Source organism: Tiliqua scincoides, chromosome 2 (assembly GCF_035046505.1).
Source record: "Tiliqua scincoides isolate rTilSci1 chromosome 2, rTilSci1.hap2, whole genome shotgun sequence".
NCBI classification, from domain to species: domain Eukaryota; kingdom Metazoa; phylum Chordata; class Lepidosauria; order Squamata; family Scincidae; genus Tiliqua; species Tiliqua scincoides.
In genome coordinates this window covers 254087295-254158485 of record NC_089822.1, presented here as the reverse complement: position 1 = coordinate 254158485, position 71191 = coordinate 254087295, and the positions used below count along the sequence as shown (strand labels likewise).

At 46.0% G+C, this 71191-nt stretch overlaps 2 protein-coding genes and 1 long non-coding RNA gene across 4 annotated transcripts; 1 reads left to right on the top strand and 2 right to left on the bottom strand.

Annotated features, from left to right (window-relative positions):
• Positions 1–5677: 5677 nt before the first annotated feature.
• Positions 5678–9267, bottom strand: LOC136642196 (uncharacterized). The gene is made up of 4 exons (XR_010793974.1): positions 9180–9267; positions 8224–8270; positions 7176–7234; positions 5678–6122 (listed from the first exon to the last, which is right to left on the bottom strand). It is a non-coding gene; the product is annotated as an uncharacterized lncRNA (long non-coding RNA).
• A 19408-nt stretch (positions 9268–28675) lies between these two features.
• LOC136641732 (TNF receptor-associated factor 1-like) lies at positions 28676–40575 on the top strand. 2 transcript variants are annotated; one of them, XM_066617737.1, is made up of 6 exons: positions 28676–28862; positions 33753–33822; positions 34204–34344; positions 34734–34911; positions 36501–36649; positions 38031–40575. In XM_066617737.1, the coding sequence occupies exons 1-6, from the start codon at positions 28837–28839 to the stop codon at positions 38256–38258; spliced, it is 792 nt and encodes a 263-aa protein (XP_066473834.1). In that variant the 5' UTR covers positions 28676–28836; the 3' UTR covers positions 38259–40575. The 2 variants fall into 2 exon arrangements, with proteins under 2 accessions (XP_066473834.1, XP_066473833.1); XM_066617736.1 differs by having other exon boundaries at positions 34045–34344.
• Positions 40576–40661: 86 nt separating this feature from the next.
• DDAH2 (DDAH family member 2, ADMA-independent) lies at positions 40662–69649 on the bottom strand. Its single transcript, XM_066617738.1, has 7 exons — positions 69362–69649; positions 52746–53054; positions 49093–49192; positions 47956–48029; positions 45405–45524; positions 42977–43120; positions 40662–42060 (listed from the first exon to the last, which is right to left on the bottom strand). Exons 2-7 carry the CDS (start codon positions 53049–53051, stop codon positions 41944–41946), a joined length of 861 nt encoding a protein of 286 aa, XP_066473835.1. The 5' UTR covers positions 53052–53054; positions 69362–69649; the 3' UTR covers positions 40662–41943.
• Positions 69650–71191: the final 1542 nt, after the last annotated feature.

Here is a 71191-nt window from a genome sequence, read left to right as displayed (position 1 = left end):
CAAGCCACTTCCAAAATTTTTCATCTAGGTGGAATCAGCAGTGCCATGCAACCTCAAGATTGGTAAGAAAGCAGTGGCGTCACCAAGGTTTGTGTCACCTGGGGGTGCGGGAGGCCAGCGCAGAACCCCTATGATGGACCTCCTCCCATGCAGTGGGTGGGCAGTGGGCATGGTCATGTACCATCACCCTGCCCCTGCTGCTTTTTTGGCTATAAAGTTTGATAGAACAGAGATAATTCAATGTGGTTTGTTTCATAGGATTCTGCATGAAATTACACATTGAATGAAATATAGCATGACGGCATTATTCAAAAATACCAGTATTTTAAGAATTTTAGTGAGCAGTGGTGCCACACACACATGCCCCCGGTGCATGTCACTCAGTGCGGCCCACACCCTCCTAGCAACACCACTGGAGGGAGTCACATGGCAAAGCAAACTAACCAGAGATAAAGGCAGTCAAGGAGGGGCAAAGGAATTCCTGCTTACAGACCACAGGTGACCAACAGAATAATCATGACTAAGCCTGGCCTAAAGTTTGTAAGGGATTCAGCCAATCAAAAGGCCAAGCTAGGAGCGAATCAGTTCAGTACTTGGAAGATTTGGCAGCATAGATAGGAACAAAAATAGCTTGATAGGGCCCAGTTTCCACAAACTGGTGTCAGTCCTGTTTTTGAAATATACTGTTCCAGATTGCAGGTGGGAATTTATATGCCTGACTGTGGCCATTTTTTTTAAGGTGGTTTGTTTTGGAAGGCTCAAGTAATATTAAAAATATAGATGTTGTGAATGTCGAGAAGAAATTTCTTTTCAAAACACTAGAGGCCAAAAGATCACCATGCACTTCTCATTTCACAGGCAACTTCAGCCATGTTTGTAAAGATTTTGACCCTCCTAAGCCAACCTCTCCAGCATCAGCCTGGTGTTCGAATCCTGCCACCACCAGGGCCACAGCAAAAACAGCAACTGTAGGGCCGACCATAAAGGGGAATAAAGTCTGGTTTTGGATGCTGCTGCTGCTGCTGCTGCTGCTGCAGGTTCTGATAGCAGCAGGTCTCGGAATGACGGTATGGTTAAGGAACAGGAGGCCGAGGGCAAGGTGAGTCTTTGTGCTGTCAATGGAGAGGCTTCAGGTGAGAAGCATGAGGCGATTTTAGTCAGGTATTGTTTGGCTAATGACCCTGTTTGCCTTCCAGATGTGTGGTGAGGTAGGTCTGGAGTATTTAGTGTATATGTGCTATATATTTAGTGGTACATGAAGAAAACACCCTCTGAAAAATATCAAGGCTTTTCTTCTTCATAATTGTTGTACAACATATAGGACTATCATATGCATGTCTACTTAGAAGTGAGCTCCATTAAGTTCAATGAGACTTACTCCCAGTAAAGTGTGTATAGGATTGCGGTTGTAGTAAGTCTCATTGAACTTAATGGAGCTCACTTCTGAGTGGACATTTATAGGATTGCACTATAAGTCTTTATATTGCAGACTAGTTATGGGTCTAAGCCCCGTTTCAGGGAGCTCTGTGGTGGAGCTCATGCTTTGCACACCAAAGGTCCCAAGTTCAGGTCCTAGCTTCTCCAGTTAAAGGATTTCAGGCAGCAAAGCAGTGAAAAACCTTTGCCTCAGATTCGGACAGTCACTGCCAGTCAAAGTAGATAGGGTGCAGGGCTAAATGGACCTATAGGGCTGACTCTATAAATGATAATTCTGTACCGATGTATAGGCTTTCCTGTTGTCATGATAACTCTGGAGAATGTGAGGATATTATGATCCACACAGAGACACCACTGAAAATGGCATCAATCTTGTGATGATATCCCATTGTGCTTTTCTCCATTCCATATAATAAGCTGTCAGTGGCAGGGTGGGGGAAAAACTCAACATGGCATCACACCCAAGGTTAGCACTGCACTGCTTCCCAAAGTGTGGTCCATAGAGCCATCAGCTGCCAGTCCAGGGCATGTCTCCTTGCACTTCCTTCTTCCAGCATTTATGAGCATCCTGAGGCATGCCACATGACTTGGATTCATGCCAAGCATCACAAGAGGCTCTGAGAAGCTGGAAGAAGGAAGCTGGAAAGACTGGGTACGCCTGTGTGCTATGGATTGGCACTATATGTCATGACAGACAGGAGGGTGTAGTGCTCCAGGAGTTGGAGGATCCACGTTCAAATCTTCGCTCAGCCATTAAACTGCCTGGGAGGCCAGTCACTCTCTCTCAGGCTTATCCACCTCACAAGGTTGTTGTGAGGACAAAAGGAGACAAGGAACCACGTGCACCATCCTGAGCTCCTTAGAGGGAGGGCGATATAAAAATCTGGGGGGGGGGGAACTGCTGGTCTGCACAGTGGACCTGGGTTAGAGGACAAAGAATTCAGTACTGGGTGCCATTTTCAATGGTTCCCCTCTGTCAATCATAAGATGTTGTTCTGCGCTGACAATGTTGCAATTTTTTTCCTTGAAAACACAGAGGAAGAAAGGAGAATAAAGGTTAGGAATGAATTATAAAAAACCCTTCTTGCCGCTTCGTCCTTCATCGTTTCATGACTTGTGGAATTCCCTTGTGGAATTCATGAAGCAGAGAGTTTGCAGTTGCAATCGATAAAGCTGAAACTTTCAACAAAACAAAAACAGCATCATATTGACTATCAAATTAAGTGAGATCAAATTAAGTGAAATTGTGCTCTTGGAAAATGGAAGACTGCATTTCAAGTGTATGGCAGAACAAAGGGCTCAAGTAAAGCAGCTGTTTATTGTCAATTTGTAACTTTTGGAAAGTTTGAGTGGGTTAAACACTTTAACAGCCCAATCCTATCCACACTTTCCTGGGAGTAAACCTCATTGACTCTAATGGGACTTATTTCTGAGTAGACATGCATAGGATTGGGCTGTAAAGCAATTAACATTTGCTATGCATTTCAATCTGACATTAACTGTCAGACATTAACTGAACTTCCTGTTCAAACCCATTCCAGTGGTTTTGTGGGAAAATGGCCTGTGAGGAACAGGTTAGGCACTGTCTACTCTGCTAATCCTCATTATTTAGCCTTAATCAAACCATTCTTTGCTTCAGCTCTAATTCTGTAAGATGGTGATATCCTACCTTGCAAGGGGGTTGTACTGTAGTAAATATACATACACAGGCACTAGAGTTTAATGTGACTTAGCATATTTGGCATCAAGGACAGTCAGGCACACCTGCACAGTTGAGCACACTCAACTGCCCTTGAAAATATGTTGGGTCATTGAACTCTGTGCCTGTGAGCAACTGAATGCTATGAAGGAGAATCTTATCTAGGAATGTGTTTGTGGTTAAGCTAGAACTAGCAAGTATGAAGCAAGGTAGCATCCTTGTGGAAATTTCCCTATTATGTAACCGTATATCATGTGTTTTGAGACTTAATAAAAAGCTGGGTCAGGAGCTGGGAGATTTTCACTTCACTTCTCCCTTGATTTCATTCTTGCTCCTGCTTCCAGCACTTTCAACCTCTTTGAAACCTGTGTCTGTTGTCTAATTCTTGCTATGGCTTCTTTGCCACACCAACGCAGCATCTCAAGCTGCTCCTCAAGTAGCACTGAAATGCTACATTGTACAGTTTACCAATAACTTATACAAAGTGCCTTGAGCATGCTAGTTGCCATGATGTGCAGCACACTGAACTGCTGCATGTATGTTTTGATCATTCAGTTTAAAACAAAAATTAATATTTTTAAATGGACCCAAAACTGAATTCAGAGATTTGAACGGGGTGGGTGGGGGGGTGTTTGTTGTTGACATCATGAGTGCTAAATCAACCAGCGCCATCCAGCCTTGCATCTGTTGGTTCTGCAATGTTTTCTGTTGTGTTGCCTTTTCTCAGGCTGCTGTACTCACTTCTCATTCACTTAAAAAAAAAAAAAAAATTCTGAATTCTGTCATGGTGGCATAATCCCAAGAGGCCAACCTGAGCAGTTCAGAAGTAAGAGGTTCTGCACAAATGCCAATGAGAGTTGCCCAGCAAAACAAGAAGATAAACAGAAGGTACAGCCTGGATGAGCTATAGACTGGCTGAGCGTCTTTGGGGGAGATCAAGGTTGAAAGAAAGGGAGCAGGCCGCAGATTTGCGTCCCTGTGAAGCCTCTCATTCCCTATACTGATTTTCATCACCTAGAAATATGCCCCTCTTCAGTGCCACAGTGCATGTTGTGTAATTACTGGACCCTGTGAGGCCATGCACATCCTGCACCATCCATCTGGCATTCCACATGTGATTATGGGGTGGAGGGAGAGCAAAATTTCCATACCATGCCTAATAAATAATAATAATAATAATAATTAATAAAAAATAACTAGGTATTTATATACCGCCTTTCAGGTCATCAAATTACTCCTCTGACTTTATTTTATTTATTTATACAGGTATTTATATACTGCCTTTCTTTAGTCGTCAGATTTCTCCTCAGATTTTAATCCAAGGTGGTTTACATAGGCAGGCTGTTCTAAACCCCTGTGGGGATTTTTACAATTGAATAGTTCTAGTCTTTCATAGAACTCCTCGTTCCAGCTGGATTCATTTCCGGTCTGGCCTCTCTCTGGCCCTTTGCCTCCCACGCTCCACTTGACAGCAACTCCTCTCTGCCACCGAGGGTCAGCTCATCAGTATATCAGCATGTCATCAGTTCTCGGGTACTTCCGGTTGTTTCGAACTGGCAGCCTCAGATCTTCAGGCATACAAGGCAGCAGCTCTACCAACTGAGCCAGACCCTCCTGCCTTTATTCAGGGTGGTTTACATAGGCAGGCATTTCTAAATCCCTCAAGGGGATTTTTACAATCATAGAGGTTCTCTCTTTCAAGAACCAACAACATTTCAGAATGGATCTTCCTGGTTTGGTCTCACTTCTGGCCTCCAGTTCTCCCACGCAGGCTGACAAGCAGCTCCATCTCTCACATGGAGGGCAGCCAAGACGCTTCTTGCTCACACCAAGAGCAGGTGCAATCACTCAGCTGGGCTTGTCAGCTGCTTCAAGTTCTTGCCATTCTCAGCCATTCAGGGAGCTGCCAGTGTCCTCGAACTGGCAACCTTCTGGTGTTATCTTCGGGCTAACGGAGGCTCTACCCTCTAGACAGACCTCCTGCCCTCCTAATACATGTTGTTCTAATGTTAGTAGAAATTAGAAATGTGTGATTAGTGGTTTTTCAGTTGTTTTGCTCTCTATGTGAGTATGTAGAGCAGAAGAGCGCCTGGATGGATGGAAGGGAAGAGTCATATGTATGTCCTCACTTTTAACTGTGTGGGTGATAGCTAGCTAGACATATCATGTGAACCAGTCCTAATCCAGTCTTTGCCCTAAACTAAGCCTAAAACTGTGGGCATATACAGCCCATTACTGCCATTTGTCACTTTCTTCCTCCACCTTCCCACCTTCTATTGTCCTTTAAATGCTAGCATTTAAATTTGTATACTCTTTGAGACAGGACTTCACTTGTTTTGCTTAACTTAGTCTGTTGATCATGTATCTTGATGGCACTGTAGAAATAATAAAAAACAACAACAATAGCAAATTTAATAGTGGGTCAGGGGGTCTGCTGTCTTTCCACTTAGTATTATTAATATTGATTTAAATAAAAGTACATAAGACAGTAAGGGACCAAGAATACTGAGAAATGTTTGTCATTAAAACGTAACATATATACCTTTCAACAAAAGTGAACAGAAGTCTGCTACTATGTCAAAGAAGAGAAAAAAAATGTTATGACAGTACATTTTGGCTCTGTAATTTGTATTCCTGTAAGCTACAGTGAGAGTCAATTACCTTCTCCACTCCACTGCATTATCTAACCCCCAGTAAAGTTCAATGATGTAGCCCTTTGTGCTATATGCTATAGCTGCTATTTCTTTCAAACCCAAGCAAGCAAGATATTTGTTGATGTCCGTAATTTCATTGGAGAAATTGTTCTTGCCTTCTGTCCTTGAGATGCATGTCTGCTCTCTGAACAAATCAATCCCGCCAGCCTGTACAATCAGCTGCGTGCTGCAGTTATGTTACTGTAAATGACAGCAGAAGTTTCATTCTCTATCTTGATCTGGTGTCCCCCTGGATCCCTGAATGTCAACGTGGAATATTGGATTCCTTCTGCCTGTTGGATTTATTTAAAAAAAAGAAAAAAAAAAGGCAAGAAGACCCAAAACATTAGGAGGGAGTTATTCCAGATTTTCTCTGCCACCAGCCAAGATATCACATTTTGGGTGCAATCCAAAGGCACCCTTGAGCTGATGCAAGTCCCTTTCACCAGCCCAGTGTTGTTGTGAAAGTGTTGTAAAGCACTTTCATGCTGACATAAGTGAAGCTGGCACATGGACATGCACCAGCTTCCCCATGGCAACGCAGGCCTGGAGGACGGGGTGAATTTGCATTGGCTGAGCTTGGCTGGTGCAGGGGTTAGGGGGGCATGGGAAGGGCAGGGAGCAGGGGGAAGGGAAGCTTTTTGGAGCACGGGGAAGGATGGGATGAGAAGATGGGATGAAAAGTGGGGCTTCAGTGCTGAATCTCGTACGAATATGGGCTTAACTATGAATGTGACTACAATACAGAAAGCATCTATTAAGGCTGTTTGTTCCTTTCTCTATTCTGTTCCCTTATGCTCTTATGGTTTCTTTGCTTAACAAGTGCTTCAATACTATCTTTCTTTATTCCAAAAGTATAATCAAAACATGTGCTTGCTTTTTTATCTACCTTATAGCCCAATCCTAACCAAGCTTTCAGTGCAAATGCAGCTGCAATGCAACCCTGAGGTAAGGGAACATTTGTTCCCTTACCTAGAGAAGACCTCAATGGCTGCCCCCCCCCCCCAATGCAGTGTGAGCCCTGTTGGCACAGCTGCATCAGCACTAGAAAGTTAGTTGGCTGTTAGTTTCTGAGGTTGCTTTTTGTTTTTTCACCTCAAGCCAAATAACCAACCCCACTCTGTTCAGTACAGATGAAATGGCTGGATCTTAAGCTAAGAATTTCCCAAAGCAGTGGGTATTTTAATAGAACTTCCACTTGGCGGCAGTGGGGAAGACCATAGGTGAGGAGAGACTGGAAGAGAGCTAAGCAAGTTGTTTTTGCTCATCTTCCCTCACCCATGGTACAAGTTACTGCCAAACTGTGGCACAAGTTTTATCCTAATTAAAACAATAGGAACTGTTACCTCTTCAGGTTCACGAACATCAGGCATAGGCTCCCCTTCATCTCTCTTCATTGGTGGTCCTTTGGGATTAAAAGAGGGGATAAAAAATGACAAACATCTAGCTACACCCAGGTTTTGCGTTGCATCCCTACTGCACAGATACACTAATTCATTTCCCCAACCAACAGAGCATACAAGGCAAATATCCCTTTGACTAGGAAGCAATTTTAAAGCTTCGCTCCTGCTATACAATATGACTTTCTGATTTATGCACATATGAAAATCTCAATTTCACAGTAATTGAGATTTTCTAAACAAGCTATTGGTAAATAATATATTATTAAAATAACCTGCCCTCAGCAGTAAGAACAGTAAGAACAGTGCATTCCTGCCAGCCCAGGGCTCTCACACCTTCACGAAAGCGCCACCAAAGTATGTAATGCACCTGTGCAAAAGTGGTGGCGCAGCCATCTGTAATGTGGATGTCTTTAATTCGGACGACCATAACTCAAGGAGCCAGTGTAAACAACACATGAATCCTGCTGTCACTGACAAGAGCAGGATATTCACTGCCCTCAGAAGGGCAAATCCTTGTGGAACGTTCCCCCACCTTTCAGTACTGGATTACACACAGACACATGAATTGGCTGAAGGCTGACTGGTAGTACTAGAGGAGGGACTAGCATAGCTTTTGCCTCAAAGAAAGCCTTGGATTTGATGAATGTGTAGTTGCAAATCCCACGTGAGTCGAAACCCACAGATGTATTTTCCCACAGAACGACTCGCATGTGTCTGGGCCTTAAGTGGACTACTCAGCCTCAATAGTATGGAACATAAAACCAGTTAACCAGTTGGGTTAATTTAAATGTATATTCAGAATATGATCAGACTGAACAAAAGGCCAAAAATTATTCACATTCTTGCTGATTTAGCTTTCCTTTAAAGATGGCCCTGGACCAAGTAGTGCTTCTCCAGAATCACTGGAGAAGTCCCTGAAGTTTGAAAAGCCACACTATTTGGTGTGGTGGTGACTGGCACTCCCACAAAGGGAAAGGTTCACAGTACTCACCCATTGGGTTCTTGCTGTCTTGTAGGTCTGACTCCCTTGTAGTCTCACTGGGAATGAAAAAGATAACAAGGATATGCCTTCTGTAAACCTGCTTTTGACACGGTGCACTCAGATTGTAACCAGGTTTCAGCCCTTTATGTTCCAAGTCAGACCTCATTGATGGCTGCTACTTTTATGACACCAGCAGATTTGGAAAATTCTGTGCTGGAGAGATGCAGAATTAGGGGGAGGGTTTGCCTTGTGACAGGTGTAGACAGAAATCCTGGCCAGGAATGTTTACTAAGAGGGCAAGTTAATAGTTTTGAACAACTCCTTGCTGGCCTTGAACTGACGGGGCTCTGAGGATCCTCTAAGCACAGTTCATTAAAAGCTCCAGAGCCCTACTCAGGAATAAAAGATAACAAAGTTCTGAACTGCAATAATATTGCATCTATATAAGTCTGCTCAAAACACACTTTCTTCTGTAGTCTCCACCTGTGCATATCCCGTGGCTTGCCTCCCCACAGCTTCTCTCCCTAGATGCTTTTCCCCTCAGCCAAGCTTGGAGCCTAGATTATACAGTACCTTGGCTGGGCAATAAGTGCTGCAGGGAGGCAAGCTGTTACCAGGGCAGGGGGAGGATTCTGTACACCTCACCCCTGAGCCCCATTTCCTAAAAAAATAAAAAAAATTGGATTCCTTGTTCGTCTTTCTTTTTGTGTGTGACTGAGAGAGTTTAAAGTTTAAAAACATAGAAGGAAGTGTTATTGTCACACGTTATAGCCTACAGAGCTGCATTTTTATTTCACACCATCCCTGTGAGTTAGGATACAGTAAGAAAGAAGGATTTGGAGTAGTCAGTCATGGGGAGTGGGGACATACAGAATCCCTCTGCAAACCCTGTTTATGGGGTATGCACACTTTCAGTTCATAGCCAAGTAGCTACAGCCCAACTGGAAAGCTCCCCAGTTTAGTACCTGACACTGTGAGATCGATGCCTCCTGCAGATGAAGAAGATGACCGCAGCCACCAAGAGGAAGCCAAGAAAAACAGCTACACAGGCCCCAATCAGACGTGCATCAATTGGATTCCCTGCATCTACAAAGAGAGAGAAGGTGAAAAAGTAGAGACAAAATGGACGCTCAAACACCTCGGAGACAAGTGACAGCCACTGGAATACATGCAGGAATATTCCCACTAGCTCTTTGATGAGATCAGAAGCACAACCTTTCAGCTAAATGCAAGGGGAGGATGGGGGGGGAATAGTGGCTCTATTGCCTGCCCTACAGTAATCCCCACCCTGGTTATATGCTTGCTAAATGATTCAGATTAGTAAGCATCTAAATACTAAAATTGTAATTGGTGGAGAGGAGCTTGAACGTGTGGAAGAATTTATCTTTTTAGGGTCAATGATCAACCAAAATGGTGGTTGTGGTCAAGAAATTAAATGCCAAATTATGCTGGGTCACACAGCAATATTAAGTATGAATCAAATATGGAAAAATAAGGATGTCAGCTTAACGACCAAGTGTAGATTACTCTGCACTATTGTGTTCCCCATAACTACATACGGCTGTGAAAGTTGGACAAAGTTGGACAGAAAGAAAATTGATTCCTTTAAGCTATGGTGTTGGAGGAGGTTCTTGTACATTCCATGGACTACAAATAACGAATAGATAAGTGCTGCAGTGCATAAAACCAGACATGTCATTGGAAGGAAAAATAGTAAAACTCAGACTTAGCTACTTTGGCTGTGTTATGCAGTCAACATCATTGGAGAAAGACATTATGCTCGGAATGGTCAGTGGCAAAAGGGGACGCCAAAGACCGCATTGGTTGGATGTAATCAAAGCAGACACTGGTCAAAACATAAAGCATTTGAAAGAAGCTGCACAAGATCAGAAATCACGGAGAGAGCCGGCTCGTGGAATTGCAAGGGTTGGACACAACTGAACGGATAATTTGATTTTGAATCAGGGACGGGGATTATTGTTATTGATTATTTTCTGAAAAGGCTCAGGAGGTTTATATTTTCAGGAGGTTTATTTTTTCCCCTTATTGCATCTCTGTTATGGAAAGGATTGCACCAGTCACATTTCTGCTTGCTGTGCAGACTATAAAACAGTGGGTCCCAACTTGTGGTCTACAGGTGGTCCGTGAGACTCTGAGAAGTGGTTCATGAGGTCTCAGGAAAAAAAAAAAAAGATGATCACCTTCCAACACCTTGCCAACCGAGAGCTTTCCCATGGACCACTGAAATGTTGGCTGTGGGTGGTCCTCTGGCCTCTCTTGGAGTTCATGGGGAGTGGTTGCTCGGAAGATGCTTCCCCACAGATCATCAGAGAGGGTGGAGAGTGGACTGCCCAAAGCTGCAGCTGGCACTTCCACAGTGTGCCTGAACTACCAAATTTAGTTGTATTTTTAATGTTCAGGGGGTGGGCATCAGGTTGCATATACCCACAAGAATTCCAAATTTTGCCACAGTGGTCCATGGGCTCCAAAAGGTTGGGAACCACTGCTTTAAAAGCAACCTTTAAAAGGTCCTGTCAGGAAAAAAAGGTGACCATCCATACTATGCTAAAGTGGAAACACAGACTGTAGCAGGATGTCACATTGCAATCCATCTGGGACCTGGCGAATACCTTTACCAGCCTGTGATCCTATGGGCTGCCAAAAATGCTTCTCAGAGGAAGTATTAAGCTAATACTGTATCTGCCTTCATACTTCCAAAATTGGGCTAGGGAATGGGAAATACCTTTTCTATTCACTCTCTAATTATCCCTAGTTAGAAGGCAACTATCTCCAGGCTGGAGGCATTTGGGGTCCAGAAGACTAAACACATCCCAGACGAACTTTTAAAGTTATTTAAATGTTGACTTTCCTTCTTTAGCAAGTTTCTAGCCCTATGACTGCAAAGATATGTTTGCTAGTATGCTATCAACACAAGTGGAAATCTCTGAAGCCATTTGGAGGACTGAAGAAGACTTTGAGCTCAATCCTAAGGGTTTGTGTGCTGGTAGCATGAGCAGTGCAGGGTGTTGCAAACATGTCATAAAGCTGGGACCCACCAAATGGCATGTTACGTTTTGCATCTTAAATAAGCATTCCAGCAGTGTAAGCCCACACAGAACTGGACTGAGTGTGAAGCAAGTGGCTCAATCGCATGAATTGCTGCTTTCTCCTGCCCTCCTCACCTGCAGCTGGGCTTCTGTGAAGATTGCTGCAATGACACAGAGGTATCTGAGGAAGCGCATGGTGGGGGAATAGAGAAATTGATGGATAACAGAGCAAATCACTTTGTTGTTATTTCTCCGAGAGCCCACCCCTTGGTGATCCTCCCACAGCACTCCACAGACACTGAAGGAGAAACATGCAGACAGACCTCTCTCTTTTACCTTCTGCTGTCCAAGGTAAAGGAGAGGGACCTCTGCCTGCTTTTTTCTCAACATTGCCAGGAAGGATAAAATGGGGCAGTTCAGGCTTCTTACTTTCACTGCCCCTGCAAAACTGAGAAAGGAGTGAATAAACAATCCAATTGGCCACTGAAATGGAAAAAGGAGGAAGTGCAGCAGCCCAATTAAGTGGGAGCACCATTTTAGTTGGTTACAAGGTTTGCTTCATTGATAACACGTTGCAGCTCTATTTCCATGTGATTACAGATGCCACATAGGAAGCTTCTCTGTGACTACCAGTCACCAGGAGGCTAGTTCACACGTGAACCTTCATCACTTCATGTGGCAGGTGTGGGATGGTGGCTTGGATGTGTGAATGAGCCCTGACAGATCAAACACCATGAAAGACCATCTCATCCCATCTCACTTAGCAAACCCCCGACTTCACAACAAAGCCAGTTCACACATTCAGCTGCAAGTCAAAGGACAAATGCTCAAGTGATGAGAGAGAGAGAGAGAGAGAGAGAGAGAGAGAGAGAGAGAGAGAGAACTGGGCCAATAAGATATACATAGGGATTCTGTAGCTCTCATACTTTGTGGAGAAGAGGTTGGGGCAGATGAAGAGGTTGTCTCCTTCCCATCTCCTTGTAGGAAGGTTGTCTCCTTCCTACTTAAATCACTCTCCAAACAGTAGCCTTCAAATTTCCCTGGGCACGTAGACTGACTACAGTTCCAAAGACCATAATGTCGGCTGGAAAAAGAGTCTATGATTATTGTGTTCCTTAATGTCCTTATATTTGGTACATCGCGAAGTGGATTGCCATTCAGTGTCCAGGTGATGATCCCCCCTCCAGGGGCATGCTTATCGTTCTGCTCCTCACAGTTGTTACAGGAAAGCTTTACTGTCTGCCCATGCTGATGAAGTTCCTTATCTTGTCCAGTAGTGATCCCATTTTGATAACCTGTTAGAAATGACAACAGTAATCATAAAAACAATAATAATTGATAAAAAGAAATATGTGAACTATGAAACCCACCTTGATTCTTCTCATGGTTGGTATTCCTTCCACAACAAAACCTTCCACAACAAAACCTGATCTATGACTCACACCCTGATCTATGCTCTGATGCCAGAGATTCCTCATTCTAAGAATGCCAGACTGAGGCCCAGACAAAAACATGCCGTGGGAAAATACATTCATGAGCCACATCTGTGGGTATCCACCAGTGTGGGATTTGCAGCCATACATTCACTGCAATCCAAGACTTTTTTCTTTGCAAAAAGTCATGCTAGGCCCTCTTCCTGTGCTGTCAATCATCCTTCAGCAAACTTCATGTGTCTGCAGGAATCCCAAGAGCACCTGTCTATCAAAAGGGATGGAAGTTTCTGCCCCAGCACTGAAATAAGCCGCAATGATTCGCTTCCCACTTGCTCAAGCAAGAAGCAAATCATCCCCCTTCTTACCTTGCTCCTCACATAGTTTCTTTACAGCCAGAAGTGCAGGATTTCTGGTTTTATTTTCAAGGAAGAGTGAACTGAGGTGGTCCTTCAATTGTGCCATCCCTTTAAATGAAGCCAGAACTCTTGCACTTCTGGATTTAACAAAACCATGTGAGAAGCATAGTAAGGAACTTCGTTTTTCTTCTCTAGAGCGCCATGCCAGAGGCAGCAGCCACAGCATCAGAGTAGACCACTGGTTCCCAACCTGTGATCCGTGGACCACAGGTGGTCCATGAAACCCTCCGATGTGGTCTGCAAGACCCTCAGAAAAAACAAGATCGCCTTTGATTCAGCATCTCATTGAGTAAGCACTTCCATATGGACCACCAGAGAGGGCTGAAGTGTGGACTGTGGACCGTTCATTCTCCACCATCTCTGGTAGTCCCTGGGGCAGCACTCGCTCAGGAGATGCTCTTACATGGACTACAAGAGAGGGCAGAGAACGAACCACCTGCAGCCTCAGCCAAAAACAAAATCTTCTCTATAAATAATAAATCTAATACATCTCTAATAAATCTACTATAATTATTACAAATTTAATTGTATTTTGGGGCGGTTGCATGTGGTCCATAACAATTTCAATTTTTGCCTCAGTAGTCTGTGGACCACTAAAGGTTGGGAACCGCTGATGTGGACAGATGCTTCTGCCTCCTTACAGCTCTCCTTGCTCTTGCCAACTGGCCACCCCCATCTCCAAAAGTGTCCTCCACAGGTAATAGCAAACAATTATCTGTATCTTTAGACACATACTGCAAAGGATCATCAATAAGCAATGGGCTTCCTGCCTCATCCAGGGCTTGGGACATGTGACAAACAGGTTACAAACCACTAACTTAGATCTGACTCAATTTTGTCAGCCTAAAGATATTTTGCTGCAGCAGCTACAGGAATCTGGCTAATTGGAAGTGAGAAAGAAGTTCTTTATCTTGAGTTTCACTTCTGCCAGGAGACATGCCCGATGAAGACCCTGGACTTCAAGGTCTTGCTAATTGGAAATTGGATGCAGCTGTGATTCTCCAGTTTGGGGGGGATCAGAGTGAGTGACCAACAGTAGCCTCATTTTTCCAGAAGTCTCAGCTGGACTAGGATCCTAGTTGGCTGAGAGCTAGGTTTAAGGTATAAAAAACCCTGAAGCTGGGTGGGGTGTGTCAGCTTTGTTCCATTCCATCATACGTAGATACCTAGTTGTATCAGATGTAGTATGACAGGTAGAAGAGTTGTTCTTTGCTTCTAGGTTAGAAAGCCCCAGGTGAGAGTTAGGTTAAATAAACTTAGGAGTTTAGCTTTAGGTTTTTTTAGTATTGTGTGTGTTGTCTTCTTTGAATTACCTAATGCCTTTCATAGTAATATGTAAACTTAATTCTACTCTTTAAAAATAAACCATTTATTACAGGCTTGTGTGTGTGTGTGTGTGTGTGTGTGTGTGTGTGTATGCACGAACTTGGAAAAATCTAAGTCTGGCCTAGACCACTCAGTTTGCTATTTGGAATGAGCTAGTGTCTTGAGTTCCTGGAGCTGAGGGAGCTCAAAGCTTGCAGGAGCTGGGTAGTTAGCCCATAAGACTGCAGTATCCCCTTAGCTGAAGGACTGGCTGTGCAGAAGGGGCGATAGCAGCATACTGGAGGACAGTTGCCCTAAAGACATACTTGCCCATCTCTTACAGTGCAATCCTGTGCTGGAACAGGCAGGCCAGTGGGCTTGTGCTGTATCCAGCACAAGTTTCAGGCAGCCAGAGGCTTGCTCTGAGGCAAGGGGAAACCTTTCCCCTTACCCCAGGGAGAGCCATTGCAGCCCCAATGGGGCCACTCAGATCTGCACCACCTCCAGAGGTAGTGCAAATCCAAGCAGCCCAGCTGGCCCAGGCTGCCCAGGAACAGGGATAGGATCTGGCATAACAGCTGGATCCTGGCCCCACCTCCTGCTCCCCCCACCTGTCCCAGAACCACCCACCCCTGGACCACCCACCATCTGCCCTGAAACGCCTCCTCCCTGCCCTCCCCACGCCCCCTGACACCTACGTCGGCTGAGCTTAGCAAACACAACTCACCCATTCTCTGGGGCCCGCATCAGCGTGGGGAGGCCGGCACATGTCCGTGCACCAGCCTAACCCCACTTAGGTTGGCGTAAAAGTGCTTTATTGCACTCTTGCAACAATGATAGGTCAGTGCAAGGGACTTGTGCCAGCCTATCCGCTCCTCAGGGTTGCACCCTTAGTGTGTTTGGTTAATCAGGTGGATAGGTGCAAGAACTTGTACTCCGTTTGGCTTTTTTTTGCCTAGAATGTGCCCTACATGCTGTGGGTGAATTGAGACACTTGTGATTGTGAACAAATTGGAACAGCAGTCTTCTCTTGCATGGAATCCCAAGGCCCTTGAGAGTGGAGGATACTTGAGAGGTGAATTGAGAACATGCATTTTTTACTCACTGTAGTGTTGAAGTTGTGGGCAAGGAGTGTGTGAATTTGGTCAAAGACTCAGAACTGTGACTAGATGACTTGTCTTATGTTGAAGTTCCTGGCAGTGGGAAGGAAGACTCCTGAGTCAACAGGAACCAGGCTGAGCCTAGCTTCTTCCTCGCTGTCTGCTTCTTCCCCTGTGTTCCTCAGTGCAGCAGTGGACCTCCTCTACATGGTCCCTGAGCCATTCAGTCAGGATACAACCACCCTAGTCAACACAGGGGAATGGGTTCAGAAGAACTTCTGTCCTCTGTTCCTCTACAGTTCTCTGGCCTAACTCCTGCATACCTCCAGGTCCCTATTGTATAGCATGCCCTTCAGTTTCTCAGCACTACATTCTCTAACTTTTGGCAAGAACCACCTGGACTATCTACAAAGGCTCTCAACTTCTCCTCACTCCACTAAGGGTTCCTCAAATGGCAAGGAAGTGCCCTGCAGCTAAGAGTAGCATAAGCTCTGGGAGCATCACTTCCCTATATCATGAGCTGATGCAAGGTAAAGATTCTCAGGGACACACTTCAAACACACATCACTTTCACATCTTCTCCTACTTGCCACAGGTGAGGGGGAGAGACAGCTGTCCTTTAAAGCTGAAAACTAGGAGAGGAGAACCAAGATGGGCTCCCAGGACTAGATTGCTGTCTCACCTATCAAATTCACAGATTTGCAAAATCAATATGGATTTTGCAAGCATATCAAAAACCGACATGGAAGATTCTGAACTCATGGAATAAGAGGTGAAAAAGTGGGAAAGTTGTACTTGTATAGTCCATGACAAAAAAACTTGGCGATGTCTTGTGAATAAGGAAACCCATGTGAGTTTTGCAACCAAACATGTACTTATTCTGTGGCAATTGCCCATTTCCATATGGGTTTTTTAACATATTGGATATGGATCTGATATTTGTCCAACTTCCTTCTGGATTGGAGGTGGGCATGTCACACCATTTAGATGAGGGGTGCCCACACCCCGGCCCTGGGGCCACTTGCAGCCCTCAAGGACTCCCAATCCGGCCCACAGATTGTCTCCAATGTGCTCCGGCCCTTCGGAGACTTGCTGGAACCCGTGCTATCCCAATGCAACTGCTCTCAGTGTGACGGCCAACCTCTCAGGTGAACTGTAAGATGTGGGCTCCCTCCACTGCTTGTTGTTTCACATCTGTGATGCAGCAGTGGCAGCAAAGGAAAGGCCGGCTTTGCTTTGTGCAAGGCCTTTTATAAGCCATGAGCTATTGCAAGACCTTCATTCATTCAAAAAAGTTCCATCTCTAATGTATTCATTTATGTAAATTTATTCAACTTTGAAATGCAAATTAATTCTTTTTTTTCCTGGCCCCCGACACAGCGTTGGAGAGACGATGTGGCCCTCCTGCCAAAAAGTTTGGACACCCCTGATCTAGATATATCCTTCCAGCCTGTGCCTCTTAGATTCAGAGGCACTGGCTTCCCTGGAGATACATAATCAATTGTTGGGAGCATTGATAATTCAAACTTCCCCTCATTGATAAAGCAAGTAGTGTTCTGTTCAACACTCTCCTTGTATTGATGGGGACAAAACCCTGCTCAACACAATAAGATGCATGATAAAAGTTTTCAGTTACAAATGACATTAAGATACCCAGTCGAGGAGAAACATATTGACCCTAAGCCCCAACCCCACTCTAATACCTTAAATACCTAATCTAAAACCCCAGTATCCTTACCAGGTTTCACAGTGACCAAGACCCTTGATGAATTCTTCCTGTCATTGGAACAGAAGTAAGTGCCTGAGTCATTCATGTAAGCGGTTTGGATAATAAGAAAAGATACGGTGTTGTTTGTTTCCTTCTCCTCTGTTAAGCGCTGTTTAAATCTATCCAAGTACACCAGTTTTTCATTGCCAGTTCCGGATGAAAAGATTCTGATGGCATTCTCCCCTAGGCCTCCCTTCATGCCCGCACAGGTGGGATACTGCGGGATCCAGTGCCATATCCTCTGGCTCTTGGGTCTCTTCAGATGACAAGAGATTTTGGCCTCCGATCCAGTGTCAAACTCCATTACTGAAACCATTATGATGCATTATTGTCTAACAATCCTTATGCTACAAAGGAAGTGCATAAGCATCTTTTGCTTTTAAGTGTTTTTAAGAGCCTTCTAGAGCTGGGACCATTAGATACTCGCCTATAAGGCGAGAAATTTCTACCAATAAATCAAGCATGGATTGACACTTCGTCTTATCTGCAGGTCACTGGGGGGGTCAGGGCTGTTCAGACACATCTAGACAGCCAGGGGAAGCCTGGAGGAGTTTTAATGGTGCCTGCAGACGGTCTGTGAAGCATCAGAGGAACATTTTGAGTGATTGCACACAACTTACAAACAGGCAGCTTTGTTTATATTTGTTGGAGCTTCATTGTAAGGTCTTCTGAGCAGGTTCCTTAACTCCAAACCCAGAAGTGCCTCTTAAAACAACAGTGAGCAGTATAAAAAGTTGTCTGGCAGCAGTGGAAGCAGGGTGTTGAGATAAGGTGCTTATGTTGCTTTATATTGATGTTACATTTGTTTTGGAAGGATTTTAAAACTGCAAATGCTTTTCTGCAGTTTCAAATCTGGATTATTTTTTTTAAGCAATTCAAAGTAATGTTCAGTGTTGCTTTGTGGGGGGATGGCCCACACTACTACATAAGCACCTTGTTAATGTCTTCAAAAACAGTGGCTTGGCTCAGATTCTTTCACCCCCTTCAATCAGGCTCCAGGGTAAGCTGCAGCTCCTCCTCAAAAGCATCAGTCCCCAAGTTTTACCCCTGACTTACCCAAGGGTCAAGGAACATTTTGTGATTTTTGGTTGAAAACCTGACTTCGTCTTATCTGCAAGATTGCCTTATAGGTGTGTATCTACGGTACTTACAGCTGGACATCTTATGGAACAAAATCATGCAAAAATATAATAAAATCTAAACAGTTTAATGCAAAATTTTGAAGTTTAATTTTTGACATAGAATTGCAAATTAGATTGTCTTGATCTTGGTAAGCATCACGTCAAATAAGACATCAATTTTCCGATATTCTCACATTGCAGGCCTCAAAATACAGGTGTGCACCCCTTAATGACCTTCCAGCCAGTGACAGGTCACATATGCGACAGCCACCACCAGTCAGGAGGTTGCACCCCCCAAGCCTCTGAAGCTCTGAGGGGAGCTCTGCTCTACTCTCCCTTCAGAGGCTTTCCTGAGCCTCCCAGAGGCAGCATGTGTTTGAGAGCTGCTTCTGCAAGGCTTAGAATGCCCCAATCCTGTGAGAGATGCATTTTTACATTTTTTTTAAATCCAGCATGTATGAAACATTTAACTTACTTCTTGGTAGGTCTTCTGGTTGCCTACGGGTTTCCTTGGATCTATGCCTGCTATTTAGCTGGCGCAAGTCTGAGGAGAGAAAGGGGTCGGGTTTGGTAGCAAAATTAGGGATAACATCCTGGCACAAATCGCTGCCACCAAGATCCAACCCCTCCAGCCTCCAAATAGCCCCTTGCCTCTTCCCTCCCGGCTTATGATCCACCCCCTCCGGTACCTTACATTAGTGGCAGGCTCATGGAGCTGCCAACTATTAGCATTGGCAACTCTGATGCTTCTGGCAAAGGTGCTCCATTTATGGTGATGCCACTGCCTTTACAATGGCAGAACGTAAGTTCCACCATCATAAACAACCTATAGCAGTGGTTCTCAAACTTTTGCTGCCTTCTCCTATCATCCCTGTCTGCAACTGAGTTTCCTCCAACTAAAGACTCCTATTTCTGGATGTCAATAGAGGGTGCTGCTGGTCACTCCTCCCATAGTCTCCCACTAACAGTTGTGGACCTGGCCCTGTGCCACTCCGAGGAGACTTACCCAACCATACAGAGCCTTGCATGATGTCCCCAGGTGTTCCAAAAGCCTTCTGAGGCCTCTGGAGCACCATTAAACAATACTTCCAATTTTCCGATGAAAACCAGAAGTATTGTTTGACCATACTCCAGAGGCCTCAGAAGGTTTTTGGAGTGTCTGGGGATACAGCATGTGGTCTCCCCAGCCCGCAGAACGGCTCCAGAGGGCAGGCAGAGATGGCAGGCATGGCGGTGCTGCCCCCACAGGTGTGGTGCCTGAGGTTTTTGTCCCCCAGCTTCCCCAGGACCACCACTGCCCACTGAGAAAATGCAGTCCAAATTGTGGGGCGGGGCATGTAGACATGCATGTGTTATGACAGGCCTAGCACAGAGCTTGGCCCAAAGTTCCCCAACCCTAGCACCAACACTGTGCTGAGTAGAAGCACTCATGTTGATTGCCTCTGTCTGGTGCTCTGCTTCTATACTTGTAAATATGATTATATTAAATATTTCTGACCAGCTGCAATGCTGTCAGGTCAGGTGTTTCAAGACTTTACAAAAACTCAGCTCTAAACATCGTCAGGAGCAAATGTAGGAGCTGATTCAAGCTCAGGACAGGAGTCCCCTCATCCGTGGCATCACCAGGGAAGTGCAGGAGGAGTGGACCACACTTAGTGACACCTGCGGCATGTGTGTGACACCACTAGTGGCCAAAATTGTGAAAATCTTTGTATTTTTGAATAACACTATCAAGTCATACATGCAAACCCTAGTGATGCCTGTCCTTCATCACACACCACCTCCTTGGAATACACACAGGGGATCACTGTTGAAACATTTGCCACAGCTGCACATGGAAAACTAACACATCACAGAGAAGTCACATTTCCTGATTTTCTCCAGTGAGCAACAGTAGCTCCTTTGTTGTCTGTGCATCACAAGATTTGAAAGCTGCTAGGCCAGCTAGTGAACTTTTGACATCAGTTACTGAACTTCAGGGGACCCTGTCTGGGTCAGGAGTGCAGGACATGGCCAGTACCTGGGCATAAATGGTTCTCTGCGTATCTATTTTATCATATACAGGTCCAACCTTGTTATACACTGATTTTTTTATACACGGATTTTACTCAACACGAATGGCCACTGCAAATGAGAAGGAATGTGCTGACTATAATGGGATTTACCTCTGAGTAGACAAGCATAAGCTTGGGCTCTAAGGCAGTTAAGTTTCCAGCTAAGTTTAACAGACAAAGCAACTAGCACCTGTTACTTCTGCACATTGAGCTGCTGTTAAGGCACAGCTATGGGGTCTAAATGAAAAATTGGGAATCCTAATCTTGGCTCAGATTAAGCCCTTTCAATGAATCTACCAAGCCTTTCCAGCTAAGCTTCCCTGCAAAGCTTGCACTGCCTATTCCAGGGGAGTATTTGCTGCTTACCTTCTCCTCGAGAGCCTGAGTTCACAACTACCAGGGTAGCCAACAGCCATCTGAAGACAAGAAGGGCTTTCATGGGGGATGAGAGGGGTTAGACCTTCAGAAGAGGAGATGAAGGCTTTCTTACTAGGACTTCCTGGGCAGGGCAGACTCTAGATATTGATATGCGTAAGGGGAAGTGTTCCAACATGCAAGAGGAAAACCACAGAGCTCTGCAACAGTTGGAGGATGGAGAAAGAGGAAGGTAAGGATATGGGCTGGCCCATCCATGAGGCCAACTGAAGGCCAACTGCTTCAGGCAGCATTTTGGTAGAAGTGCCCACCTCTTTCTATTTGCCTTGGCTGTTTCTCCTTCTCCTTTCACTCCCTGGATTGGAAAAGAAAGGATGAAGAGGAAATGGGGAGGGGGTGTGTGCTGAGCTAGGAGAGTGGGGGGAATGGAGGCCAGCCCTGGTCAGGATGGATTTGTGTAGGTAGCAGCACATTGACAGTGCAATCAATGTATGCCTATTCAGAAGTAAGTCCTGTAGACTTTATCAAACAGGATGAAGCTGAAGCCTTTATCCTCTTGAATGGGAAGCTTTCAAGGAGGCTATGGCAATTCACTGTGGTGGCTTCCTCTGAAGTCCTCCTTGGAGCCTTATTCATGACTTAGGGCCCAATCCTATCCAACTTTCTAGCACCAATGCAGCCACAACACAGCCCCAAGGTAAGGGAACAAATGTTTCCTGACCTTGAGGAGACCTCTCTGGCTGCCTCCCCACCACAGGACACAGTGCATGCCCCATTGGCACAGCTTTACTGGCACTGGAAATTTGAACAGGATTGGGCCCTTACAGTGGAATCTTATGCTTCAAAAAACTCACTCTGAGCAGCACAGAATATGTTGCAAGGCTTTGGACACCAGTAGAACATCATTCCAGCTTCGGGTGACCAGATACAATGGAGGACAGAGTGCCTCTACCTTTAAACACTGTATTGAAGAGTGATCTTTGGTAGATGTGCCTTTTTAAACTCTTCCATGTTGAGCTGCACCTGCCAAAATTCCCTCTTCTTTACATTGCATTAAGGATACAATCCTAACCAATTTTCCAGCACCGAGGTAAGAGCAATGCAACTCCAATGTAAGGGAACAAGCACTGCCTTACCTTCAGGAGGCCTTCGTGACTGCCCCCCAACTGCAGGATGCAGCACTTGCCCTGCTGGCACAGCTATGCCAGTGCTGGAAAGTTGGTTAGGATTGTGCCCTAAAGGTACAGGCACTCTGTCCTCCATTGTATCTGGCCACTCTGTTCCAGCTACACTGTGACACCAATTAGCTGCAGATGCTGGTGTAACTCCACCCTGACATAGCCCTAGACACCAGTGCAACTCCTGGCAATAATTAATTAATGCACACTTAACTGAAACTACAGACATTGTTATCTTTAGTGCTACTGGTTTTATTCAGCCTAAAGGGACTCTGTTCTCAATTCCGAACTGCCATTTGCAACTTAGAAGATGACACTGTACATTAATGAGCTGTTCAGCACCCACATCTTCTCCTCCCTCCCTCTAGTGATCTAGACTGGGAAGGGAAATGGCTGCCTTGAGCCTGAATTCAATAGCATTGTGAGGCCTCCCTGTGGGGGGGGAGGGCCCTCCTGGCCTTTCCAAGGGGGACCCCCTTGTGGAGGCCTCAGAGCAGTTCACCAGAAGAAGGGGGGGGTTGTGTCACCCAGTCCCCCCCCCCTTTGGATTGGCAGCATTTGCTAGTCAGGAGCAGGGGCTGCTACCAGCAGGTCCTCCTGCCTGCTCTTCTGACTCCCAACTGCCTTGTCATCCCTGGCCTCCAGGTTTATGTAGGGCAGACCCCTCCCCTTTGGCCCCTCCCCTTCCCTCACAGGGATGGTACAAAAAGGGCCTGTTTCTGGGACTGCCCTCCCCTGGGCTTACCACAACTCCTCCCCTTCCTCTCTCGGTTTCCCTCCCACCTCCTCTCACTTGGAGCTGCCAGGGTTGTTCCTGAGAGGACTGGGAAGGCTGCTGCCTCTGCTCTGGTCTCTGCCTTTGGGGGTTGGGCTGGCCCTGCCCACCTGGGTCCTGTAGCTCTGCAGATGATGTCGGGAGGTCTAGTTGTGGGCCCCCGATGTCATAGCCAGGTGCCCTGCCCAGTAAGGCAGGTCCTGGCTGGCTAGGCGAGGGAGTGCTCCCCTTTTCCCCTGAGGCGGGGGAGGGGTGACTGCCCAGCAGCTGAATGGCCTGTGTCCTGTCTCCCCCCTCCCTCCTCCAAGGCAGAGGGAGAAGCAGGGGGTTCACCATGCTATGTTCCTCTGCTGCCCTTTGCCGCCTGCAGGAGTGCCCAGGCAGCCTATGGGGAGGTGGCCCCATGTTCCACCGGCTTCCTCCCTGGTCCTCTGGCCCAGAAGCCTTCTCCCTGGGTAAGTTGGGGACTTGTGGGAGGAGGGGAACCCTGATAAGCATATTTAAAAGTAAGAGGAAATCTTCATGGTGTGACCTCACACCTCTGCTTAATTCTCTTTTCTCTCCCATTTATGTTAGCTTTCCCACATCTACATTTCTACACAGCAGTAGCATAACTAATGATCATGTAGCCTGGTGCCAAGCTCAAAATGTTGCCCCAGAAGTGATGTCACAACTGGAAGTGACATCACGCCTGGACTTTTAAAAAAGTGAAAATTGGGAGGAACCCACCTCCTCCCCCTAGCAGCTCACCACCCACTTGCTCTGCTGTCTCCCCCCCCAGTCAGTGGCACAGCTAAGGCATCTATCTGCTACCTGAGGTCAAAGAACATTTTGTAGCCCCCCCATCCCTGCATGATAAAATCAAATTTAATTAAGGAAATAAATAAAAAGTTATTGGTCCCATGCTGTATCATAATAATATCTCATTGGCACTCAGAACAATCAGTCTCATAGGTCAGTTTGGAGTAAGGCAAATCCACTTTTTGTTCCACAAGACAGTTGCGTTTTCATTTTCTGTTTAATTGACCATAACATTTGATAGAATGCAGATATTCCAGTGCTGTTTGTTTCATTGCAATCCGCATTAAATTACCTTTCCAATGATATATAACATGATGGTATTATTCATACATACCAAGATTTTCACAATTTTGGTCATTAGTGTCAAGCTCAGTTTGTTGCCCCCCTAAAGCTTGATGCCCGGTGCAACGGCTACCCCCTGCACCCCCTTAGCTACGCCACTGCTACACAGTCTACAACCCTTGTTTTAAACTGTCAGCTGCAGGGGACAGCTAAACCTAACAGGCTAACAGAATAGACCCCAGAACCTGCAGGAACTAAGGTTGCCACATGTCTTTCCAGGTCCTGCTCCTATGCCTTTGAACAGCAGTCCAACAACACAGAGAAAGGAAACATTTCTCACTTCTCTTACCGTTAAGCTTCACCTGGTTAATATTGCGTGTGCGACAACTGCTGTTGATAGGCACTGGAGCAGGACCAAGAAAGAAAGCTGGCAGTTCTAGTGGCAAACACATAGCAGTTCATTGGCAGACATCCACATGGAAAACATTTCTGGAGAGCAGGGTGCAGGACCACTGCCCTGCCATAAACAGCTGAGCTTGAAACTTGTTGCTGCTCCAAGTGGCTGCCAGAGAATGTTGCAGGCTTGTGTTTTGTTTCTTTCCACACAGTTGAGAGTTTCCCCTCAGCTCAACATAGTATAATAGTTTTTTTTTAAGGGGAATCTGGAAATGCACAACTGGACAGAGTGGGGAGTCCCATTGGTTGACACAAGTAGGTCATATGACATCACATCAGTGGATAGTGGAATGAGGCAGCGTTGGAAATGTATCAGTATAGCTTCCTTTTCTTACTTCCCCTTTTGACTATTCAAAATCTTGCAGGCTTTTTTTCTTAACCTTCCAGGTGTTTCATTCATAGAATGTTAAGTTGGAGAGTTCCTCAGAGGACATCTAGACCAACCCTCTCCACAGTGCAGGCAAGTATGACTGCAACCCTAGCAAGTGACTGGATAGCAGTGCTAAGGTATTCCTCTTGTAAAATGCATCCTAGTGCATTTTCAAGGTCCTAATTTCTTCAAGGTCCTTGTCTCTTGCAGTTATAGTTGAAAGTGCAAGGTGTAATTTTGCAGAAAACAAAGTCGCTTGGTCTCGAAAAGGGGAACAGAGAGATCTCAGCCAGAATGAGAAGGCAGATAACCATTTACTAAGTCAGGATTCATTCTGGGGGCAGGGTCCCCACAGTGGGCCCTTGAACCTCAACGAAATGGACAACACAAAGTGAGAATATCCTCTTGCTGCCTGCAGTCTGAAAAGCCTTCATAAAATCATTTAATTCAGGGGTGCTCAAACTTTCAACTTTAGGGATGCTGGACCTTTAACAAGTGTATAGAAGAGAGAATTTCAGCAGGTGCAACTTGTCATCCCACAGATGACAAGCTGCACCTGCTGAAATTATCTCTCCTACACAATTTTAAAGGTCCAGGATCCCTAAAGTTGAAAGTTTGAGCACCCCTGATTTAATTGTTAGAGTAGGAAGATATTTTAGAGGTCATCTAGTCCTATCCCTGCTCAGTGCAAGGCAGCTGAAAAGGTGGCCAGCCAGGCTCTACTTGAAAACCTCCAACAAGGGAGAACCCACAACTGCAAGCTTAGACAGACTCTGTAACTTCACATGTTTAGGGCTACCACCCAGACAATTCGAGTCAGAGAGAGACCAACCCAACTCTTGTTTTTAACGCACATGCATTTGCAGTCACAGTATAGCACATACCTTTACACTAAAGACATGTGGGTGATGTCTGCATTTGTATTGGAGCATAATGCATTCTGGCATAGCCCCTGCCTGCCATCTTACTCTGTGCCATGGTTGCTAGTGACTTCACTTTCCAAAACATGCCCAGGCTCAATATTCCAAAAAATTAAATTGTATCAATTTTGTGACATCCTACATACTTTCTTTCTAAAAGTTCCATTTTTAGGCATGTTAAAAAAGGTGTTCCCCAGCCCTTGCTGAGCAGGCTCAGGCTTGGGTTCAGTGGTAGAGTACCTGTTTTACATACAGAAGGGCCCAGGTTCAAGCTCTGCCATCTCCATGGAGGGCAGCAAAAAATTCTTGTCCAAAAGGCTGGAGAGCTGCAGCCAGTCCATGTTGATAACACTAACCTGGATGGACCAGTGGCCAGACTCAGCAAAAGGCAGCCTTCTGTAACTACTCCAGGGAGTAGAAAGGAGTTTCAGGTGCTTCTTCAAAAATATTACTACCCTCCACCACATCTTCTATCCATCCAGTAAGAAAAGTAGCAGAGCTTCAGGAGCCACAGAATTAACCACCCAATAGTCATAGTAGAGTTGCTTTTAAATAATTTTTAAAAATAAAAAAATTTATGTTTCCATCCTCGCCCTCATCTTCCCGATCTCCCAACCTTGAAAGCAAGAGACAGTGACATTTATGGGGAAGGATGTCAACTGAATCTGGTCTTCCCTCCACCCCCATAGCTGCTTGGCCTAAAAAAAAGTAGCAAAAAAGAAGGGGGATCTTCCTGCATACTGTTCCATGCCCTCCAGTCAAGTACCTTTCCTCCCCACTGCTTTCGAGATTAAGCTTCTAGAGATCCGTAGGAGGGGCAGGAAAGTACACTAGTAGGAACGTGGGCATTCAGAGAAATGTAAAACTATTTTTGAAAAGTTCCTGCCATCTCCTCGAAAGAATAGCGTTTTATTACAGAGAGCTATTTTTAGACTGTGAGCCCTTTGGGGACAGGAAGCCATTTATTGGTTTTGCTATGTAAACTGCTTTGTGAACTACTTTTTGTTGAAAAGTGGTATGTAAATACACATGATGATGATGAATGATGATACTCTTGGGTAGATTTCAAACTAGTGAACACCCAAAAATCCCAGCCCTAACATCTGGTGGGGTGTTACACTATTGATGATAAGTAGTAGTAGTAGTAGTAGGTAGTAGTAGTAGTAGTATACATTATAAGGTGATATTTCACCAGTTCTTAAGTTCTTTGGTAGATTTCAAACGAGTGAGAACCCAAAAACCTGAGTCCAAGCATCTGGTGGGCTGTGACACCACTGATAATAATAATGACAGAAAATAGAGACTGCCTGTTGTAAGAAACAGATAGATGGTGTGAACAGAAATGAGTGTGCATGGGCAGAGGACTCCTAGCCCTCATCCCCACTACTGTAACTGAGCCTTAGCAGGGATGGGCAAGTTCAGCAGGTCTTGACTTGAGTCTCTGCCTCCAGCGACTCAGCTCAAAAATTAATCATAATGGGCAGACTTTCCACGTCGCCCAGAGCATTTTGGTGACTCGAAAAGACTAGAGTCACAAGTCTGTCCCTTTAAAAAGCCAGCTTCATGGGAAAAAAACAGAGCTGCTGCTGCTCTGTGTGTGTGTGTGTGTGTGTGTGTGTGTGTTGGAGTTCTTATTTAATACTCTCCTGATGTCCTCATCCCAGGTGGGGGGGGGGGGGAGACTGCATGAGAGTGGGGACAGAAGCTGCAAGAGAGTGGAGGGTCTTGTGCAGCAGCTGGGAGGCTTACCAGTATGACCCAATCCTTTGCAGCTGTACTCAGAAGTAGTCCCATTTGCACCTGTCATTCCTCCTCCCAAGTAACCTGAAAGAGCCATGAAGTTGGAAAGTGTGATCACTACAACCGCCTCCTTTTTTCCCCCTCCCTGGGCTTCTCCAGCCAATTTGAAGGCAAGAATCTCCTTGGGCTCCTCCTTCTGCCCTACCTCATCCAAAGAAGAAAAAATCAGACCCCCATCCAATGAACATGGGGGATGGACATGACAGCCCACTCCCGCCTCCCACCCCTGCTCAATGCAAAAGCAAAGCATTAACCCTTCCCTGCCTCCTGGTGGGAACTTCCCTGCTGCTCGCCTGGTTTGAATGATGGTCTTTCACGCAACAAAAAAAGTAAGTAAGTACACCCAGACACAAACAGATTATGTCTACATGCATAGGAACTGAGTGCGGAGTCAGTGGCTTCTGAATCAGGTCAGTATCGGAGTCACGGATGCTTATGGCTTGAGTGTAGACAAGTCAGCAAAAAACACTTTTGTGACTCGAACTCGAGTCACCTGACGAGTTCCCATCTCTGAGCCTTACTATGAATAACTTTAAATAAATGCACAGGCCCTTCTGCTTACTCCCGCCTCTATTTCCTTCCTTCATTCTATCTAGACATTCATGTCTAGTGTTGAATTTTAGATTGGAAGCTGCTCAAGGCAGAGAACTGTCTTATAGCCTTCAAAGTGTCATATGTATTGCATTCCACCTGAATTACCGACCTCGTTCGCCATGCTGACAAGGACCCAGTTAAATTTGAATTCTCATTTCCCCTATAAGCAGTTAAGCAGGCACTGAATGGATGGGAAATAGCTACCCTTTTATCCCATGAGCATCTCTCAACCTAACCTACATCACAGGGTGGTTGTGAGGACTGAAAGAGGGGAAGACCCATGTATATTATCCTGAGCTCACTGGAGAAAGGGCAGCATTAAAATATGAATAAGAAAATATCTATTCAGAAGTAAGTAGAATTGAGTTAAATATAATTTACACCCAGGTAAGTGTTAAACCCTAATCTGGTAATTTACCAGTTAAGTTAAATGTAATTTACACCCTAGGTAAGTTTGCAGCCCTAATCTGGAGTAAGAGAGTATGCAAATATGTGGGAGTGGAAAACATTATGTGGGGTAAATGTGCGACAGGTAGAAAGGTGTCCTCTTCTGTACATTATGCAGTATTAAACTACTTAGACCTTGAAGTTACAATGAGCAAAGTTTTTGTTTCGGTTCTGCTTTTACTACTTACTCTTTCATGCTTCCTTCTTAGCTCTGGGAATCTCCCCACCCAGCACCCACAGCAACCTCCGCAGCCAACCATTGCTCCTTCCTGCCCACCCTGATTCTGTCTGAATAGACCAAGAAGGGGAAAAAGTGTGTCCTGCTTTCACATGGAAGGGCTCATAAAGCTCCAGAAGGGGAAACGCATGCTGAGCAGTTGATGGATCCAGGCAGGCAGACCATGAGGTACGTGGCAGTGAGCAATGGTGGTGTCAGAAGAGGAAGGGAAGGAGGGATATAGCTGGCTTGATAATGGAGGGTAATGGTGGTAATGATGGAGGGGGGGTGCAAGGTGATATCTTTGGGGTTGGAAGCACATTAGGGCTTAACCCCACCTGTTGCCAGTGCTGGAACTCAACCCTGGAACCTACCAACTTAAGGGCGCAATCCTAACCCCGTATGCCAGTGCTTTCCAGCACTGACATAAGGGGAATGCAGCTCTGAGGTAAGAGAACAAACATTCCCTTACTTTGAGGAGGCCTCCATGAGTACCACCCAACTGCAGGATGCAGCACACGGAAAGCACTGACATAAGGGGTTAGGATTGTGCCCTAAGACATCTTTCTTTATAGATTTACAGTGGTTAGTGGTGTGTGTGCATATATATCAGTTGGCATCCTTCAGTCTCGGAAGACTATGGTATCGCACTCTGAATAGTGGTTCTGGAACAGTGTCCTCTCCAGTGCGTGAAGCCTGGGTAAGGTTGATATGGAGAATAGACTGTTTCCCATGCAGCAAATCCCCCCTCTCCATGTCGCTGAAATGGTCCAATTGAAAGGCAGAAGCCAGTACGGTTGGTTCCAGCAGCATCGCAGGAGTTGCTAGAACGTGACTGTGTTCAGCCATGAACTGCCTCAGGGACTCCGGCTCCGAATTTTGCCTCGAGGTTGAGCCCTAAGCCTTTTCCATAACTGGATGTAGCCACAAGGCGGTGGAGGTTTGGGATCAGAGTTTTCCTTCTCTCAGATGAGCTGCCTTCCCAGGCTCACGAGTTCCATCTACCCAGTGGCTGTTCAGTCGCCTCTTACGACAAGTACAGCCAAACAAGTACAGCCAAACTGAGGGCCTATTCTTATCCCCAGCCCCCAGGGGAAGCATATACATGCTTATATATATATTCAGAGACAGAGAGAGAGAGATTCTGCCGTTCTATTCTTATAATTTTCATTTTCTTATTTTTCCATTTATATTTTCTAGTGTTTTATTGAAAAGCAGGTTACAAATAAAATAAAATGTGATGACAGGCTACAAACCTCTATGTTAACCACTTTGTGAGCTACTTTTGTTTGAAAGGCGGTTTACAATATATTTTTAATAATAAGGGTGACTCTGAGCATGTGCTGAGTTCTTTATTTCTCTCCCCTGAATAATTACAATGGACTGGGATTTATGTGTCCAGCTCTTGGGTCTGAGGATATTGCTTCCAGGGCAGCCTGAAGACCCCCCCCCCTTCTCAGAAATTGACTTTGGGTGGGTGGGTTGAATGAATGAAAACTAGATAACTAGAACAGGTAATGGAATGTTTTCACCCATGAGGCTTATTTGGAATTACATTTGTAAAACCCACTTTGGGTAACAGGCTCCTTCATAATATAAATGCCTCTCTTTTCTTTCTTTTGCATTAAGAAACAACCAACCAGCCTTACATCAGTAGTTCACACAGAGGTTTAAATACAGTGCCTAAGAGCATGAATGAGATCTTGGCCATTAAATCACTAGGCAGCTTTAGGGAAGACATTATTCTCTTGGCCTCCTCCCAGGTGCCTGAATGAGAAGTATGCTGGCCTTCAATGAAAAGAGGAAGCTACCTTATATGGAGCCAGGCCATTGTTCTCTCTAGGTCGGTGGTGTCTGCACCAAACAGTAGTGGCTTTTGAGGGTTTTAGAGTGGGTCCTTTCCCGGCTCTACCTGGAGGTGTCATGGGTTGATCATGAATCTTTCTGCATGCAAAGCATGGACACAGAGCTACAGTCCCTCCTACTAAAACCCCACTGAGGTTAACCTTACTCAGTATTACCATGGCAATATATATCATGCCCTCTTGTGGAGGAGGAGATTGATGAACATAGGGAGGATTCAATTCACACTTAATTCTAAAAGAGACATTCTAGGCTTGTCAACCCTGAAACTCGGCTTGTCTAATCCCACTGGGGGGACTGGAGACCCACAGTGGCTGCTCAGTGATGAGAAGCAGAACCTGCGCGTGTTCAAAGGATCATAGTACATAGTTCATTCATATGCTCAACAGGTTTATGGAACTTGCTGCCATGAGATGTGATCATGGCTATAGGCTTAGAGGTCTTTAAAAATGAGATTAGGCAAATCCATAGAAAGGGATAAATCTATCACTGGAGGCTATTAGTTCTGATGGGTATGTAGAGCTTCCATGTACAGAGGCACTATACCTCTGAATAACTGTTGGTTCTGGGGAGCCTACCATGCTTTTGAGCTTCTCTGAGACACTGGGTGGCCACTGTGAGAAATGGAAAACTGGAGTTAATGAGCGTTTGGTCTGAGTTAGAAGAATCCTGCTTCGGTTTTGGGGTAAGCCCTTCGATGAGGATGAGGGGCAAAGAGAAGAGGACCCATATTTCGGCATGCTAAAGGAAGAAGAAGGAAACAGAACTAGTGAATCAAGCCAAGGCTTTTAATAGATGGTTGAATTTCACCCTGGATCCCTTCCTTTAGGGCTTAAAGAACAAGGTCACCATTTCAGATATCAGGAGGGTGGGTGTGGGGGGAAAAGACTATTCCAGTTTGGTGATGAGAGTCAAGTTCACAAAGGCTGTAACCCAGTGTTTCTCAAGCTGTGAGTCGGGAGCCACTAGGTGGGTTGTGAGCCAATTTCAGGTGGGTCTCTATTCATTTCAATATTTTATTTTTAATATATTAGATTTGATGTTCCCATGAAATGTGACTGCATTTGGGAAAACGTTACAGAACTGTACTTTTAACAGGCTACTATGTGTGTGCTTTTAACAATGATGGTCAATGGGGCATAAGCATGGGTAAGATTTCAGCCTAGGATTGTTAAAAATTTTCTGCTTGATGATGTCACTTCTGGTCATGACATCACTTCTGGTGGGTCCTGACAGATTCTCATTCTGAAAAGTGGGTCCTGGTGTTAAAACGTTTGAGAACCACTGCTGTAACCCATTTCTGCCCAGTCAGCAGGTGTACGCATTTGATCCCTGTTGCATATATGCAACATTGGGCAGAAATGGCTTAAAGATTAGATGGGGGATGGTGGGGGAGAACAGTGTAAAGAGCATTAATTATGAGTTGATCCTCTTTTACATCTTGCAGCACCTATAATCAATATTATCAACAACACAATTCAATTAACCCCTAATAAAACAATGCAGGTCTTTGATGTATGTAACTATTTCATCATTTATAAAGATCATCACCCATCATTTACACTCCCCTGAGTGTAAATTCCACTAAATTCCCTAAATTCCTAAATCCCTAAATTCCACTACAATTGAGTGTTGGGAGAGTTAGAACAGACAAAAGAAAATATTTCTTTACTCAGCATGTGATTGGTCTGTGGAACTCCTTGCCACAGGATGTGGTGATGGCAGCTGGCCTGGAAGCCTTTAAAAGGGGATTTGACAAGTTTCTGGAGGAAAAATCCATTACGGGTTACAAGCCATGATGTGTATGTGCAACCTCCTGATTTTAGAAATGGGCTATGTCAAATGCAAGGGCGGGCACCAGGATGAGGTCTCTTGTTAGCTTGTGTGCTCCCTCGGGCATTTGGAGGGCCGCTGTGAGATACAGGAAGCTGGACTAGATGGGCCTATGGCCTGATCCAGTGGGGCTGTTCTTATGTTATGTTCTTATGAGTGTAAATAGTGAGCTGGTTAGAGATCCTGGTTCTTTTGAGTAATACAGATTGCATACAGTCTGAAACAGTAGGCTGGGGAAAATCTTTCAACACGGCACCCCTGAAAATACTCCTTTACTATCTACAGTTTAATTCAAAACCTTCCCTGTTACCAAATTCCCACCTTTCGATCACCAACCATTACATCCCTATCCCACATGTCAGAAGTGGGGTTCCCCTGGGGATCTCTTACTGACTACAGGGGTTCTCTTTCTGACTATAGAAGAAGAAAATCCCCAAGTGGTATCATCTGGTGATAGTGTGTGGAATAAATACCCGCTGTGACTGGGGAGGAAGAAGCAAATCAGCCCATGACAGTCAGAAACATTGGGGAAAATCCAACATGCTTGGACTGTGGCCTGAGTAATGCGAAGGAAGGGGGATCCCAGAGTGAGAATTCCCAAAACAACACTAGGGGGAGCTACAGAACATCAGTGTCATTCTGAGCATCCCTTGCACATGGAATCATGTGGTAGGGAACACTGATGCTGACTGGTGGAGCTGATGGGATGGTGGGGATTCTGCTTCATGGACATTCCAGATACTCAGAAAGCAAAGCTGATAAAATGTCTGCAGTCCAGCCTCTGAGAGGGAAGGGAAAGTTGTCTGTTTGTCGGGGATTTCGAACCTTACAGTGGCCTAGGAACCGGAGTTGTTTTATGAGGCACGAAGAGGACTGAGAAGGGGTTCTGGGAAGCAGAGAGGTTAGAGGGCCTAGAATCAAAGTGGCTGGTGAAAGAGGGCAATGAACTGAACAGCAGAAACTTGAGGAAAGGGTGGGGTTCTTAAGAGATGCGGAGCAATTATCTTGACTGGCACTGAAGAGCTTGCTACTCGAGTGACAATGCAAGATGTACATGGGGATATCACCTCAGGAAGCAGAGCTCAAGCAGTGCCCCTCTGTTCAACCAAAAAGAGCTTTAATCAGTGATGACTGTACTTATTTGTTTGTGCTAATATTTCTATACAGCTGTTTGGTTCAAAGGCCTCCATGGTGGCTTGCAAACCTTCAAAATACAACTCAATAAATGTAACATATTTCAGTTTAATACCAGACATTCAGGCTGTGTGGTGTAGTGTTGTCTCTATCTCCCAAAGCAGTGGTCTCCCTTTGACTTAGGATGGGGGGAGAGAATGATTTTTAACTGTTAAATTTTCTCTTTCCTTTTGTCTTTCTGGTTTGCAGTTATAGTGAAATGTCCTCTCCCAAATGCCTGACAGAGAAAGGAATCCAGCCACTCACTCATTTCGACAAGGTGGGTCTCAAGGAGCATCCTGTATTTATCAACCCTCCCCTCCCCTTGAGCTCTAATATTGGAACAGGAGAATGGGAAAGCCTTTCCTTTATGGGGGCCACCATTTTTCTTGTTCCATTCTCCACCAGGCAGTTTTCATCATGGCTGTGGATATGAACGTGGCTAGGGTGGAAAGGAGTCCCATCAATGTCCAAGGTGACAGTAGTTGGTGTTGTCCTATAGGTTAGCCTCCACTGTATGCAGGTGCCCAGTGGACAAGTGGAAGAAAATCTGATCTCTCAGCATCCCCAGCTCCTCGAGGCTTTGCACCAGTTGGCAGGCTCGAGTTGCCCGCTGGATAAACTGGTGAAGAGGCTGAGGTCTGGCCTCTCATTCAAACAGAAAGTGACCGAGTTGGAAACACGACAAAAGACCCTCGAGAATATTGTGTCAGTTCTGAGTCGGGAGCTGAATAGAAGAGAGGAAGCCCCTGGAGTCACCCTTGGAGAGGCCATGGCCAGGATCCTTTCCCTGGAGGAAAAGGTAAGAGATTATCCCAGAGATGCAGAGGTCAGAATCCTGTGTGCCTGCCAGTAGCCAGCTACAGGCCACCATATAGCCATTTATGACAGCAGACCTGCTGTTCTGCGATCATAAAGCCCAGTTAGAATTGGACTGTCATACAGTGACTATCAAATTTAGGGAACATTGGGTGCAGCACTACTTTCAACCCATTTTTAATTTGTTTTTGCAAGAGACCGCACTGTAGCAGGAAGAGAAGGATTCTCTCTCCAGCCCTGTCCACTCTTTGCAATAAGGTTCTTTCCTTCCTTGGGAGGTATATTATTGCTTTTGATCAATATCTGGTCATTTCCAAATCAAACTTAGCTCAACCTTTTCCTTTCTCCTTCATTTTCACACATTTTTTCCAGGTGGAACATCAAAACTCCCTCTTGGCCATGAAGGACATGATGATTGGCAGTTTAGTGACCCGGATCAACACCCTGGAGCAAACCACGTATGATGGGTGTTTCCTATGGAAGATCCCTGCCGTGGGACTCAGGCTGCAGGAGGCACAAGCAGGCATCTGGCCTTTCCTTTACTCTCCCTGTGAGTAACCATAAGTATGGAATGGAAGGCAATGGAGAGGTGGCTTTTGCAAAACATCGCTAGGTGAATTGGAGGATCCTGATTGGAGGGCCTCTAATTTTGCCCTCAAAAGCAAGGCTGACATCAGGGGTTAGTTGGGTGGTTTGCCAATTAAGGGCCCAGCAGGTCAGCCTTGGAAGCCACGCTTCTGTGCATCAGATGGTAGGCAGTAGCAGTGCAACATGCTCAACATAGCAATTTGCACCCTTGCTGCTTTCTCCCCACCCCACCCCCACTGTGGAGGTAGTGGTAGAGGTAAGGGGAGGCCAGAGGGGTCAATTGTTCCTGATCTCACACCAGGGGAGGGTGTCAGGGGGCGACTTTCTGAGACCTTTTGAGGCCTGTGGAGGCTGCATGTTTTGCCAAAAACTGGATATACCTTTGTAAGGCCTTCTGGGGAGGGGTGTTGAAAAAAATTGAACCCCCGGTTGCCACATAGCATAGCTACACCACTGCTTTGAGGCTGGGACTGGGCTTTCTCAGAAAACCCTGTTATGCCAAAGTTGCTGCTGGCCCATCCATGAGACCACCTGATGCAGGCTGCATGAGCATCAGATTGCAAAGGGTCCTGGGGGGCAGCAGAGTGCCTTTCGCCTTGACTCTGCCACCAGAGCCTCTGTCCAACCAGAAAGCATTTGCGCTGTCCTGTGAATAAAACCAGAAGTCCTGCCCTTCTGGGTTTGCCAAAGCATGTGAAAAAAAAAAAAAACAGTAAGGGTTTGCGTTTCTTTCATAGTCCTTACGGGGCAGACCCGAGATAGCGTCAGGAAGCGGTCTGGGTTGCACTACCCCTAGCTAACAAATGAGGAAATCCATTTATGAGGGCAGGAGAGACAAGACCACAACAGAGTAACATCCTCTGCAATCATCCTGCCAGCTGCTGGGTGCTGCCAGGATGGCCTGGAAAGTTGGAGAATGATCCTGATGCTCCTTTCTCAGCATCCTGGAGGTGTGGCAGGAGGACCACCCGAAGACCACTGCCCTTTATGTTCCTGGATGGCCATGAAGATTAAAAGGGGATAGTTGAACACTCTTGTCTTAGCTCTGCTGAGGCCTTGCAAGATGAGTGTTCAGACTGACCACTGACTTACTTTCCTTGCCATCCAGGAGTGTAAAGGGGTGTAAAGGACTTTGAACACTTCTGTCCCAGTGCCCCAGCAGCACTAAGACTGATCTGTTCAACTGCCCCTCTTGACCTTTTCAGCAGGAGGAGCAGTGTGTGCATATATGCATTCCCCACGAGCCATTGAGGGACCCAGCTTTGGCCCAGGGGTTGCGAAAACCTAGCACTGGGGCTGCTGAAGAGATCCCAAATCCAAGTGAAAGATGATGTCAGATGAGATGCTATTGCCCTTAGTGTTTTCCCACCAGATGCTTCACTTCATTGGCCGCTGCTAGGATACTGGATGGAATCCCAGTGTTGTCATATCATGCAGGACACTGATCATCTTCTTTTACTTCGCATTACCCAGGATATTAACTCAATTTGCCCATGAGAGGGCAGCATAGCACATCATTTTTACACCATGTGTTCTTTCCTCCACCCAAAGCCTTTTACACCAGCCGCTACGGTTACAAGCTCTGCCTCAAGCTCTTCCCAAATGGAGATGGTACAGGAGCCGGGACCCACCTCTCACTGTTTCTGGTTCTGATGAAAGGAGAATATGATTTCTTTCTGAAGTGGCCGTTCCGACACAAGGTATGCAGCTTTTGAACTGGGCTGGTAAAAAATGGGGCTCTTCCCCATCACTCAGAGAGCACTGGCTTGGTGGTCTGAATGTGGGTTAGCTCTTAGTTCTTTACGCAGGAGTGGACAGAAAATAACCTGAAGTCCAAAATTGGGCCACCTGGTGCCTTGTTCACTGAGATTCTAGGAAGGAATGTTGGACTTCGGTGCAATTCGGCAAGGCACTTCTTAAGAATGAGAGACATATGACAACTTAACACAGACTAGTTTAGGCTCATTACAAGATCCTGCCTATGCTATCATGCTTTGTAAATGTAACACACCCCAACTGACTGCAAGGGTACTAAAGTTTTTTTTTAAAAAAAGAATACACCATGAGGGCCAAAATCTGCCTACCCTCACCTGTGGGGGTACCAGGTTGGCATCTCCAGGTAGAGCTGAGAAAAGACCCCTTTCCAAAACCTTTGAGAGCCACTTCAAATACTGACCTGGATGGACCAAATGTCTGATTCCATATAAGGTAGCTACATATGTTTGGCCCCAATCCAAGGAACAAAGAGCACACACTTTGCAGGTATGAGATGCCAGACTGATCAGTCTCTTGGCATGTTCAGTTCAACAGGTGGCCTGGGAAAAATTCTGCCCCAGACCCTAAAGAGCTGTTGTCAGTTGACTTAGGGCACAATTTCCAGCACTGGCATAGCTCCTGGATCACATGCCAATGGGGCTTGTGCTGCATCCTGCAGTTGGGGGGGGGGCAGCATGGAGGTCTCCTCAAGGTAAGGCAGTGTTTGTTCCCTTATCTCGGAGTTGTATTGCCCTTATGTCAGTGCTGGAAAGTTGGTTAGGACTGCAGCCTTAGATGCATAGAAGTAGATGGATCAGTGGTCTGGCTCCATATAACATATTAATCTTCCCATTTTATATTTGGGAAACTGAGGCTAAGAGAGTGACTTGCCCAAAAACCACAGTGAGAACACCTCAGAGGTACAGGTTCAATCCCTGTCTCTCACATCTAAGGCCAAGTTTGCACTCATGCTAGCACTTCCATGCCTATGTCAGAAGCACAAGCACACACCCCTCCCCTATGCACATTATAGGGATAGCACACATTATATTATATATAAAGATAGCACTCCAGGCAGGATGTCTGTCCATATGGAAGACTTTTTAAGATAGAATTCTATTGCAGAGGCCTGATCTGTGCACATCCTCTTATGTGCATAACAGAGGTAAGGACCACCTGTGCACTCTCCTACACCATAAGTGGTAGCATCAGTCCAATCGATGTGTGGACCAGACCCAACGCTCTTTGCACTGGAGTACATGGATTCTGAAGAAACGTTTGAGTTAAACTTTGCTTGAGATGCTTTCGGTCCTCCTCTTTTACCAGGTCACCTTCACTCTCCTGGATCAAATCAACAAGAATCACATCTCCACCTCATTCCGTCCCTTGGAGTCGTCATCTTCATTCCAGCGCCCCGTGAGTGAAACGAATGTGGCCAGTGGACTTCCCGAGTTCTGCCCCTTGAATGTGCTTCATGCCCCACAGACCAACTATATCTGTAATGACACGTTAGTCATTCAAGCTGTGATAGACACAAAACTTCCATCATCCTGAAGGGAAGACATGACAATACAACAAATAACGTTGAAGAAATTTAAATTCTGCACTCAGAATATGGCACATGTGTACTAACTTATGTATACAGTAAGGGTACATGTGCTTTGGTTTAACAAAATTCATAGTATTGTGGCAAAGACAAGGATGGAAACAGCAAGACTGATGTTGCCGTTTTATTTGTAGCAGGGCTCCACACTCCTTTAAGAGATACATGTTATGCAAATATTTCCAGCTGGTTGAGAGCTTGGCTAATCCTGAAATAGGTAAATAACTTGTTTTAGATGTGGTTACTCTCTCTCCTGCTCTCTGCAAACTCATGGCCACATTTTGGATATGCCCTTAGGTGCCTAAGTGACCAGTGCTTTTCACTAGCTGTGCCCTTTCCTGGAGAGGAAACCATAATCACCATAATAGCTCATACTTGGTGATGTCCAGAGTGAACTACTGTAATGTGCTGTACACGGGGCTTGAAAAGTTATGTGGAACTACACTTGGTTCAGAAGGCAGTCAGCAAGGTGTCGGCTGCAGGGAACATTTGCTAATTTTGACAATGCTCCATTGGTTTCTGGGCTCAATTCAGTGGTCTGGTTTTGACCTGAAAAGCCTTAAAGGTCTGAGGCTGGCGTTCCTTTACTTTTGTCAGGAGCAGTGACTCTATCTGGGCCACAACAGATGGTTTCAGGGAGCAGGATCTCATCTAGAAAGGCACCAAGGGAAGTTCATTCTGCTTCCTTGTTCCTAGAGTTTAGTTGGCTACATTTCACTTTCAGAGATCCTTTGGAGCTGATCTCCAATTGTTGGCTTTGGTCTCTCTGGGTTTTTAGTACTCATTTATGTACTATTATTATATCTTGTATTTTTACAGTTATTGTAATTTGCCTTGTATACCCATTGGGTCAAAAGTCAGAATAACTAAAAATAAAAATTCCAGCAGGTAACACTTTCCCCATAATTGCATTGCTGTGCCTAGAGCTGTACCGATTAATTTTCTGCCTGTTGTGCAAAATGTTGCACATACAAAGAATCTTACCAGAAGAAGGATGGCAATCCTACTAAATTGGAGGTGTGAAGAGGTCAAGAGAGGGCCAGAGGGCAGTTTCACATCTCTGGTAAGAGATAAGATGCCTCCTCTGGTGCCTTCCAAGATGGTTGCCCACTTTTCCAGAGGGGCCTCCTTGCCACACCACCAGTTCATTCCTGGAAGCAAAACACATGGGCCACCCAACTGACTCCCTGTATTAACAGCCATGAGGAGACAGGAACTAGTGGGAGATGAAATGTCCAACAAATCTAAATTATGAGAAGGGCAGCACTGATACCACTTTTCCCATATCTGCTATTGCAGCCATTTGAAAGTGCCTGAGAAACCTGAGGAAGAGACAACAAACTGTATTTTTCCATGTCCTTACTACTACCGTTGGGGTTATTGACTCCCAGAAGACACAGAACACTTGGTTTTTTAATTGCCAATTTTTTTCCAGAAATTTAGGACCTTAACCTTTCTCCTCCTTGTTTAAAGGTCTTAAATAGAAAGCCAAACTCTACACACAACCCTTGATTTTTCTCTCATACAACTTGCTGTAGAATGATATGGGCAGCCTGCATGTAGGCCCTTTGCAAGATGACTCCTCAAGCACGCTCTGCAATTTTGTTTATCCAACATAACTGTTGGACAAAATCTCAGAATGCACTCTGCAGCTTGACTTCCAAGAGGAAGAAACACTGCTTACCAGCATCCACACACCAGAAAGTGACTGGCCTTTCATAGCCTGCTACCCATTGAGCTGAATGTAGCTCACCAGCTATATATGAGCTGTCAAGGGCTGACCTACCTCCAGCTTCTTCTGCCTGCCTGGATCTGCAAGAACAGAATGTATACCTAGTAGACCACAATCTCAGCCATCTCTGACTGAAGCTATTCTTGAAGATCCCCCCGTGTTATTTATATTGATTACACCTCTAGGAGTGCTTTCAGTAGCCTCCTGGAGGTTGATGCTGTTTCTTGGAGATTCCAGGCCAATCACATAGAGTTGGAACTCCAGAAAACCACCATATATGTCTGGTTTGGATTGGTGGGACACAAATGGTATAGTCCTGACACAGGTGCTCCAAGAATAAGTTCTATCTCCATGACAATGTAGTTTCTCTTTCACTTCATAAGGCCAAGGATAGCTAGCATGGGAAGATACCATTTCTGTCACGCATCTTCAAAATGCATATTGGAAATGGCTTGCAGAGAAGCACTGTCTCCACCTTTGTTAGCATAGGCATACGCTCATATAGAAACATTCCTATGGATTTCAGATAATTAACATCTCCTGTTATTTCCACTGTTATGGGACCTCGTCCAAAGGCCTAAGCAGCACAGAAACCAATAAAAAAATGACTCAACAAGATGGGAAGTTGGTATGGTCTTTTTGTCTTTATTATTTCCACAAAAGATTCAAGAGGCAGTGAGTGCATCTAAGTCCTACTTTTGTCAATATGCCTATTCCCCAACGGAGGGCGCTTCCCCTATAGCTTCCAAGACCATTCCTACAAACGCCTCTTAACTACGTCACACAAACACACGTACACTGTGCCACTGGACTGGAGGAAGCAGCGGTCCTCACGGTCTGAATTCCTGATCTTGCTGCTTCTCCAGGACTGCTTCAGCCAGTAGATATGTAGAGAGGTTTTCCGTAGAGGTGGCAGTGGGGAAGCAATTCTTCTGAGCATAGGGCAGGAGAAGGGAGTGCGCATCTACCTCTGAACCCAAAAATGCAGCACCAGAGAGACGTGGCAGGCTGAATAGTCATACAAGAGAGTCTTTGCAGGTTCTTCTAGAACCAAGTTATTGAAGGAGGGGAAAGATTTCATTGTTATAGGGTGCATATGAGTGGAGTCTTCACACAACTGGATTGACTTATCAGGCAAGGGGGGGTTTCATAACTGCACAAAAATAAGGTGGCTTCTAATCCCCCTTAAGCCATGGAATCGCCCAATTCTACACAAATAGAATATTGGCTTGTCCCTCAAATGAGCAGTCCAAAGTTGAAAACAGCCTGAAAAACGCATAGTGGCCTCAACTACAAAAATGTCTTCTGCTCTCCTCATGTTGCACTACAAATAAGAGTGAAGTTTACCTACTTTGGCCACCATCTTGGGTGCAGATTTCATCATGGGAATCCCTTAAGTATCTTCCACGATGGTTGCCCACAAACATTTCTCCACACTTGTTTTAACAACCTGTCTCAGGAAAACCCATCATACTCTGTTGCTAAGGAGTGCCCTTTTTGATCATCTATAGGGATCATCCAGAAATGGAGGGAGGGGGAAATCTTATAGAAAGCAGCAATAGTCAAGAGCGAGAGCTTCTGGTTTCTTGCCAATTGTAAAGGGTTTTCTTCAACACTGGAAATAAGATGAGAGCACCAGTCTACTTCAGGGGTAAAAGTGTTTTAGAGGGTATGCAGTAGCAGGCAAGAAAAAAAATAAAGAGAACAGTGAGATTCATGGAGGGGAAGGTTCAAAGCAAAGCGAGAGAGAGAACTGCAAAATTTAAGGTTGACCTTTGAGTGGGAAAGGTCCTGGCCTCATGAGGAAGCTAAGAAAACCAGATGCACCTGCACACATAAATTGAGGAAAGGGTTTCCTCCTCAGGGATCAAAAATCTCTGTATTTTGGGGGGATTCAATAGGCACTAGATCTCCAGCTTCTTGTTGATGAGAAGAGAGCAGGAACTGAGAGTCCCACCGAGTTTGGCCACCTCAGTGCAGGCAGCTGGGATGAGGGTATAGTCTGGAAGCTTCTGGAAAGGCTATAAGGGGAAAACAGACAAACATGTGTTAGTTTTCTTTCAAAGTATATACCACCCTGAACTCTGCCCCTTCCTACCAAGCCATGCCCAGAGCCTAAGAAGAGACAGGAGGGATCCCTGAATCTGCCTCCTGACAGAATATGGCAGATATATACCCGAAATGGAACTCTTCCTTTCATTCACTAAGCTGAAGAGGGAAGGGAAATAGTCTGACACAACAGGACCCAAGAAGCCGTAAGTAGATCGGTAGGGCTTTCCTTTTCTCCCTCACATACATCCCAATAAAGCTTACAATGGAGTTTGGCGGTGGGGGATGACGTGCCTCAAGGCCTGGCTACGCCTTGTGAAAACTATAAACAGGACCACTTGTATTCTAAATTCTGCTCCTAAAATCCTCAACCTGACCCCCCACCCCACCCCCTACCAGACAGCCCAAATCAAAGCCCTGCTCCCTGCATAATGGGCAATCCAGACATTTGGTGTTTCACTATAAAGTTACTCCTATATGGCTCCACACCACACAGTGGGGCACAATGATTGTATGTGTTGAGCCATACAAGGGAAATGGATCGTGCCTCGTGAGGCCCTGGCACACATGTAAATCCAGTACAATGTTTATACTTGCTTTTATAAAAAGTGTATACTTGCATAAGACTACTATACAGATGTGTGCTCCTCACAAGAAGCAAGACCCTATTGATACCACCCTCCTAGGCATGGAAGCTGCAGACATGCACTGAAGATCACCACCACTTGGGAGCAAGTGAAAAATTCCCAAGTGTGCATCCTCACACAAGCCTTGAAGAGGCCCCAAAATATCTCAAACCCTGTCCCAGACGTTGCATATATGCCTAGAAGCTACAACATGTCCCCTCCCTACCCCCTTCCATCTTACACCTGCCCCCCTTCATCTTACTTGCACACTGTTGGGATACTCCTCCGTACTGCGATGCAAAAGGACGCTGCTCTTCTGGCCAAGCCGAACATAGATGCAGTTAGCTGCAGGGTCATCAGGCACCGTCAGTGTTTCATAGTGATGATCGGTTAATTGCTCCATGGTCTTCAGGAAAAGAAAAACAGAATCATCTGGAAACCCAGGCTGAACGAGTCTCATAAACCCACCCACCTTTAGTCAAGATTGCACAGTGAACTTCAGTTTCTGGTTTCCTTCTCTTTGGCCAACTGGTTTTCGGTCTTCCTCTAACCCAGCAATTTTCAACATTTTCTTCTCACTGGCCTCTATGGTCTTCTCTATGGCCACCGCTCCTTGTGATGTTGCTTCCAGGAGACTTTTCCAAGTTTCTAGGACAGTTGTCTGCAGTAATGAAATGTTTGTCCTTCTTCCTCTGCCGACTCTACCAGCAGAGGAAGAGGAACAGACAATTTGTCACTACAGACAGCTGCCGGAAAAACAGAGCCACAAAACCCAGAAGAGTTTTACAGCAATATTCCGCTACTGTGTTCCAAAGTCCCACAGCATACCTATGGACCTTTTGTGGCACACCAGTGTGCTGCAGCACACCAGTTGAAAATAGCTGCTCTAACCCGCAAGTTGAGATGCTGAAGCTACATAATACTATAACCTTCAGCTGTTGAATGAACCTGTGGCCATTCTTGTCTTTGGCCTGAGCCCCTTTTGCTATCCTGTCATATGTGCTGCTTAATGCTGATGTTTTAAAAATGCTGTTTGTAATTAATGGTTACAAGAGATGTCCTGAAACTTAAGTCTAGAGGTGAAAAGGCAGGCATAAAAGTTTTTTAAAAAAAGACAGCCTTACTGGATCATGCCATGGCCCCTTTACCAAAGAAACTGATGGGCAGTGAGTTCAAGAAGGACACGACTAGGGCTGCAATCCTAAGCATAATTACTTGGGAGAAAGCACCATAGTATAAAAAGGGGCTTGCTTCTGAGTAAACACATATAGGCTTCTGCTGAAAGAACGTCTTCTCATAATACATAATTGACCTATAGAATGTACTGAACACAAGATGTAGCAGGTGACTACTAGCTTAGGTGGCCCAAATCCATCTAATCCTTTTTGAAAGCCACTGAAGATATCAGCCATCACCATATCTGGGTTGGTAAATTCTGCAAGTTAACAGCTATAAACCAACGGTTCCCAAACTGGTGGGTCACAAACCCATCAGGGGAACCGGAAAAGGAGAACCAGGGAAACCAGAAATTGGCAGCAACATGATCAGGATGATCGTGCTGCTGCTGGGGAGGGAAGGATTTTTACACTTACCTGGGGGTCGCTATGGCTCTCTGGAGAGTCCAGGGAGCCTGCAACCCTCTCTGCAGCCCTGCCAGTAGCTTCAAACTTCTGATAAAAAGAAAAGAAACCACTTCCTATTTTTGTTGCAAAACCTGAAGTAGTTTTCTTTTATCAGGAGTTTGAAGCTGCCTTGAAGGCTGCAGAGGAGGTAGTAGGCTCCCTGGACCCTCTGGAGAGCCATATTGACTCCCAGGTAAGTGTAAAAAACCCTTCCCTCCCCAGTAGCAGCACAAGTGTCCCAATCAAGTTGCTGCCCCCTCTCCCACAAATACTTGTAGGGTTCCCAAAGTCCAAGCAGGACTTTGGTAACCACTGCTATAAACCATCACAGTTAAAATGGAACCTGAGAAACAATGTCCTTCTGAAAACCAACTGCTAGGGGTGGTCACTATCTTTCATGCCCCGTTCATGAAAACAGCCCCCAAAGGTATCTAGTTGGTTGCTCGTATTTGACACAGTATGCTGAGTTGGATGGATGTTGGTCTGACCCAAGAAATCTGTTTTAACACCAATTGAGTCCAATGATCTGGACTCAAAAGTGGCATTCCAAATGCTCAGAGAAGTTCAAGAGCAGGGCATTTACCCTTCTCTAGGTCAGATGTCTCCAAACCAGAGACTACTGAGCACTGGGCAAAGTATCCCCGGTGCAACTAGTGCTTACTGTTCCACCAGAGAGTCTTCCTTCCCTACCACCGATCTCCCCCCAAACTGCACTCTAGCCCACCACATCTGTCCAGAAATCTAGGTGCAGTGGCTGCTGGGGCGACAGAATCCGGAAGCAAAAGGCCACAGCGCTGTTTGGGGGAGACTGGCATCAGGAAAGGAAGGCTCCCTGGTGGAACGGTAAGTACTGTTCACCCGGGGGGGGGGGGAGAAAAGGCAGGGTGCCAGATCTGGCCTGTGGGCTGGAGTCTGGAGAGCCCTGCTCTATGCTCATAGAACACAACAGTCAAGATTCTTTGGACTTGTGTGTGAAAGGTTCTTCTTTGGAAAAGAGGAGGTGGATGTAACAAGGTAACGTCTCTTTCCAAAACAGCCCCACTGCATCTCCAAGATGCTAAACATTACCTTCATAGCTTTCTTCGCTACATCGCTGCTGCCAATAACCACTGTTTCAGATCCAGCCATGCTGCAGAAGCTTCGGAGGTGCAATGTGCCCGAGACAGGAACGGTGGACACAGCAAAATCCTGCCAAGGGAGAGGGTCAACATTACTTGGACTCCTGGTTTGGAAGCTAGCAAGTCTTGCTTCCCCACCAGGATGCAAGCCTGTACCATATCCAGTACAGGACTGTGCCAGCGCTGAGTCTAAATTATTACTGGGATCTTTTGCAGTCCCCAACCCAAGCCGGCTACACCCTTCTGTACAAAAAGCAAGGGAAAGAGACAAGGTAAAAGTCTTTTTTTAAAAGGCTTTTTAAAAATTTGTTCTTTTTTCAGAGACATTCCACTATGAGGTGAACTGTCCCTGCCATCTTTTTGTGCGTCTACATATGAGCACCCCACAGTGAAAATGCCAGTGTGGACACTAATGTTGCAAACAAAAAATGGCAGCTGTTCTCAAACATTTTAATGCCACAGCTCACCTTGTCCTCTGCAAAGGGTCACAATGTGATGTTCACTGTAGCTCTGCAATGACTTCTTGGGTGCCCCTGGAAGCCTCTTCCAAGTTGTGCTGAGCTGGTAACCCACTCCATTGGCCTCCAAAGGCCCCAGAATGCTCCATGAGAGCAACCAGAAGCTACTTCCAGTCAAACAGGAAGTTCTGTCTGTGAACCATAAGTCACTTTAAGCAGTTTCCATGAAAAGTTCAGGGGCCCACAGAGCTTAATGGAGTGGGTCACTGATCCAGTGCAACCCAGAAGAGTGTGTGCCTCCAGGAACATCCAATCACAGCCCAGCACATGGGTCAACAACCCACTGCACATTGGGTCACGACCCACAGTTTTGCTGAACAACAGCACTGTAGCAGCTTCAGTCCCTATTTCATGATATGGAAGCATGTTTAATATGAACACACAGCCACAGAAGACTTAGAGGGCAGTATTGCCTCATGGAATAAACTGTCCTTAGAGGAGGGTTTCTGAAACTGGGGCGTTGCAACACCCCAGCCTGAGGGCCCTGGCCTCTTTCACCTTAAGGGGTGGGGGCAGGGGGGAAGGTAGCGACACGATCCCCAGGATCACATCACTCAGGGGGCTGCAGGGACTGGGATGTACTCACCAGTCCTTGCAGCAGCCTTCCTGGGGTGTGGGGAGCCCTGCGCAAGCATCTGCAGGGCTCCCCAGCCTCCCAAAAGTGAAAGCAGAGCGATCGAGCTCCACCTCCGCAAAACCCAGGAAGGCTGCTGTACGGACTGGTGAGTGCATCCCAGTCCCTGCAGCCCCCCTTAGCGAAGCAATTCTGGGGATTGCCTCCCTCCCCCTGCTGCCTCCCTCTCCTCCCCTGCAAGGACTTAGTGGCTCTCAAACTCTCCCAGAGAGTTTGAGAACCACTGTCTTAGAGGAAGGGTCTCTTGGGTATTCTCAGAGGGGAAGTTCTCTTAGGGCCCAATCCTGAGCCTAGAGCACCAACTCACCACCGGCGCGCACTGTTGCAAACATGCCATAAGGCATGTCCGTGAGCCTTACTACAGGCCTAGCGTCGGAGCTATCCCAGTACAAGCTCACACTGGGCCAGCTCCGGCGCTGGGTCCACAGTCCTCCGTGTGGTGGCTTGCCCGGACCACCAAGTGGCAGAGAGGTGAACGGAGGCATGAGGGGAGGCGGCATTCCAGGGCAGGGCGAGGGAGTGGGGTGGGAGGGGGTGGAACTGGAGGAGCTTAGCTTCACCAGATCCAGAGCCCTATGTCCGTCTGCATGGCCCGACACAGGACTCCTTGATTCAGCGCTAGCTAAAGAGCCACAGAATCAAGCAGCCCCATTGCAGGGCTACCTCTCTTATCTAGGGGAGGGGGCAGAAGTCCCCTTCACTCAAGGAGTCGCAGGTGGCTGCCCAGCACATTTAGGATGCTATGGTAGCCATTTTCGGTGCTGCAGCAGGGTTGGATTGCCTGTGGGTAAAAACAGAGCATTGAGATAAGACGGGAACAAGGGCATGGATGGCAGCTGAGGTGAGGAGCTCCGAAGTTAGCTGAGCAGGTAGTGGAAAGGCCAGGGCAGGGGAACAGCACACATTCCTTTGTTGAGTGATTTTCTATGTGTGTCCCAGACAAACATGGTCATTGTTCAATGAGAAGACTGGTAGTGACAGATGAAGCATCTGTGAAGTCTGCTAAGCTCCACATTCAGATATAATCCACCAGATCACTGCTCTCCTCCAGAGAATTCTAAAGTCCTGGCCTTCAGGCCTCATTGCCCATTCATCCAAATTCTTCTGCTGTGACTGACACGCATGGGTTCCTTGGCAGAACAGTCAACACAGAAAGGATTCCCCGAAGTTAGAAAGTTTGTATACTGCTGCATTTATTTCAGAGGAAGCAAATTTTAAGATGTGGCCCAGTTCCTTGTGCAAATGGTGTTGGGGGGGGGGGGGGAGAGAAGGACAATATAAGAAATGAGGCAGCAACCTTCAGTGAAGGGGCAGGGGAGGGAATGATCAGTTCCAAAATTCCAGCTCACCCTGAAAGCATCGGCAACCATCTCTGCTCCTCTGTGATTAGTCCACTTGGAAATGCCCACAAAGAACTCTCTGCCTGCAAATGAGAAAAATGGAGTAGGCCAAAGCCACTGAGACAAAGGGGCAAACCAGATACCGCTCAATAGGTCTTCCCAGCATATGGACCATGAAACTACAGGCTCATCACTTTCTAGCTCTGACCTGATTAACTAGATACAATGAACGTTTAGAAACAAGGTGAATGTGTATGTGTGGTGGTGGTGGGGAGAGAAAAGCAGGCTTAACTTGACTTTAAAAAAAAAAGCAGTCTTTTTGATGTACTGTACACTGAAATTAGACAATATTTCTCACATCCAAAAATATTTTCCCACATCATATACAGCATTGTCAAATCTATACATATGCCCATAGCTGCTGAAAGTGATAAAAGGAAAGCCTTTATTTAAAAAAAAAAAAATTACTTTTGAGTTGCCAAATCTTTCGATTTTGCTTAACTTTTCCACCACTGTTACCTTCCACATTTTGATCAACCAACTCTGCCCTGAGGTTAGGATCCATTCTTCCATAACTTGGCCAAGCAGATCACCTAGGCAGGGCACACTAAATCAAAGTCTTCCTGAATGCCTACATACCAAGTATGGGAAATATTCAAAAGAGTGCCTAAGGCATGGTTTTCAAGGTCAAGGCTTAACCCTGAAACATTTCAGTGCCTCCAAATATACACAGAGTGCATTTTCCTAATCACTGAATACTCACTTGCAGACATTCAAATTTAGAGGGGAATACTTTCCAGATCAAAGGGTATGACTTCTAGACAGCTTTGAGCCTCCTTGTTTTTGAAGACATTAACCAGCTGCTGTGGACAAACTTTTAATGAAATCTCCTTAAGTTCTCCATTACTATCCAAATTATAATTATCATCATCAATCATTTATACAGCACTGCCAATATAAAAAAGTGATTTATAATGCTTGCTTGCCCTCACAGAAACCACCCAAGGTCCTTCATGTGCCTCTTTTATTAGGTCAACTGAAGTTCAGTGCTGAGCTTCTTCAGATCTCCCAGGTTCATCTCCAACCGTTCATTATTTCACCTCTCCCTAGAAGAACTACCAGCCTGGTGGCAAAACAGTCATTCACCTGTGAACAGTACATCGCTCCCATCGAGGGTGGCTCCCTCGTCCGTAACCTCCACCACACGCAATTTCAGCTCCTCCAAGACCTTCTTGACACTGCTAATCTGGGGGAAATAGGAAAAGAAGAGAGAGAGAGAAAGAAAAGTGTGAGAGAGTTGGGCATTGCCAGCGATGTAGTGGGAGCTCTTATGCACCTTTACTATCATATCCTCTTAATACCCTTTCGGTAACTCACAACTTATGGTTCCATCAAAGGGCTTTCCTTCAAGGAACTAGTCCTATCGCTACTAGGCAGGTTCCAAAGGTCTACACTTAAGGACAGCATATACATGCTTCTATGAACTGCTTCTCACTGCAGCCATCTTCAAGCGACAAGGTTTTCATGTTCACTAAATGCATTTTGTTCAAGCCAGGACAGAACATTAATGGCATGCCTCATCGAAACAACCTCTAATGGAGAGCCAACTTAAGAAGCCTCCGCTTTCAAATGCACCAGTCCTTGGGATCCAAGTCAAGAAAATGGTTTGCTATCCTGGCGTGCTCCAACTATAGCTAGTTTAACAAACCATAGTTCCGAGTTTGTTCTAAAAGTGCAAGCAAAATCTTTCACTTTCCTCTTGGAAGCTAGTGGTGGTACTGGGAGATGAGAGCTGTGAGCCTACAGTTCCCTTAACACTAAATCCAAGATATTTAGATACCTTAGCATTAAACCACAGTACTAAATCATGGTTTAGCATTGTGTCTCAACCAGATCTGCATGACCTTTATCTGATCTGTTCTTTGGTTTCATCTTTATTCCACAGAGACTTCTAGGCTGCTCTTATTTCACTAACGATTCATAGATCTCCTGACATAGAAACTAAATTTCACTTTTCGAGGCCGCAGTGCGGATGTACTATGTGGCTGATAATGTCAACACTTTTTTTGTGTAGAACCTTGCGGCTGCTTTTCATCTTTTGTCCTATCCCCGAGATATTTGTGTGGGGGGGGTTTTCCCTTGACAGTTTATTACATGTTTTAGTTATTCATTCCTGAATCCTGTAGTTTCTTCTTACACATTTCTATACCGCACTATCTACTGTTTTCCCAGGGTAGTTTACAAAAATATCAGATGGGCACGCAGTAAAGAAACTTCAATTACAGAATCAAAACAGCACTGGAACCAGCAACACATACCTTAAAAAACTGGGAGAATACGAAAGTCTTCACCTGGTGCCAAAACAGTAACTATGTGGTTGCAAGGTGGACTTGCCTAGGAAGGGAATTATTAAAGTAGAGGACCCTCTCTCCAATCACCACCTTCTCACCCTGCCTCCAGTGAAGGGGCACCAATTAATATGAGAACAGATGTTCATTCAGGTCACCAAGCCCCAAAGTGAAGAATGTCTTTGAAGTAGCAGCAGCACTCTGAATTGTGCTCAGAAATGGACCAGGAGCTAGTGAAGTTCCCACCCACGCACCCAAACACCAGTGAGATGTGTCTCCAGTGCTCAATCCAGGTTCATCAAGCTGGCAGAAGACGCTCTGAGATACATCCAGTGACAAAACTGAATCTAGGTAGTTTGCCCCCAAATAGGCAAACCAGACCTTTCTCCATCACTCATCCAGAGAACCCTTCTTGTCAGGCCTCAGCTTAGGCCCTCATCCAACCAGTGACTGACTCCAAACACTGATTCAGCAGTTCCTCTGAGTCAGATGAAAAAGAGCAATGGAGAAGTATACTGTCAGCATGTTGGCGACACCACAGCTCAAATCCCTGGGTGACCTTTACAAGCAATTTCTTGTAACATTTACTTATTATAATTGGCTCTTTAAAAAAAACAAACCTCTTCTACTAAGGTATACTAGGATTTCAGGAACAGAGAGGTCACTCCTTTCAACGACCAAGAGTCACTTCACACAGGTCAGCATTTCTTACACAGAGTAATTCCTTGGACACTGTCCATGTAGTCGCATCATGTGCAGTGAGTGAACATTGGTCCATACCACATGGGAACCAATTCAGGCCTCCCCTAGTGCATTCACAAGGTGAAAGACATGTACACTCATCGAGACACAATACTGTACACAGAAATTGCCACCTTGTCATTCTCAAAACTTCCCGCAATTGTTTCAGCACCCCTGAGCCCGCACAAAGTTGCTGACCAGTCAGAACGTCTTAGCCAGCGGCCACAGCACAAGATGCAGCATTAAGGGAAAGTATGTGGTGTTCCGTTTCCTTTTAGTTGTCTTACTTTCTATAAAGTGCACATTCATGGACACTCTGCACATGCTCAAAGGGACTTGGTAGTTGAACTGATTTTTTTTTTTTAAGTTGCAGAAATAATTTCTGACACGTTCTGAAACATATTTCTGTTAAAGGGCTTAAGGTAAAGCTCCAAGGGAAAACACACTCTGGGTACGCTCAGGAGATACTCAAGCTGTTCGCAGTTTTGAGAACAAAAATGGGAAAACTTAAATACACAATATTTCTTCAATGAGAGCAGGACAGATTCTCTCAGAAGCTGCTCTAACGCTGAAGAGAGCATTTGATTTTTTAAATATATCTACTAAAAAGGGCAGAACAAGCAGAAATACTTCCTCGGACCTTAACTTGGAATCTGTTTTTGTCCAATGCAGTTAATTTAGGAAAGGATGTGTATACAGGGCCTTGCCTCTGTAAGGGGAGCCAATGACTCCCCAGAGCTTAGGTGGGGTGTGTACACATGCTCCGATATTCAGTAAGGAACACTGAGAGAGGTCATGAGGGGTAGATGAGGCATGATTCCAATTGCTGAGGCAACTAGTCAGGCAGCTGGTCATTGCTCCAGAGTTGAGGGTGGGATTAATCCCAGAGGCTCCTGCAGATGGGACCTGCTATTGACAGGGTTTAACAAACAGCTCAGCTACTACTGCCTGCCTCTCTCTGAAATCAGGAATCCTGGAGCAGGGCTATCCACCAACTAGACCCCACTGACTCCCAATTTCCAATCAAATAGCCTACAGGCCCTTATATACCTTCCAAGAACTCAAAGTGTCCTGGCTTCCAATTCCCACACAAAACTCAGGATGTTCAACCTCTGAGCTCCCTACCCACCATTCCAGGTCACTAGACCGCAGTTTCCTCAACGCAACCACAGCGGATGATACAGTGACTTTTGATGGAACCACAGAGGTTTTGAAATTTCTAGTGCTTAAGGCTGCAAAGTGAAGCTTTAAAATGTGCATGGCTGCTACTGCCTCAGAATATTCCAGAAGTTAAAAACTGGAGAGGGACACAAGAGTCAGGTGCCTCAGTGCTCTCCACAGCTCTTAGTTTCTCCCCAAAGCTAGCAAATAAAATTAAGCAAAACCAAACATACAAACCTAATTAGACTTAAAGAGTCTGAATAATGGAAGAATTTGGAAGAAAGGAATTTTCTTTTTTATGCTATGTATCCATAGCTGTCCCCTGAATCAAGCCATATATTTTAGCAACTGGGTGAACAACAAAGTGACATGCAACCTAAATTCTCTAACAGTTTGCGTAAGTTCCCTCCAGGTGACGGGTAGGAATGTTTCAGGAGACAGACAGGCATATACTCAGGAAGACTAGTAACTTTTGTAGATTCCTTTGGAAAAATTTATCAAGGCACCTAAATACAGATTGACCACCCTTGAGTCACAAATCAAGATTACCTCATCCCGACGTGATGGCACCCAGGGACGTGTGAGGAGCGCTGTGTCTCCCTGTATCACAGCCAGATCCCCCACCAGCGTTGAACACGGAAGGTCTTCGTCCGCCGCCAGCTCAATGACTTGCAGCCCTAGCTTCTGGCGCAAGATGCCCGTGTAGACCCCATACTGACGGTGAGCCTTGGCCAGGTCCACTGGCTCAGTCCCGCCATTGGAACCCTCTGCGGTAGTATTTGCTGTGCCGAAGGATGAAGGGATGCAGCGGACAATGGCATGTGTGTACTTGCCAAAAGAGGAGATGCTGGCCATGGTCTGGAAGAAAAGAGAAAAAGGAATCATACCATGACCTGTAGAACATGAATCTCTCCACGCAGTTAATGCTGAATCCAGGGTTGGCCCATTCATGAGGCCAACTGAAGATGTTGCCTCAGGCAACAGACTGGTGAGGGAGTGCCTATCTCTGTCTGCCTCCTTCTCTCTTTCTTTTCCTTCCACTCCCTGGACGAGAAAATAAAGAGGGAGATGGAGAGGAAGAAGAAATGTGGAGGGGAGGGGAGTTCTGAGCTGAGACATTGGAGAGTGGGAGGGGCAGAGACTGGCACATCACTGGGTAAGGGAAGGCAGCATTTGGCTTGCTGCCCCAGGAGGTCTTAGGCTGGCCCTGGCTGAATCACACCAACAAGTCTTCCACTGGTTTTGTGACTGGTTACCTTCCAATCCTGTACCCAGAGAATCAGCAAGAAACACCAGCAGCACAAACCCAGGAGAAATCACACTAGCAGTCAAGCATTCTGCTGATTCAGAAGTGGTGAGGGTGTCATTGTGTTCTGGCTGACAGACAGAGATGGATTCAGAGGACCTTATGCTTGCAACACCATGTGTTCTACTGCTGCGCTATGGGCTATTCCCACTTAGGCTGAGAGCCCTCCAGTGACAATGATAGATGGAACTTTAAACGAAATTGCTGTTTACTGCTGTGAACACACAGGTTGAGGGGTATGAACAAACATTTTCATTCCACATCACATCAGAAACTGTCTTGCAGGGAGCCAGACTGCAGGGGTTCACCGAGCCCAGTGCTGTCTGGAGATGCTGGTGACCGACCTTAGGATTTCCGTGCTATGAACCCTCCATCGCTACGGAGGCAAGTTCCAGGAAAGGGATGGGACAGTCCCCTGCCTATGATCCCCAAGGGTTGGGGAAAGCGACATCCTACTTTCCCCTCCAGACTGTGTCTAAGAAAGCATGCATCTGTCACCACTGTGAAGTACAACTGCAAATCTAAGCAGAGTGGCTGAGTGCGCCCACGTGCGTATGTACGTACAGACTTCTGGGAATCCTGTTGCAGATCACTTTCCCTTGCATTTAAGTCACATGGCTGGACTCAGCCTTGTGCAAGTCCCCGAACAATTGCTCCATGCTTCCACCAGCCCCAGCTTTTCCGAGTGGTTGCTAACAGGCTTCCTAAGGCCAAGCAGTAATACCAGAGGGCAGAGCTACATCTCACCCCAGAGCCAAGATGATTAGGTAATTGCTTCTACAAGAAAGCCAATCAACTGATCAATGCCCTGCACACAGGGACAAACAGGGATACGTGCATCCATAAACCACTCCACACAAGTTCAAGCATTAGTCCTTGGCAGCACATTCAGCTTTCTTTGACACACACAAATCAGCACACAAGTTTCTAAACACACAAGTCTGTTAAGATAAGCCTGAAATACTTATGAAATGCTAAATAAAATCTCAGCCACCAGAGATGGGGCCAAGTACATAGCTGTGAAGCTGCTGCTTACAAAGTCAATTGGTCCATTTTGCTCAGTATTATCAACACGGACTGGCAGCAGCACTCTAGGGATCAGACAAGAAGGTTTTTCTCTGCCCTCCCTGGAGAACCCAGGGACAGAAGCTGAGACCTTCTGCATACAAAGCAGGTGCTCCACTGCACTGCAGCCCCTCCCCAAATTGGATTTAGTAGCAGAATTTCTACAAGTGAAGGACTGCAGAGCTCCTTGGTTTCCCCAATGAATACAAATTTTGAGACATACAAAGTAATGCAGGGAATGGATGGAGTGAATGGAGGGATGCTCTTTTCCCTCATACATCATCAAATCTGGGGTCATCCATTAAAATTGAGTGTTGGGAGAGTTAGGGCAGACAAAAGAAAGTATTTCTTTACCCAGTGTGCAATTAGTCTGTGGAACTCCTTGCCACATGATATGGCAGCGTTTCTCAAACCATGGGTCGGGACCCACTAGGTGGGTCGTGTCAATTTCAGGTGGGTCCCCATTCTATTCAATATTTTATTTTAATATGTTGGACTTGATGCTACCATGCGATGTGACTGCATTTGGGGAAATGTTACGGACTTGTACTTTTAACAAGCTACTATATATATGATTTTAACAATGACAGTAAATGGGACTTACTCCTGGTTAAGTGTGAGAAGGATTGCAGGCTAGGATTGTCAAAAAATTTTCCTGCTTGATGATGTCACTTCCGGTCATGACATCACTTCTGGTGGGTCCCAAAAGATTCTCACAGATAAAAAGTGGGTCCCGGTGCTAAATGTGTGAGAACCATTGGGATATGGTAATGGCATCTGGCCTGTATGCCTTTAAAAGGGGATTGGACAAATTTCTGGAGAAAAAGTCCATCATGGGTTACAAGCCATGATGGGCATGTGCAACCTCCTGATTTTAGAAGGAGGCTACTTCAGAATGCCAGAGGCAAGGGAGGGCACCATGATGCAGGTCTCTTGTCTTGTGTGCTTCCTGAGGCAACTGGTGGGCCACTGTGAGGAAGCTGGACTAGATGGGCCTTTGATCTGATCCAGTGGGGCTCTTCTCATGTACTAGCAATGCAATCCTCTGTCTACCCAGAAGTAAATCCCACCAAGTGTAATGGGAATTAGGGTGCAATCCTGACCAACTTTCCAGCACTGACTTAGCTGTGCCAATGCGGCATGCACTGCATCCTGCAGTGGGGAGGCAGTCAAGGGGGCCTCTTTAAGGTAACGGCATGTTTGTTACCTTACCGTAGAGCTGCTTTGCAATTAGGTCAGCGCTAAAAAGTTGGTTAGGATTGAGCCCTTACTCTCAGGTTAAGTGTGTGTTATTAAGAATACTGATATACCGCTTTCCAACCAAAGTATGTAGTTCACAAAGCGGTTTACATAATAAAAATCAACCATTGGTTCCCTGCCCCCAAAGGGCTCACAATCTTAAAAAAAAAAAAATACATAAGAGACACCAGCAAAAGACACTATGCTGGGGCGAAGAGAATCAGCTGCTCTCCCTAAATATAAGAGGACACCACTTTGCCTCTTTGCCCAGTTAGCAAGGATAAAGGAGTGCAGCCCAAGAGAATCAAAATTATTTAGGCAAACTAATCAAAAGTACTTAGAATACAGAATTCAGTTATTCTTGGCACAGCATCTGATACACCTCAGGACAGAACATTGTTTTGTTTGTTCAGCGCAGAGTAAATACACTGAGGGTCCAATCCTATCCAATTTTCCAGCTCCGGTGTAGCCATAACACAACCCTGTGGTAAGGGAACACATATTCCCATAGCTTGAGAATGCCCCAGTGATTGCCTCTCCATGATAGGATGCAGCACACACCCCACTGGCACACCTACACCAGCACTGGAAAATTGGATAGGACTGGGTCCTAAAGTTCCTTCCCAAAATTCCCTCATTTCCTAATTTTAGAGGTCCAAATACCTTTTCCAAGCTGAGCCAATGCAGGAAGAACCGTCCAGGGTTCTGGGTCTTTCTTTCAAGGTTTGTACAAGGCTTGAATAACCTGCCAAAGGTTCAGTACTGCACTTCCCACATGTCTGAGGCATGTTGATTAAAAAAAAAAAAAAGCAATCTGGATATGACAGCATGTGTGATCACATCAAGGTTCTTTCTGAGTAGTGTTTCACTGGCATGCACAAGTGCTCCTGGTCAAATGCCAGAAAAAAAAATGATCTTTGTACGATATAGTAACACTCCAATTGTCCGGCACCCAATTTTCCAGCACTTGTATTTATTTTCAGTCTTTGTGCTCACCTTTTCCAGAGTACACCTAGTACAAAAATGTTATTAAAAAATTAAAGCAAGACTATCCTCCATCAGTAAATCTGCCCTTGCCCCTTGCTATTATGGGATGTGGGGATACAGGCAGAGCCGGCTCACACAAACAGCCACTGCAGTTACCCCCTTAGGGAAAGGTGCACTCATCTGGCAAGATCCTAATTAGCTCATTCCAGGATGAGCCCTCCTAGGCAACAGTGTGGTCAGGTGTGCCTCTTGATGAGGTTGGCCTCAAGAAACCAACGAGTCACAGCATCCCAGCACCAGATCCATAGAAGACAAGAAAGACAGCTAGTCATAAGAAGAGCCCTGCTGGATCAGGCCAAAGGCCCATCTAGTTCAGCTTCCTGTATCTCACAGTGGCCCACCAAATGCTTCAGGGAGCAGCAAGATACAACCTGCATCCTGGTGTCCTCCCCTGCATCTGGCATTCTGAGGTCGTCCATCTCTAAAATCAGGCTGTTGCACATGCCCATCATGGCTTGTAACCCGTGACAGACTTTTCCTCCAGAAATTTACCCAATCCCCTCTTAAAGGCATCTAGGCAGGATTCTAATTCCTTCTTTTGCATTTCCTTCTCCAGTTCAATTCCATCTTTTACAAACTTCCAGATCAAGAAGTCTATCTTGTTTTCATCCATAGCTACTTCTCAAACAGCGTTACAATATTCTCCACATCAGCTTCCCCAGTAAGGAACATAAGCTCGGGTCTCTTTTGTCACATTAGTGAACACTATCATGTTAGCATTATAAATATTTCTTTGGGGAAGGGAGGAGGATCACCCACTTGCCTAAACTCCTACCCGTGCTACTCCCCCTCGTGCCATTATTCCCTTTGTCCTCCACCTATAATTAATAATAAATAGGCACTAACTGCATAAGGAGATTCGTCAACAAAATAATGAAGGCTTTGTGCCCCAAGAGCTTACAATCCAGACTACAAAGAAGGCAACAGAGGAGGGGTTGGGAAAGACATCAATAAACTTGCGATAGGTCCCAATGAGAAGCAACCACACCGCTGAGATGTGGCCAAATTTCACTTTCATGGAGATGTGGTCAAAGTAAATGCCCACTTCCTGATCAGCTGTGGAGGTTCTAGTCCAAGCTATTCTGCTGGGCTTGTGCAGATTCTGATGGATTATTCTTTACTGATCCCTTTCCGTAAGGAGATTTCCTGGGCAAAATGTTATCAACTGGCTACCTGCTTTCCCAAATCTCTGAATGAGTTTCCCTCTTGAGGACAACATTCTGGCTGGATTGATTTTTTTTTTTTAAACTCCAAGCAAGCAGGAGAAAGATCAAGTTCATCAACTGGATACACCTCCCTACAATCAGTTCCTTCCTTTCTGGTTTCTGTGCTTTAATCAGCGGATCCAGTTAATTGCTTCTCGGTGTCAGCTCTAACTGATGAATCTTTTCTTCTACAGAGTCTCCAGGAACATTACATTCCCAAAGAGTCAGGAAGTTAATGAAAACTCCTCCTTAGTCAGGAAATGAACTGAAGTGCTTATTGCATCGATAAACAGAAATGTAGATCCACAGGATTTGGTTAGGTTAAAACAGCAGCATCTCCAACCTCAAAATAATACAAGAAGAGCCCCGCTGGATCAGGCCAAAGACCCAGCTAGTCCAGCTTCCTGTATCTCACAGTGGCCCACCAAATGCTTCAGGGAGCACACAAGACCACAGACACAACCTGTGTCCTGGTGCCCTCCCCTGCATCTGGAAATCAGAGGCAGCCTTTTTCTAAAACCAGGAGCTTGCATATGCCTACCATGGCTTGTAACCCATGATGAACTTCTCCTCCATAAATTTGTCCAATTCCCTCTTAAAGGCATCTAGGCAATATGCCATCACTATTTCCTGTGGAAAGGAGTTCCACAGACTAATTACATGCTGGGTTAAGAATATTTTCTTTTGTCTGTCCTAACTCTCCCAACACTCAACTTTAATGGATGTCCCCTGATTCTGGTGTTACATGAGAAAGTGATGCACACTTACGCACAGGGTGTCACAATTCCACTTGCCATAGCAAGCCACTGCCCTTGGGCAAGATGACAAGCACCAACCTTGGAGCTATAGAAGTGTGTGGGGAGTGTCCCCAAAGTAGTGCAGCAATCCTGGCCCTGGACCTAGCTCCAAGGTTGGGGAAAAGGCTGGCAGTTCAGATCCAGGAAGATCCAGGTTCAAATCTTCACTCAGCTATGAAGCTTTCTGGGTGACCTTGGGCCAGTCACTATCTCTCTGCCTCACCTACCTCACAGGGTCGCTGCGAGGACAAAAGGAAGGGAGAAGCTATGTACACCACCCTGAGATCCTTGGAGGAAGGGTGGGATGAAAACGTTAAACAAATTTGCACCCATCTTTCTCCTCCTTTCTCTTCCACTCCACAACAGGGTTGTTGTGAGGATAGAAGGAATGGGAAGAGCCATGCACACTGCCCTGTACTTGGAGATATGATGGAAATAAAATGTGAAAAATAATAAAGTTATGGACCTGGATAAGCAGTACAATACATACCTTTCACGCAGAAGGTCCTAGGTTCAACCCCCGGTACCTCCTGTAGGGAGGATGGGGTAAGAGATGATAGCAAAAGCCACTGAAGACAAACTACTATTCTGAGTAGACAGCACTAGAATAGAAAGACCAGTTGTCTCACAATAATACAGCTTCCTACTGTTGTGGTATTAGTTTGACCTTACTCATACTTTATTAAGAAAGGCCCATTACAGTCACATGCTTTCAAAACATGCCTAAATAGTATCTGAAAGCCCAGCAGGCATAAATCCTACTCACCCCTCATAGGGTCAAGGTCAAAAAGATCTCCTTAGCTATCAATTCTACTGAGATTTACACGCAAAGCTGAGAAAACCATTTGTCTAGCTCTGTTCTTGGACAAGCCCTCTTTTGTTTCCACTGCTCAGAAACAAGAATGCACTGCTAGCAGACGAAAATGTATGCAACGGGAAAGCTAGCACAAATCAACATTAATCTTGGTGGCATGAAAGAAGCTAGTTTTAAAATAATTTTACTAACCCAACCAATTAATCAAATAAAACCCTTTCAACTAATCGAAAAGGTGCCACCAATGAACCAGGCATCCAAGTTCCTAAAAACCGTTGCATACAAAAAAAATATGGACAAGAGGTACAATTTTAAAAGAGGCATTCCCTTGTGTAAGAAACCAACAGAATTCCTCTTCTAAGATGGTGGCTGATGTAATATATCCATGCCCTTTTAGTAATAGGGGCCTGGCAAGGATGCCAAAACAGGCCAAGGCTGGCACAAGCCTGAACCAGCTGTACATCTGAACTGCCTCCCTTTCAAGAAACAGCAGGATGGTGTCATATGCTTCATAGCATAATTTTTGAAGGATGCGTACAAATTGACATAATTTGAGTGTGAAAGTGTACTCAATGTTATGTTGTTGAACAATCTTTGGAATGGCATTCAGTCAAAACCAGCTGTGTCTGTTTGCAGCAGAAGCTGGTTATGCAAAACACTGACTGGCTGGTATACAGTCATGAACCCACTCACCAGCACATTTTTCTTAACTTTTTTTTTTAAATTAACTGACTGCATTTTTGCCCCTTTAAAGATGAAACAAACATTCAGTTGAATAAACTTACAGGTGTGAAACATTTTAAGAAGAAGGCAGCCAACCCACTTGAAGTGTAAGAGAGATGTAACAACCAAAGCAGGATTTGAATGGCTAGTAATTGTATCTCTGAAACGCACTGTGAAAGCCAGAGGAAAGCCAGTTGGGGGGGGGGGGGGGAGAAACCCCAAAAATGTAGTGCAAACTGTTTTACAGTGTACTGTATTCATGCACCCCAGTTTTAGTTTATATTTATTTTATCTGTACTATGGATTTCTTGTGACCTATAGCCAGAACATTGTATGTTCTGTGCTGAGAGAGAGAGAGAGAGAGAGAGAAATGATGCTGTGACAATCTGTATGTGTTAGCTATGTTTAGGTTGCTTTATTGCCAAAAAGACCCTCAAGTCAACGTCTAACTCAACACAGAAACATTGCAATAAAATATATATATCAATATGCAATTTAAAATAAGGCACAATCAACAGAATCACCAGCAAGAAATCTAAGCAATAGCCAAAAACTAGGAGGGGGGGGAAACAACCCAAAATTATAATGCCTTAAACTAAGCATCAAGAAGCCTGTGAGGTGGAGTCATTCCCAAGGAGGGTGTTCTGCCACCCCTGAAAAGACCCTGCACTATACTCCCACCAACCAGATCTCAGAGGGTGTCAAAACACGGTTGCAATCTTGCTTCTGTGATAAGCTAGCCAGTCCCACTCAGCCTCAACATTCCTACCTGCGATATGGGGATAACCCCACTTCCTTGCCTCACAGGGCTATTTTGAGCACCACATCAAGAGCTTTGCACATTCAGAAAACATTCATACAGTGCTATAAATAATAATTCTTACTCCTACCTTGAAAATCCTCCTCTGGCTTCCCCAGCACTGCCTACACACTCTCTTCCGTATTTCTAGAGCCCCCCTCCAATATCAAGGCCAGCCCACACAAACCCCAAACGGTACACATCCACTTCCCATACACTGCATTCAATTACCTTGCAGTAACCTGTCCTGCACTGGCATCTGAAGCAGGTTGGTCAGCACCCTGATCCCTAACAGCCTCCTTCTGTAACACTTCATCTGGCTGTACTCTTAACTGTTGCAAGTCAAACTTCACATTTACTATTTGGAGAAGCAGTTACAGCAATGATTTCCAACCTCTATGGTCTTCTATATGGTCTTTGCCTCTTGTGATGTCACTTCCAGCATCTGAGACACTCTTCTGGGTTCTGCAGCTCTTGTTTGTAGGGTAACTGTCTGTAGTAACGAACTGTCTGTCCTCCTTTCTCCTCCAGCCAGCAGAGACAGAGGGTCAGACAATTCTTTACTACAGACAGTTGCCCTACCGAGCTGCAAAACCCAGAAGGGTTTTTCAGCTACTTTAAACTGCTATGCTGCAAACTCCAGCAGTATACCTATGAACATTCATGGCACACCAATGTACCATGGCGCACCAGTTGAAAATCACTGAGTTACAGAGATTTTTAGACAACTTCCTAAAACAAATTACAGTACTTTTAGAAAACGGGGACAATCAAAGATCTGGAGACACCAGAACCAGGGGACATCCACTAAAACCAAGCGTTGGGAGAGTCAGGACAGACAACAGAAAATATTTCTTTACCCAGCATGTAATTAGTCTGTGGAACTCATTGCCACAGGATATGGTGATGGCATCTGGCCTGAATGCCTTTAAAAGGGGATTGGACAAATTTCTGGAGGAAAGTCCATCACAGGTTACAAGCCATGATGGGTATGTGCAACCTCCTGATTTTAGAAATAGGCTACTTCCAAACGCCAGATGCAAGGGAGGGTACCAGGATGCAGGTCTCTTGTTGTCTTGTATGCTCCCTGAGGCATCTGGTGGGCCACTGTGAAATACAGGAGGATGGACTAGATCAGGGGTGCTCAATAGGTGGATCGCGATCTACCGGTAGATCGCGAGGCAAAATGAGTAGATCGCGGAGTGCCGGCCCCCCCCTTCAGGTGCCTCTGGGAGGAAACGCCGGGAGTAAGGCCCATTGTACTCAATGGGGCTTACTCCCAGGTAAGTGTGGCTAGGATTGCAGCCTCACAGCCTAATCCTAGGCATGTCTACTCAGGAGTAAGTCCTGTTATACTCAGTGGGGCTCAAGGTACACCAACATACATTGTACACATAAATGTTATATGTTATGATGGCGCAAACATTGTAAAAAAAACTCTGGTAGATCTCCGGGCCTTGCTGGATTTCAAAGTAGCTCTCGAGCCAAAAAAGTGTGAGCACCCCTGGACTAGATGGTCTTTTGCCCTGATCCAGCCAGGCTTTTCTTATGTTGGTTGAAGGAAAAATACCTCCTTTTAAAAAGGGGGAGGGGGAAAATGCGGCTCATCCTTATAGAAGGGGTTGTGGCTCAGTGGCTGAGCACCGTCATTGTGTGAAGATCCAGGCTCAACCCCTGGACCCTTCAGGGAGGGACAGGGGAAGTCCACAATCTGAAATCCTAGAGAGCCACTGCCCGCCAGTACAGACCATATTGACCTAGATGGACCAACAATATCTCAGTACAAGGCAGCTTCTACTGCTCACCCTGACACAGGATGGCCTTGGGCTAAAGCAAACCATTTCAGGAGCATTATTGTTTGGTTCTTCCAAGCATTCCCTCGGGCTCATCTCAGATGTCAACTTGGTGCACAGATGGTTATGGTCAAGACAGCATTTTTTTCAGTTAATCTCCAAACACAGCAGGGGAAAGAAGCCTCTTCAACCCAGCAGAGCCCTTATCTCAGTTCGGAGACGAGCCTGGTCAGGTCAAAATACAGCAACCGACAGCACTTCCTTTGTAACTTGGGTTGTCGTGGCAAAACAAAAAGATCACACAAAAAAACTCCAACATTTTACAGGAGGAAAACCCTTTTCAACCAGACTTGCGAGCACTCCCTAGTTCCTCTGTGGGATTGGTCTTGCAAATCGCCAGCAGAGGTCAATGGGGGTCACTGACGGAGGCCATCTTGCAGCTGGGGGCGTTCACAAAAGGAAACCGGGACCCCGCAGAGGAAGGCATTCCAGCCAGGGGGAGCAGCCAGGATGCGCTAAGGCGGAAAAAATGTAACACATGTTTCCATTTACATTTATGTTGGAGGGAGAGAGAGAAAAGACAGGCACAGAGGAAAAGAAAAACAATGAGATCGGCGAGCAGAGGCGCATAGAAAGCCACATCGTCTTGTGACTCTACGCAGAACTGTGGCTGCCCCCCCCCAAAAAAAAACACAGCGAAGCAAAAAGAACTCTCAAGAGCCCTCAGGAGATCAGGTCTGGGGGGTTTTAAGAGTGGGAAGGGGACACAGTTTGGAGGGCCTTAGGAGTCTCCAGAATACTTCTATAAGCCTGAATGGAGCAGGTTGGGAGAAGGACAGACGCCAAGTTTCACGGGGCTTGAAAAAGGGAGGAGAGGTAGCTGCTGGAGAACTATCCATTCAACAGGCCTCTATGAAACTTCTGGAAGGGCTGCAGCTCACTGGTTGAGCATCTCCTTTGCATGCAGAAGGAGCTGGGCTGTCAGTGGCGTAGCTACAGAGGGCAGCATGGTAAGTACTGCATGCTCCATGCAAGGTGTCATGTAAGTGGCTTCTCCCACTCACCGTTGGAGCCATTCTGGGCAGCAACGGCAACAAGCAGGAGATGCCATTTGGCTCAGCAAGTGCCTGTGCATTGCCAGTACTTACTGCACTGCCACCCCCCAAAGCTATGCCACTGGGCTCAGCCCCTTGCATCTCTGGGTGGGAAGACCAAGAAAGGCCACAGTAGATAACACTGGACAAGATGGACCAATGAGCTAACTCAGGATTGAGCCAACATTGAAGGCTTGCCTGTGTGGCTCAGTTAGAGGAAAACTACATCATTCAACCTCTGGTCATTTTAGTGGTGTGAAGCCAGGTTCCCCTTGGCCCTGTCTCTCAGGCCTAAACGTCTGTGCACAAAGGCACACAAAGCTGTCCAAGGGTTAATTTACTTTTTCAGACCTAAAAGGATCCTTTTCATTTTCAATCATTTGAAAAAGACTCCACCTATCTGGACCTTACAGGAGTTCCATAGGACCGGAGAAGATAACCATGTTATCCTACACAGACGTGTGACATATAGTATTACCACACCCTGAGTGTGTCTTCGCTTTTAAGCCCCACTGTTTTTCAGGCTTTTGTTCTCTGTTCCCACACAGACATCTGTCAACGGAGGATAACACATTATGCATCAGACAAAAGCCTACAATAAAATTGTGAGTTTTTACAGTGTCAGAAGGACTTTTCCACGTTATTCAGGCGACAATTGCAGCCTGACTGTTTAAAGCCTTCATCGTGTGAAGACTTGCCGTGAGAAAATCGACAAGGAAGAAAAAGCTGCCACGCAACAAGAGTAACACTTAAGAAGTTGTCTGAATTCCCACATGTGCCCAGACATTATACAACACCAGTGGTCTGCAACCAGAAACAACAAGTGAATCAGGTCCTAATCCAAACTGGGTCGCAGCAGTGGCGCTACCAGCATTTCATTTATGCAGAGCAGAATCGAAGACTTTTAGAGCTAGAAGGGATCTTGGAGGTTATCTAGTCTAACCCCCTGCTCACTGCTACGCAGAGTGCTGCAGTTGTTTTAAAGAGAAAATGGGAGGGTGACCAGTTCCAATGGAAGAGAGGCCTCCTCAAGTTTGGACAGCTGTATAGAAGAGGGAATTTTCGTTGGTGCAACTTTTCTCACTCCTACATAACAAGCGACACCTGCCAAATATTCCCTATTCCATGAAACTACTAGAACTGTAGGAAACTGGAACCCTATTCAGACATTATTAAAACATCTGGAACCAGCATCCACAAGAACATGCTCTTAAAACCCCAACACATCATGTAAGCAACCCTCCCCCCATAACCACAAATTTGTCTTTAGCAACAGATTCTGTCCAGCATTCTGTATCAAGGTAAGAAACCTAAGGACAGCCCCACTGGATCAGGCCAGAGGCCGCTTCGTGTAACTCACAGTGGCCCACCAAATGCCTCAGGGAGCACACAAGACAACAAGAGAACCTGCATTCTGATGCCATCCTTTGCATTTAGCATTCTGAGGTATTTTTTTGTATTGGCAACCTTCAGTCTCGAAAGACTATGGTATCGCGCTCTGAAAGGTGGTTCTGACACAGCGTCTAGTGTGGCTGAAAAGGCCAATCCGGGAGTGACAATCCCTTCCACACCGGGAGCAAGTGCAGTCTGTCCCTGGTCTGTCTCCCTGGCTATGGGCCTTCCTTCTTTGCCTCTTAGCCTCAGACTGTTGGCAAAGTGTCTCTTCAAACTGGGAAAGGCCATGCTGCACAGCCTGCCTCCAAGCGGGCCGCTCAGAGGCCAGGGTTTCCCACTTTTTGAGGTCCATCCCTAAGGCCTTCAGATCCCTCTTGCAGATGACCTTGTATCGCAGGTGTGGTCTACCTGTAGGGCGCTTTCCTTGCACGAGTTCTCCATAGAGGAGATTCTTTGGGATCCGGCTATCATCCATTCTCACGACATGACCAAGCCAACGCAGGCGTCTCTGTTTCAGCAGTGAATACATGCTAGGGATTCCAGCACGTTCCAGGACTGTGTTGTTTGGAACTTTGTCCTGCCAGGTGATGCCGAGGATGCGTCGGAGGCAGCGCATGTGGAAAGCGCTCAGTTTCCTCTCCTGTTGTGAGCGAAGAGTCCATGACTCGCTGCAGTACAGAAGTGTACTCAGGACGCAAGCTCTGTAGACCTGGATCTTGGTATGTTCCGTATTCTGAGGTAACCCACTTATAAAATCAGGAGGTTGCACATACACATAATAGCTTGTAATTCGTGATGAACTTTTCCTCCAGGAATTTGTCCAATTCCCTTTTAAAGGCATCTATGTCAGATGCCATCACCACATCCTGTGGTAAGGAGTTCCACAACCTAACTACACTAACTACAAGGATCTCTCCCTGAGTACAGTGTTTGCTGTTCCAGACAGGCCAAACATTGTAGTCTCAGTTGCCAAGCTTTCAGAGTATGTTCTTGGGGATGCTGTGCCTGGGTATAGCTTCCACATCTTAATAATGTCTGAATAGAGCCTTGTTCTCCTTTGCCTTTGGTACCTTAGAGACCAAAGCAGAGAAGAGGGACACGTATTGTTCCAAATTCACAGTGAATCTCGTATTGGAAAAGTTTCACAAAGTAATCACAGTGAATTTGGAAAAGTTTCTAAAGACCACTATTTTTATTTATACCACTGCACTTACAACAGAATTCCCAGGGTGGCTTATAAAAATTCCATTAAAACACACAGCACAAATAAACCACAATTACAAGAATTAACACAGTAAAACCAGCCGTTGTTAATTATATTTGCATGGACACTTGCCTCAAAAGGCTTTAATTTCCTTTTTTTTCCCCCTTTGCTTGGCCTCGGGAAGAGAGTAGTACGGACACAATGCAAGCTACCTTGGGATGAGATTGCACAAGCAAGGTGCCATCACTAAGAAGGCCCTCTCTAGGGTTACCACCCACCTCATCACAGTTGGCAGAAGGATCTCTGAAGGTGGTCCTGGCACACAGGCAGATTGTGTTTTATAGAATACCTGCTGAATGGTACAGCTACACTCCATCAGACGCAGAAAAAAAAATCACACTTGGACAGTCACACCCTATGCCTATTTATTCTGAAATATGCCCAATGAGACTTACTCTCAAGAACACATATGCAGGGATTGCTATCTAAGTTTGACTTTTTGGCATACTGGCAGCTAAAATGGTCCAACCCACAAGCCCCACCCTCCAACTTCTCTCTTTTTGACAGAAGAGACAGGCAAGCAACATACAGGGCAAAGTGCCAGCCCAAAGGAATGGTCCATCTCTTTCCTTAACCTCTTCCTGCCTTTTCCCATCAGAAGAAGAAAAGGCCTCAGCAAGACTTTGCTTTTTTCACACCTAATCTGCAACAAAGCAGCACTAGCAGGAGCCACCATAGAGCTCAAATTTTAGTCTTCAGCGTCCTCAGGACAGGTATGTGCATGGACGGTGCTACAAAAGCACATGGATAACAACAGAGCCTGCTCACAATTCCCGCGCAACACCTGTTTAACCTTCCAAGACTCCTGCGGTGCTCTGGTTAGAGTCCTTTACTCCAGAGGTAGATTGTCACAGAGTGTGAAACTCCCACATAAAGTTCCTGGAGCAGCAGTTTTGCTAATCAGCTGAAAGGTGACTAAAGCCAGCCTCTCGGGACATTTGGCTCAACACACATTTACCCCACCAGGTGTCATAAAACACAGAGCCAATCAAGAGCGGCAAAGAAACAAAGACATCCAGACAGAACACAAGTCTTGCTGAGAAAAGAAATATGTATGTGTTTCCCACTCATTCATTATTTTATTGCCTGCAGTCCAAGGCTAGAAAGGCGAGAGAATTGGTCCTGACATCCCCAGTCCTTGCCTCTCCCCAGATCAAAGGCAATCCATCAGTCAGAGGGGTTTTTAATACAGCGTTTGGCCAGCAGAAGGGAACAGAATTGGTCATATGGGATCAACCATAATAAACTTTGGATTTTACAAAAATCCCACTCCGCATGTTTGAACTCTGAGTGATAGCAACTCCCCAACCAGCCTCCAAGAAACACCCCACCCATTGTCAGGAAACTATTAAGATAACAGAAGTCTGGGGATCCTGGCAGAACAGGAACATATGAAGCAGCAACAGGCTTAGAAACCACACATGTGCCTACGTAGAGGACTCTTTGCCCTACTGAATCAATCAGGGCTTATGCTGAACCCAGGTTCAACTCCAGAATCCATTTTCAAAGCCACAACCAAGTCCCATCATGAAGAAATTGTTCCTCTGAACATGTGCAGAGTACATTCACTTGCCATTGAAAAATCATAGCCGATCTCCTAACTTTTTAAACATTGAGCACTATCAACACTCTAGTAAGACCGCAGCTTAAAGGTCAATCACTGGAAGGACCTAATGGACCAGAGGCCCACAGTGGTGGGCTGCTGTGAGATACAGGAAGCTGGACTAGATGGGCCTATGGCCTGATCCAGCAGGGCTGTTCTTATGTTCTTATAAGAGATTACTTTAGGATGCTTTGTGTGGGCTAGGGTGCCCTACCCACGTAGATCATAGGGCCTGCGTCCAGGTAACTTCCCTGCAGTCCATTGTAACCCATAGCTATGTTTTTATAAAAGATCCAGGAATCCTGATTCCCACCCCACTCCCCACCATCAAATCCTCACTCCCTCTGGGAGATGGAAGGAGAATTAAAGGATCTTAGCGCCAAACTCCACTTCCTTTCAACCTGCAATCCCACTCCCTAGCCAGCAGAAGCTGGGAGCCCTGGTCCCCGATCCCCCCCCCCCAAAAGACCACACCCCTCCTAGTCTCCCTCCCAGGGGAGTCCTGTCTTCTAGCGACCCCTATTCTGCTAGAGGAGCCTCCCCAACCGGAGGACACCCCTTCCAGCCCAAGCCATGATCTCGCCCGTTTTTAACAAGGACCCAGGAGTCCGGGCTCCCAGTGCTTCCCAGCTGCGCCCGAGGGAAGGTCTCTTCGGCTGCAATCCTAGGCACACTTTTCCTGGGAGTAGGCCCCACTGAAGACAATGGGGCTTACTTCCGGGTAGACCTGCATAGGATTGGGCTGCAAATCCCTAACCTCCCCCCATCCTTCAGGCCTCGAATCCCCCCACCTCGATGCCAGGGGACCTTCTCCATAGTCCCCACCGAAAGAAGGGACCCAGGAGTTCTGAACCCCCCGACCTACTCCCTTGCTACCCCTTGCAGCAGCCCTTTCCCTAGTAGCGCCTCAAAGGGCTGGAACGACCCCCTTCCTTGCTTCCTCCCCCCCCGTCATCTCCTTCTCAAGGACCCCCAGAGTGCATGCTTTCCCCCCCCCCTTGGCTCTCCCTCTGCCTCTTACCTCTCCATCCACCAGGACTCTCCCCCTTGCTGGTAGTCCCCCAAAAATCTGGAGACAGGCGAAGAAGGGTGGAGGCTGCCCCCGATCACCTCCAAAGCAGCAGCCCCACCGCCTCCGGAAGGGGAGCGACTCTTTGCATGCAAGAGCCTGAGCTGTCCCCCAGCGCCTCGGGTGCTGCGATCGCCCTAAACCTTCGTCCCCCCAAAGCAGCAGCTGCTCAGCAAGGGGCGCGCCGGCTTCGCCATTGCAAGTGCAACGCGGGGTTTGGATCGCATTGTCTCTGGGCTGGAGCTGGGAGGGGGAGGGGCCTCCGGAGAGCCACGCCCCTCCGCCCAGGGCTGGCTTAAGAGCACATATTCTTCTCCCTGTTCTTTCTGCTTCTCCATCCTCCAGCCCTGCTCTGAGCCTGCATCACTGCAAACAGAGCTGCTTGGGTGAGGGAGAAGGTGATCACCCTGGTCCATGCCTTTCCAAAGAAGCACTTTCCTTGCACAGAAGCCACACCCTCCTTGACTTGGAAGAGTGGGGAATTTCTTTACCCAGTGTGTCATTCGTCTGTGGAACTCCTTGCCACAGGATGTAGTGATGGCATCTCGCCTGGATGCCTTTAAGAGGGGATTGGACAAGTTTCTGGAGGAAACATCCATCACAGCTTACAAAGCCATGATGGGTATTTGCAGCCTCCTGATTTTAGAGGTGGACTACCTCAGAATGCCATATGCAGAGGAAGGCAACAGAACGCAGGTTGTTGTATTGTGTGCTCCCTGGGGCAATTGGTGGGCCACTGTCAGATACAGGAAGCTGAACTAGATGGGCCTTTGGCCTGATCCAGCAGGGCTCTTCTTATGTTCTTATGTTAATGGGGCTTTTTGTTAACCCATTAAACCAGTGGTTCTCAAACCTTTTAGCACTTTTTAGAATGACCATCTGTCGGGACCCACTGGAACTGATGTCATTAATCTGGAAGTGATGTCATGGCCAGGAGTGACATCATCAAGCAGGAAAATGTTTGAAAATCCAAGGCTGCAATCCTATCCAAACTTACCCAGGAGTAAGCCCCCATTGACTATCATTGTTAAAAGCATATACCTGTACATATGTTGTTGTTGGCAACCTTCAGTCTCGAAAGACTATGGTATCGCGCTCTAAAAGGTGGTTGTGGAACAGCGTCTAGTGTGGCTGAAAAGGCCGATTCGGGAGTGACAGTCCCTTCCACACCGGGAGCAAGTGCAGTCTGTCCCTGGTCTGTCTCCCTCGCTATGGGCCTTCCTTCTTTGCCTCTTTGCCTCAGTCTGTTGGCCAAGTGTCTCTTCAAACTGGGAAAGGCCATGCTGCACAGCCTGCCTCCATGCGGGCCGCTCAGAGGCCAGGGTTTCCCACCTGTTGAGGTCCACTCCTAAGGCCTTCAGATCCCTCTTGCAGATGTCCTTGTATCGCAGCTGTGGTCTACCTGTAGGGTGCTTTCCTTGCACGAGTTCACCATAGAGGAGATCCTTGGGATCTGGCCATCATCCATTCTCACAACATGACCGAGCCAATGCAGGCATCTCTGTTTCAGCAGTGCATGCATGCTAGGGATTCCAGCTCGTTCCAGGACTGTGTTGTTTGGAACTTTGTCCTGCCAGGTGATGCCGAGGATGCATCGGAGGCTGCGCATGTGGAAAGCGTTCAGTTTCCTCTCCTGTTGTGAGTGAAGAGTCCATGACTCGCTGCAGTACAGAAGTGTACTCAGGACACAAGCTCTGTAGACCTGGATCTTGGTATGTTCCGTAAGCGTCTTGTTGGACCAGACTCTCTTTGTGAGTCTGGAAAACGTGGTAGCTGCTTTAC

Excerpts from the sequence above, each read along its gene's own strand:
- LOC136641732 (XM_066617736.1), top strand. The coding sequence starts at position 28,837 with ATGGATCCAGGCAGGCAGACCATGAG. Across the intron at positions 33,823-34,044 it reads CACTCACTCATTTCGACAAG|GTTAGCCTCCACTGTATGCA; the intron begins GTGGGTCTCAAG and ends GTTGTCCTATAG. Across the intron at positions 34,912-36,500 it reads GCCTTTCCTTTACTCTCCCT|CCTTTTACACCAGCCGCTAC; the intron begins GTGAGTAACCAT and ends CTCCACCCAAAG.
- DDAH2 (XM_066617738.1), bottom strand. The coding sequence starts at position 53,051 with ATGGCCAGCATCTCCTCTTTTGGCAAGTACACACATGCCATTGTCCGC. Across the intron at positions 48,030-49,092 it reads GAGCGATGTACTGTTCACAG|GCAGAGAGTTCTTTGTGGGC; the intron begins GTGAATGACTGT and ends TCTCATTTGCAG. Across the intron at positions 43,121-45,404 it reads TAGCGAAGAAAGCTATGAAG|ACCATGGAGCAATTAACCGA; the intron begins GTAATGTTTAGC and ends CTTTTCCTGAAG.